A 56,252-nucleotide genomic window follows, 5' to 3' on the forward strand; every position below is an offset into this window, starting at 1 on the left:
ATACTTTTATTCTTGCCAAATTTACACGTTATATCAAACTGAAGTTAAATAATTATCCTAATAGATGTTTTGTTATCTCTTATAACATTTTGTTCTCATTTAACATGAGTATTAAGTATTTGGTATTTATATTTATAATACTTTTGATTTTGAAAGAAATACAAGTATTAGTAATAGCTAAAATTTACCAAACTACAGGTTCTTTATTATTTTTTCTTTTTTTCCTTTATTAATTTTTAAAGCAGTTTTAGGTTTCCAGAGAAACTGATTAGAAAGTTGGGAGAGTCCTTTTCCCTCTGACCCGCCCTACCGCCTCATTCCAAAGGGGCGTAGAGTTGCTCTAACTGATGGCTCTCCATTAGCACATCATCACCACCAAAATCCATAGTTTATAATAGGATTTATACTTAATGTTCTACACCCTCTAGATGTTTTGCAAATGTGTATAGTCACAGCATAAATCTATCACTGTATTATACATAGTATAGTTTTATTGCTTTAAAAGTCTCCTGTGTACTGCCCATTCTTCAGGCTGGCCTTGAATATGCCTCACTTTTCCTGCCTCATGCCCCAGGTGCTGAGGTTAGACATGTGTCGCTGTCACTCTTAGATTGACATCATATGATACATTACTATCTCCATAGACTATGCCATTTCCTGGTATCCTGTAGTTGGAACCATATAGTATATGGTATTTTCAGATCAACTTTCTGTGATGGCCCAGTAGTCTTACTTCTTTATAATACTGAATAATATTCTATGTCTATATGCACCATAGTTTAACCATTTGTCTATTGAACCAACATCTTGGTTTCTTCAAATTTTAGCAATTCTGAAAAAAATTCAATGTCATCTGTTCTCACTGCTATTTCCTTAACTGTAATTTATGGGCTTACGTTCTGGCTTTACTTTCTTGTGCTTTCTCTATTTGTCCTTCACTAGTCCCTTTCCATTAATTTATTTTCATTTTCTGTTTTACTCATCAATACTTTGCTGAAAACTACCATAATATCATTTAGCTAAAGCAAATTCATATATTTGATGTAGCTGGTAAAACACTCCTATCTTGTTATTAAAGTAATTCAGAATATAAAGTTTCACTCAAGGTTGCTATGCTATAATTCCTTTTTATTATTATTATTAATTACAAGAAATGAGTACACAATGGATGACCTGGGATGGCTAGCTCCCAGACTTACTTAGTTTCCTATAATCAAAACAGCTCATCTTTTCTCCTGCTTTTATCTTCCTTGTAAATGAAATATTCTTAAGACTTTTTTAATGGGGTGGCATGTTTTGAGACAGCCTCAGTATGTACCATGGTTTGGCTTCAAACTCATGATCCTCCTGCCTCAGCTTCCAGTTCAAGGATTAGACATGCACCACCACACCCAATTTAAACATAATTTTATTATACTTTTTTATTCGTTGTATACATTACATCTTGACCCCAGTTTTCCCTCCCTCCACTCCTCCCATTTCCCTACCTCTCCTCTCCTCTAGATCAATTCCTCCTATTTTTCCCTACAGAAAAAAGAAGAAGAAAAAGGAGCAGGCCTCCCAGGGATATTCATCAAACACAGCCTAACAAGATACAATAAGACTAGGCACCTCATGTCACAGCTGGACATGGCAACCCAATAGGAGGAAAAGGATCCCAAACACCGGCAAAAGAATCAGTGACATTTCCCCCTCCCATTGTTGGAAATCCTACAAGAACACCAAGCTACACAACCATAATATATATGCAGAGGACTTCAAACTCATACAGGGTCTGTTATTCACATGTCAAACTCTGTGAGCCCCTGTAAGCTCTGCTTAATTGGTTTTGTGGGTCATATTCTTGTAGTATCCTTGACCCCTCTGGCTCCTATAATCCTTCCTTTCCTTACTTTGCAGGCCTCCTCTGGCTTCACTCAGTGTAAAACCTCATTTCAATGAATTAATTTTTATTCTCTATACCTTTCAAGGGGAGGAGAATAAGATTGTTGGTTTGTTCTGACGAACTCAACTCAAAACAAAACAAAACAACCGTGTGTGATCACAAAATGTGTGGTGGGTTTCTGTCCAGCAACCAAGCAAGCAATTCTGCAGCAGATGCAAGTTGTATGCCTTTTAATACAATTCACTTTATGATGCTACCTGCCTGGGTACAGCATCAGATCACACAGCATGTGGGCTCACTTCAGATGTCAGTTCATGCACTACATTATTTTATTTATGTTTAAGGCCAATTGGCCATAAACAAAGGCTGCTATAATCCCTCCTCTTGTTCAATTTACTTGCTGCAGGGGTTTACAGACTCAGAAGTGTATTTTTATGAAAGGTAATGTGAAGAGGTGTAGGCCAAGGTATGGGGAAGGGGTGTGGGGGTGGGGAGGCTACACCCTCCCTGGTCACACAAGGTTCAGCAATCTAGATGTTCTCCAAATCATGTCCTTTCTAATTCTACAGAGAGTTTATTGCATAGGCATGACTGCAGATAGACTGGATGAGGAAGGCTAACAAGGCCTGTCTGTTCAGATACTTCAGTATTTCTTCCTCAAGGGCCTGGGGCAAATTCTTCTGGAATTAAGAGGGTCTAACAACCTACTGCTATGCAAAGAAAACAAGACTCTTTTTATGACCTGCCCCAAGCACAGTAGGATAAGATTAAGGTACAGTTTTAGTCTCTGTGCTCTTCCTGGTCAGAGTGGAATTCTAGTTTCTCTGGTCTGCCTTGGTGAGAATGCAGGTATGAGAGGAGGAGGAGACAGAAGGAGGCAGGGAGAAAAGAAGGAAAGGGGAAAATGGGGGAGGAGGAAGGAACAGAGACTGCTTTCTAAGATTTTCTAGAGGTTAGAAGACTTAGAAAATAAGAATTACAGGAGCGATGAGCCAAGAGTCATTGATGAAAATTAAAGTATATATCAGAGTATCACAGACACTCTAAAGGAAAGAAACCCAAAGACTTAGAAGCAGCGTGCCCTACAAATACATTGTCCTACACTTAGAGATCCATCAGGAGAGCTGAGGCTGACCAACAGCAAACCACGGCCTCTGCCCAATCTGACACTCAGTAGCATGAGCTGCTTCTTTTCTATTTCTTGACTTTCATGTAAAGTCTAGAGCCTTACACAGAAGGTGAATCTGGGAAGCAGTTTCCAGTTTAAACTAAGTTGACAATTGCCAACATGAAAGCTGGAACCACTCAAGAGTCCATCAAAAGAATGACTAACTAAAGTGACATATTTGTATAGTAAATTTGATGAAATATAAGAAAAAAGTACATCCCAGTGCAAAAAAATATCATAATGTATCTATCAAAAGTGATGTGCCCATACTATATAAGCAACTCCAAAATTCAATTACAGATGAGTAATAAAAAATGGTCAAAGTAACAAATAGATATTTCCCAAATACTCAATACATCTGTGATTAGGTTAACTGTATATACAGGTGCAAATACAGTTCAACTATGAGCATATGAATTAAATTTATCTGTAAGGCAGTACATAGATAGATATGATTCTCCATAGCCTCATGTTACTAAGCCTCCTGTTACTTCTTTTTTTTAAATTTTTTTTTATTGAGTATCTTCTTCATTTATATTGCCAATGGTAAAACCTTTCCCAATTTCCCCCCAAAAGTCCCCCTCCCCAATGATTCCCTACCCCTCCTCCCACCCCCTGCCTCCATGTATATGCCCCTCTACCCAACACAGTCCCACCCCCCCTAACTTCCTCCCCCCATCTGTTTCCCTTTGTTGTGGCCTCTATTGAGCCTTTACCTGACCAAAGACCACTCCTTCCACTGATGCCCAAAAAGGCATTCCTCTGCCACATTTTTGGCTGGAACCATGTATACCCCTTGGTTGATGGTTCAGTCCCTTGGATTCTTGGGGTGGCTGGGTGTCCAAAGTCATTGTTCTTCCCATGGGGCTATAAACCCCTTCAGCTCCTCTGGACCACCCTCCAGATCCTCCGTTGGGGACCCCATGCCCAGTCCAATAGTTGGTTGCTGGTTTCTGCCTCTGAATTTGTAAGGCTCTGGCAGGGCCCCTCTGGAGACAGCCATGGCATGCTCCTTTTGGTACACACTTCTTGTCATAGTGGCGGGGTTTGCTGACTATTTATAGGATGAATCACCAGGTAGGGCACTCGCTGGGTGCCCTTTACCTCAGACTCTGCTCCACACATTGCCTCCCTTGTTGCTCCTCCTGTGACTTATGTTACTAAGATTGGTATTCTGAGTTCCCTTATCTATTTGTTTGTTGCTGATAATTAAATACAATTTTGTGTGGGGTTGCTTCTTATATTTTGGACATTATTAAACACACATTTACTTTTAATTTTATATTTGCTTCTCTTCTCTGACAACTTATTTTAGAGATCATTTCTACAAGTAACTGAAAACTCTATTCCCTTCTGTCATATCACAGAAGCCATAAATACCCTTTTTCTGTCATTTATGTTTCATTCTGATATTCAGATTCTTCTATTTCTATTGTCCTTTGTGTCGCTGAAGGGTTTATATATTCATTCTATGTCAAAGATGTTTTTTCTTATGTATCTCTTAGACTTTTATCTTTCTGCTTCAGGCTGACCCACCAGAAACAAGAGTATAAGCAAGCTTCTTAGTATGGTATTCCTGATTCTTACCATCAGAGTACCTAAATTTACCTAAGGAATGGCTCAGATTCCTTTTTTCTCTAGTATGATTTGATTCTGTGAATAAATGCTGTTATTTTATTGCCATTACCAAGAGACAACTTTCAGGCTTTGGGCTATGAAGTAGTTGGTAGAGTGCTTGCTTCACATATACAGAACCCTGAACTGAGCTCAGTTTCCAGCACTCCTGAGTGGCACCTCAGCCTTTGACTTCCAGCACTCAGCGTGCTGAAGATAGAAGTTGCAGGATCAGAGACATTCAAGGTCATCCTTGGCTAAGTAGGGAGGTCAGTGAGACCCTGTCCCACATAAAGACAATTTTAATAGTAATTTGTTTGAAAACCAAAGTTCATGTTCTGGAGTTTGGTGATCAGGGACTTCTAGCTGTGCATGAATTGGTACATATGGATGCTGCTTCATCTGTTCTTCTGAAGTAAACACCATCTAGAAGTACAAGGCCAAGGCAAGGGAAAACAATAACTTAACAAAGTCTACACTGCCTTTGTGCCTCTACTAGGTAACTTGACCAGAAAGTCCTACCTATTTTAGATTCAGTTTTTAACTAAGGTAGGTAAGGAAAGGCAATATTTCCTAAAAGAATAACTACAGATTAATCATTAATGCTACAGGCAGGAGTAAAACTGGATTACTCTTTGGGTAAAGGTTGGTGGGAGAGAAAATAGACGAAGACTATCACAGAAACTGACAGAGCCTGGTCAAAGTCCGAGTTAAAGTTTAGGGGGATAGATAGGGTTCATTTGTTGAAAAGTCATTCAAACTGGTAATGTAAGAATTTTGTAAGAAATAAGGCCATAGAGTTTTTCTATCTTCCTCCTTCTCCTCTTACTATTTTCTTAGTTAACATAAAAATAATGCATTTTTAAATTTTTCATATATGTATTTTAATTTGTTCATATTTTTTTCTCCCTACATTGTCCTCTTTTCCTTATTTGTCCATTCTCAGTTTCCTCTCTTGCTTTCGCAAATGAAATCACTCCTCTTGGCATTGCCTGACTTGGTGGGTTAGTGCTCATGGTGTAACCCTAAGATATAGAAAATGCCTTTATAGCCTTTGGTGCTCATGGTGTGACCCTAAGATATAGAAAATGTCCTTTATAGCCTTTGGTGCTCATGGTGTAACCCTAAGATATAGAAAATGCCTTTATAGCCTTTGGCAGTATTTCCCCCTTTCTTGTGATTCATACCTGGGTGGACACTAGATTCTTTTATGCTTCTCTTACCTCTGTGAATTAGCAAAAGTAAGACAAGGGGAGTTAGAAGGCAATGCAAGGAGACTATGTTCAGACCAGATGACATGCATATGTGGAAATGTCACAGTGAAAGCCAATACTTTCACATAATTGATATATGGGACTAAAATTTCAAGTTTATATATATTCAATTCATTGTAGAGTATAATGTATCTATTGTCACAATGTATATTCCAGTTGCTTGTCTAATAAGGGACTACGTATAGTATGCTAGAATCAGAATAAAATCCATCTACTGAAAATTAAGAACATTTAATGCTTTCAATAATACCTAGAAAGCAACTGGTTCATAATTTTTGCTCACATTAAATTTTATTTCTTAATGAATGAATGGCTTGATTTCAAAGAGAGAAACTGAAAATACAGAGAGTGACTTTAGCAAAAGCCATACCAACTTTTTTTTCTGTCATTTTCTTTAGCCCTGTATTTTTTACTTACAGGATTTTCTAGCTCAATTGTTATGATATTGAAAACCCAAACCCAGATCATTTTTATTGTCAGATTTAGTTTTGTGATGACTTTCCATTTTTTTCAAAGCATTTTGACTTCCTAGCATTCATGTTTCCATTTCTGTGGCTTCCATACTTGCACGACCTGTAGACTGACTGCTGATAGCTATCTCTGCTTTTCCTATCTGTTTCTGCATAGTGAAAATTCCAGATCTACCACTTTACTGGCCCTGTGATTTTTTTTAGATAAGTTTCCTGATTTCTTGGAACAATAATTGCAGTATAATAAAGATAGCAGTAAAATGTATGAAAAGCAAGGTATATATATGCATATATATAGTGTATATACATTAACATGACACTTAAGTGCCCAATAATGGCAGATATTATTAACCTGAAATCAGCCTTCTGTGTTTAAACTGTTGTATTCTTTTCTCCCCCATATCATTAGAAATCAGATTCAGGACCTGCAGGGCATAATGATCTACCACTGAACTGTATGCCTAGCCAAGATGCTGCATTCTTGAGTACTATCTAGTACTCATTTGCAGAGTTAATTTTCTTAAACAGATAACCCTAATCAATTCTCTAGCACTGTTTCTTCTCATCTCGTGACTTGTGACGTGTTGTTCTTACTTCCCCATGCCTTACCTTTGGCAGAACCAGCGTGCTGACCCTCTTTTTCCTATAGCTTCCAGTTCTGCTCTGAGGCAGGCAACCACTGAAACTGACACCCACAGGGTTAAATCTATTTGCTGTAGCCATTCCTCCTCCCCCTAGTCCCCCTTTTCACTGTAGGCTGGCAGCAGTCCTAACTGCCTACTGAAACCAAATGCTTGAGGAGAGAGAGAGTGAGGAGCCAGCCATGAATCCTTTCCAGAAAAACGAGTCCAAGGAAACACTTTTTTCACCTGTCTCTACTGAAGAGATGTTGCCCAGACCTCCAAGCCCTCCGAAGAAGTCACCTCCGGTGAGTCGCAAAGTTCGGTTTGTCTCTGACAGTAACAGCGTACGTAAGCCTTTCAAAGTTCCTCCTTGGCTGTTGGAACTTTGTGCTGACCTGTATTAGAGCAGAAAAACTACTCTCGTGGAATTAGAATTCACCTGAAAATTAATTCTAGTCTCTTCTGTTTTGGGAAGGAAGCAACAGGGTGGGTTAGCCAGATTTTTTTTTCAGTTGGGCCCCAGAGTTTTGCTCTATTTCATTGCATATTCCCTGGGGGAGTAAAAGCACTTTGAATGTCCAGGGAGACTTGGCAAGCATTCCTGTCTGGAGAACTGTGTGTGATTGTTCTTTCCTTACCAATACCAAAACTCAGCCTTTAGTTCCCCTTGTGTGAACAGCCTTCTTTTTTTGGACACCAATAGAAGCTTTAGAATAGCCCCACTCTCTGTCACTAAGTGTCCCTACTTTAAAGTGGGAGGTCAGATAGAGCAACAAAGAATAATATTTTGTATTAGGTACTCATTAAAGCACTTCCAAATTTATCACCTCATTCGATTCTCATATCATAGTAAAACCCTCTCAGTAGAAAGACTACAGTAATAATAACCAATAATTAGCTGAGTTATTTAGTATCAGCCAGGAGGTCAGTATGATTCTTATTTCTTTGAAATTACAGAATTAAGACACAGAGTCGATTATTGGTGTGACTTAAGAAATGATTTCATGTTAATCCAATTAGTGAGAGTGTACACCACTAAGGTTAAATAAACTCTATGTTACTACTTCTCAAGATGTGAGCTTCAAAGGTAGTAATTTCAATTCATTGCATCTTTCAATCACGTTATTATCATGCAGTAACATGTATGTAGAAAGATGATTTATATCAACATAGGTAAAGGCAGACTAAGTTTAATATATATATATTAGCAACATATATATATATATATGTATATATATATATATATAATCATATCTTGTTAAGGGTGGTTAAAGAGAAGCATACCTATGGAATAAGAAGTAATATAAATCTCGTGTTAATATTTGAATGTCTCAAGAGATAGATTATCTTTATCCCCTTTCCATATCAATGGAGTTACTGTTGTGGAAAAAGATTTAAAATAAAACATGATATTTATTATTTCACATAATGCATGACATAGCACAGTTACTCTAATGCACAGATTGAAAATGAAAATCTTGTTTCTGGAGAGATGGCTCAGCATTTGAGAGAATTTGCTGTTTTTCCAAACGACCAGAGTTTGGCTCCTGGTTCCCAAGTCATACAGTTCGCAAGAACCTATAACTGCAGCTCCAGGAGATCCAACATCTTTTTCTGGTCTCTTCAGGCATACACATACTGAGAGTCTCATACATACAAACACACATTACCTAAATACAAATAAAATGAAAAAGGAATATTTCAGAAGCATACTAGTAGAAAAGGTGGACACTTAATTTAATAGGATTTCAGAATTCTCTTCCCAGAGTTAAGGTGATCAATCAGCTTTTATTTAGGAGTGCCTGGCCACCATTTTGAGCTCTATGCCGGAATCTAGCAGGCCATGAAAGAGAAGTCATCAAATTGTCAAGATTGCCCCTAAAATGGTGACCATGCAAATGGGACCAGTCAGTGCCTGTAGTAGACCTAAGTGGAATAGTGGCATCTAGCTCTGACTGCCTGGATATCATGTGCTCCAGAGACTACCTTTTCAATTTATTCTTAGCAATAATTATGATCATCTTCTTGCCTAGACCCATAGGCTTTTACTGAGATACTGTGGAGAGGTGAGCGGTCCTGATCAAGGAATGTCTGGCTAGTCCCATGTTAATAAAGGATGAAGTAATATTTGGACTTTTTACTCCCATACCAGTAATATAAGCATGATTAGTATAGGTGAAGAGACGACTACATATATTATGACAACAGTATGCAGAGACCACTGCTTTGTGCTAACTGATTACAGCTATTTAGGGATGAATTTATCTGGATATAATGGGGTTCACCTGCAACCTGAGCTCTTTGGGAGCCTAAGCTAGGAAGATCTTAAAATAGAGGTCAGCCTGGGCAAAATGATGAATACTTTGTATATGTATATTTCAAGATATGTTTTATTTGTAGAGTAACTATGTAGTTTAAATGGGGAAAATGCTCATTCATCAAGCTTTGTCTTTTCATGAATAGAAAATCTGCGGCTCCAACTACCCACTCAGCATCGCCTTCATTGTGGTGAATGAATTCTGCGAGCGATTTTCCTATTATGGCATGAAAGGTAGTTCTGTGCCCCAGAGTCTTCTCTGTTTATGATTCTAGCAGCCTGGCCTCCTTTTCATGCATTTTTCCCATTCTCTCTGCCTTGGTATAAATTGATCCTTTCCTCTGGCCATCATAGTAAATGTCTCATAACATTTTATTTAATAACTCATGCTGGCTAAGATTTAAAAAGGCTCTCAGGACGAATGCACAACCAATAAGAACACAAGTGGAGAAATCTCTCATCCTGTACATCCCATTGAACCATATTATTGCTGGGAAAGAGTGGAGGAAGGGCTGTAGGAAGCACTGTGAACTTCTCACAGTGTAAACGATGCTATAGGTACACAGAGAGTGAAGGGATGAGTGTTGTATTTGTGTAGGCGGCACGCCTCATTTACTTTCACTGTTCCCATGGGTCCTGCTTCTACCGCCCGGCAGCCATCACCCAGTTATTTCCCTAATAGAGGTGCTGAAGGCCAGGATCACCTGTAGAGCCCACAAATCAAATATAGTTCTCTGTGAATCCTTTTGTTGCACCTATCTCATTTTGTCTCCCATTCGTTTTCTTCTGTTTGTACCCAGCTGTGCTGACCTTGTACTTCCTGTACTTCCTGCACTGGAATGAAGACACCTCCACATCTGTCTACCATGCCTTCAGCAGCCTCTGTTATTTCACTCCCATCTTGGGAGCAGCCATTGCTGACTCCTGGCTGGGGAAATTCAAGTAAGGACAATGGCAGGCCACAGCCTCGGGAACCTCACAAGTTCATTGTGCAGAAAGTTACCCAGAACTCCTAATACCTTGTCTGCTAGGAAACAAAACAAAACAAAACAAAACCAGAAAACAAAACAAAAAAAAAATACTCATTGCTAAGTCAGATACATGCCTCTCCAGGACAGACAGCACAGAAAACCTTCTTCTTTCCTTACACATCCCCAATGTTTTCACGTCCATTTAGTCCAAAGTTCCCTCTTAAGACCTGCCTTTAGTCTTCCACTCTGTAGCTTAAGACAAAATCTTATTTTATCCCAGTGGGTCCAGATTGTTATCCAGGGGTAAATGTCAATTTGTAGAGCCATACTTTGGTTTTGCTGCTTTCCCCTCAATGTCTCCAGACTCGGTCACCCCAACTCCTTCAGTCTCTTATCACACTTTCTTGTCAGAGACTTTCAAACTATCTCTGTTGACAGTCTTTGCCTTTCTGTTGCTTCCTTCTTTAGAATCTAATAAAGAGTTTACAACTTAAAATATTAATCTATTTAGTTCAGTTCTCTTGTTCCTAAAAATAGAAGCAGCAGACAAGGTATAAAGTCGTAACCATTATTTGTATGGGCTAAAGATAAGCTTTTGGTATCCATTATCTAGAAATATTCTGTGGATTTGCCATCTGTGGATTTTTCTGAGTTACTGATCTCAGAGTATACTCTTTTAAAAATGTGACTGCATAAGATATAATGAATTATGTGGGAAAATAAAAGCTTGTATGGTAAAATTAGTATAGAAAAATGCTATATTGTTTTAGAACATTAAAAATAATGTTTCTTTAGTGTGTAACTACCTTTAGTCTCCAATAAGTTAATATGTCCTGTAAAATCTCCAAGTGAAACATAAGCATGTATTGTTTCCTGAAGTAATTTGACTGTGTGGTATTGTGTTTGTAGAACTATACTTTGATAGAACTTGTCTTTGTTTCACTTAAGTTGCTATGACAAATATCCTGATTTTAAAAAAAGCAATATAGGAAGAGATTTAGATGCCTTACAATACTAAGTTATTGTCAAAGTTAAGGTAGGAACTCAAGAAGCTAATTGCATCATTTCCTGAGCCAGGAACACTGAGAGAGTAAACTCAACCTTGACTGTTTTAACTCAGTTAGCTTTTCCTTCTAATATATTCAGGACAGCTGGCCTAAGGAATGGCTCTACCTATAGTGGGCTGCATTTTATTACATTAACTAACATTCAGCACACACACACACACACACACACACACACACACCACACATCCATAGACATGGCTAAAGGGCAACCAGATCTAAATTATTCCTCATTAAGACTTTCTTCCAGGGGATTCTAGTTTTGTCATGTTGACAGTTGAAATTAACCAACACAGAGTTCTAACTGCAAATACCGACTTATATCTTAATTTGGTGTATGTATGCACATGCACGTGTATATTCACATATGTGGATATATACATGCAGTCTCTTCAGAGAGGCATGGTGGGCACATTTGTTACTTGTGTAGTAATCATTGAATTTGTTCAGATATGTTCTGGAACTACACTGAGAATAGAAAACACAAGCCATGGTCTATTCATTTAATTATAGAATATACCATTTCCTTTCTTTACTCTTCAGTGCTGATGCTGCAGTTATATTTTTAGAATAACTTCCTTTGAGATTGAAGAAGTAAAATTTCAGGATTTGGTGAACAATAACTTCCTTATTATTTTGGAGGAAACTTAATACTATTCACTTGTACTCTTAACTCAATCTTGCTTGAGTTTTTTTTTTAACTTACTTTTATTGAAGTCTAATTTACATAAGCTACACAAACCCAAAAGTATTGAAATTTTACAGAATTATCACCATTACCTAAACTATTTTCTCTAGTTTTCAAATTCTCCCTCAGAATTAGAATCTTTTCCTGTACTGGAATCACACACAAGTTTCTAGTATTTTCAAGTAATCAAACAAAAATCTTGAATTCTTTTCCTATTTTCTTCCTCCTTCAACCACTGCCATGGTTTTCAAAAACCATCTATTTATTAGACATTTTCTCTCTCTTTATCATCATTTCTTATGACAGAGAAGAATGCTTCAATAAAAAAGAACACAATTTAATTCAGTCTGATCCAAATCTAAGTCTTTATTGACCATCCCTTATTTGTCCAAATAATCACAAACATAAGGAGATTAATTATATGTAATACATTTTTACATTGTTAAAGTTCAAATAGTTTTAATGGGAGTAAATCATTGAAGTTTCAACAGAAAATGCTATAAATCACCTTTTTCCTCTACTGAAATTTGTCAGGATAGTGATGATGACCTCTGTTAACAACTGACAGTGTCTGTGTCTGAGTGTTTAAACTTAATTTAGCCTGTTCATTATTTCTTGCCTTCTCTAGTTGTGTATTTTCCTCATTCTCTTACTGTTGTATTTCTGGTTGGTTTTGATTGGCCTCCATTTTCCCTTTTTGATTACTTAACTCTTTCCTAATTGTCAGATTTCTACCAAGCAGTAACTCTCACCTTTCCCTTTTCACAGACTGAACTGACTGTCCTGTAGCAGGTCTGGAGGTGTCTAGTTCAGCTAGATACAGACAGCCACTCAGAGTGTTGGAACCTGGAGTTCAAATGGCAGTGTGCATTTATAATTGCATATTTCTGTTCACGTTGGCAGACCCTTATCCTAGCTTCCTTATGTCCCCACAATGAATCAACTGTGTGAGTCTCCAAGTTCTGAGGACGCAGCAGCGTGCACGCTGGTCCTCCTCCATCCTAACCCCAGCTGCCTGCCATCAATTGCTGCCACTTTGGTTTTATATGCATTGTCTCTAAATTGAAAGGGACACCTAAAATGTTTTCACCGCTGTCTTTTTTTTCTATAATTGAGCCTAGACACTATTGTCTAAAACATCACTGAGCCTGAGAACATGTGTGCACAGCACTGAAGAGGACTTTTACTTGCTTTGGGACTTGATTTGTTTTAAATAACACACTTTGGGGAGTGACTTGATATCTTGTTCAGATAGAGGATGATTTAAAACTTGGCTAATTTCCCCCTTGTAGACATATGTGTGTGTGGACATAAATGGGAGAGCCTCACACACAAATAAAGTGATGGCTACATGGGTGGGAGAGATGGCTCAGCCGTTAAAGGCTAGGCTCACAACAAAAACTATAAGAGTGATGGCTACAGTGCACTGGAATACATTGGCTATTCACACCACCATACTTTATTCCTGATTTTAAAAAACTGGAAGTAAGTGGGTCCTCTTCTGCTTTTTAAAACCTGCGAAGGCAGCCTTGCCTCCATGCAGGAAAAGGAATACCTACCTATATGTTCAAACCTGTCCCCTCCTCTTATCTCTGTCGTAGCTCTTGTTTCTGTTTTATGCTGTGCTAACTGCCTCCCTCTTGTGTGTGTGTGTGTGTGTGTGTGCGCGCGTGTGTGTTTTCAATGTTAACTTGGAGGTAGAATATTTACATTAGGAAGATTGTTTAAATAGTCAAGAAATGATTTTCTGAACAACTGCTAAAAGCCTTTCTCTGCTTACTGTCCCAGAATCCAAGCTATGTAAGAGGCACCCAGAATCCCCAACTCTTGTATAATGAGATCTTAAGAATTTAGTTTTATTATGTTTATGTATGTGTATGTGTGTCTGTATGAGAGAACATCACATGTGGGTGAGTGCCTGCAGAGGCAAGGAGGGGGCATCAGGTCCCTTGGAGCTGGAGTTACAGGTGTCTGTGAATCACCAGATATGATAGGATTCAAACTCAAGACTCTTGCAAGAGGACTTAACCATTGAGCCATTTCTCCATCCTATTTAGTTTGTTTCTCTTTGACAATTTAGCATCGTCTCCTCGAGGTTTGTAATAACTAGTTTTCTTTCCATTTCTTCTCATTGCCTTTCTTTCTACTTCTTCTTTTTATTTCAATAAGGATTCCACCCCCTGAAAACTAATTTAAGAAGATTAGACATTTAGAATGAGGGACCCCAAGTTGAGATTCCTGGTACCCCCTAGGGGCTTCCTGGCACTTTTATTGCACTCTTTATATTTGACACTAGCATAAAATACTTTAAATGATATATAATTCTGATATATATATAATTCTGAGGGGTTGTGATATCATTAGCATTCCTGTGTATGATAAGATACACAGTATACATGCCACTTATGGTAATACACATAGGGAAGATAAGCAATATTGTGTCATGTCAGTGTGCAGAGCTCTACATATGTTCTTATTGGAATTCCTTAATGTGCTACTTATTTGCTATTCAAGTCTATTAGAAAAAATAACTTAACAGGTAGCTTTTACCAATTGCATGATTTTTATCACTGAACAGCTTAAATCCTTTGTACTTCCCTATTTTTTGGTAAATTATCTATGTGGAAATCATCTTGGGGTTTATGGTTAGCCCAAGTGTCCACATTACCCAAATTGAACCTAAAATTCCTTTGACTCTCTTTACATCTCAATGCTTGTTGGAAGCCTTTTGTATTAGCACTCCTAGTTACTTGGCATTCATCTTTCCTCTTGATCTCTGGAGCTAAGAGGTATTTCCTGAGAAAAAAAGAGCAAGTAGAGGTATGTTGTTCTACTGATTGAAACATCACTGTGCTTGCTGCAAATCCACCTACGTCCTCTCCTGTCTGTATAGATGTAGGGTCACTCTGAGCACAGAGCAGAGCAGAGAGCAGTTCTGGGAAGAGAAATAGAAAGAAACATCTGCACCATCTGAGCAGATGCTACTGATGAAGAATCACACTCCCTTTCCCTCCTTTGTGTACATCATACACCATTGTTTCTGTTTCCCAATTCATTTTCTTCTCCTCCACTCCAGTCTCTTCCTCTATTTACTGAGAACAGAGTGAACACTGATGTTTCTGAACAATACAATGACTGACTTAACTTTCTTCACAGGACAATCATCTATCTCTCCCTGGTTTATGTTCTTGGCCACGTATTCAAGTCTTTGGGTGCCATACCAATACTGGGAGGAAAAATGCTACATACGTGAGTAAAATCATGGAACCCACTGTGTTGCTGCCTTCCTTACCTTAGGCAGGTATATGTCTCAGAGATTCACTACAGGTGGCTTTCCATTTTATTATCAGAGATTCTCCTTTATTTTCCAATGTATAATTTTACTGCCAACCTTGTTAAAAGCAAAAGAATTACAAGCAACGGAATCCTTTCTTATATTACCAGGTCTCGGTTTTTATTAAGTAAACATTTGAAGACAAGTAGAATGACCAATTAGTATACTTTTCATAAAAACTCTTCATGAGCTTGAAAGTAAGGAAACCTTTTATACTTCCCTCCACTTACCAATCTATTTACTTATATTAGAGAAGTCATAGCCAAAGCTTAGGGTATGTCTATGTATGAGTAATTCTATAGATTACCATTTTACTGTCTCTCTTTACTTTAGGCATCAGTGTTTATAGTTAGATTATATATATACCAATTTAACATACATATATACATACTCTGAGTTGAAATTTTTTACTATATTTGAAAAGTAATAAACACCAAATACCTTCTTATTGCTGTTCCATAAAACTTATTGATGACATTCCTACTTATGAAAAATCTCAATATTTTACTTTGTAGTTAGTAAGCATATACAAGAGTAGAGTCAATAAGATCTTTCAACTGAATTGCAAAAATAAGATACTAAAAACTGGTATGCTAGATTCCGAGTCCCTGCAGTGCCTTCTCCCACTTGATGCATGCAAAGGACAAATAAACCTACCGTGCCCTGAATCTTTTAAGCAATTCCGTTCTTAGCAGAGTCTCCAATGTGAAGACAATAAGTTCTCATGAGTAGATCTTGGAATAATGGCAAGTAGAAAGGACCCACAAGGTTGATGGGATAAGAAGATGTTATCTTTGAATATCTTTTTTCTCCTGTGTATTTTTGTAGCCCACCTCTACAGTTGGTTTGGTATCAACATGGTTCTAGCATCCTTGCCTCTCCATTTCAGAATCTTATCATTGGTTGGCCTGAGTCTAATAGCTCTGGGGACAGGAGGTATCAAACCCTGTGTGGCAGCTTTTGGCGGAGACCAGTTTGAAGAGCAACATGTAAGGATCTTCTCATTTCTGTATTTTAAGAGTGTGTAACCAGCATCAAAATGGGGAACGTGTCAAGCAGCTATTTGCTAAGACTGAGGTAATCCCACTGATCAAGTCCAGTCTGGGGAGCTGAGTTCTGGGCTGGATGCAGGTCATCAGCATAGAGAAAACTAAAGGTCAGTTACAGTAACCAGGGTGGGAAATGGACATGTCATATGAAGGAAGGGAGAAAAGCAAGGGCTCAGAGACTGAATAAGATAAGCAGAAAGGGAGCTTGGATGTGGCTCAGTTGGTAGAGTGCTTGTGTAGCATCCATGAAACCCTGCATTCAGTCCCCAGCAAGGTATAAACTGAGTGTGGTGGCCCATGCCTATAATCCCAGCATTTGGAAGATGGAGGCAGAGGGATCAGAATTTCAAGGTCATTCTCAGCTACGTATCTATTTCAAGATATTCAGCCCAGGATACACAAGATGCTGACTCAAAACAAAATGCAAATGAGCAAACAAAGCCCAAGGAGATAATCATATACAGCTATTCATAAGTAGTAGGGGATGGCCATGTTTAAATCTGAGTCCAAGAAGTGGAAGCTATAGGAAGTGAGGTGCTTGCTTCCTGGAGGGTAAATCCACATAGGATTGGAAGTCACCTTACTCTGACTTGCGGTACCTAAGAATGACTGTGGTGAGTACAACAGGAATTGGAAGTATGATACAGAGATGATTTTGTAAAGGGGAGAATGACAACTCATAATAAAACAGAATTCCATTTTGTAGATTGGTTTTCCTGGCTGATCTCTTCGTAACATTTTCATTGTCAGTGGTGGGTGGGGGATATATGACCAAAATGAAAATGAGCACATATGAGGCACATGACAATTGGGCAGGGAACAATCTATTCTTGAACTACCAAATACATCTAAATCCTTCATTTTTTTAACACACACACACACACACACACACACACACACTATTCTTCATGAACCTCTTCCTTTTTCCGTAGCTGTTTCTCCCCTCCCTGATCTGTATGTGAGTTCTTTCCTCCTTACGTTTCTCTATACCACAAGGTCTGTTATCTCTCTTCCTGTCCCTATTTTTTGTCTGTGTGTCTTATCTTCCTATGCTTCTCCTGCTGTGTAGACCACTTGGGTTATTCAGCACACTTTATTCTGGGATTTATGGATTCTAATTGCTGGTTGACATTGGAGAAATGACAGTCCTCTAGCAGACCAGCTTCTGTGCACAGTGAACTACAGGAGTTAGAAGAGTGAACGTGCATGCATGTGGGAAAGAGAAGGAGGAGCAAAACACACACCACAAACCGAGCCTGGGAAGGACTGATTGTTCTAGTGTGTCAGGAAGAGCTGAAGTGCCAGAGTGAAGTACACCCTATGTAATAGATCACCTATTAAAAAGTTCACTTGAAAGTTGTTGTATTAGCAGCTGGCTCACAGACATATTTCAGTGAATAGAGCAAACTCACCCTCAAGCTTCTACAAGCCCACTTCTAGGCCAGCAGATTCCCTTTTGCACTCTCTGGAAGATCTATCTCCCTGAAACCCGAGTTATTACTTTCCTCCTAGATCAATAGTAGCTGCACTACACTGTTCTACCATACACTTCACAGCATACATTCATTAACTCAAGGAGTCATGTACTTAATTAATACAGTCAATAAACATTTGTTGAATGTCTAATATATGCTAGCATTTTTTTCTAGATACTGGACATTACAGAATAAAATTTCTACCTTAAAGAATACTCACAATACACCGAATAAAATGAATGCTTAATACAAATAAATTAATAGTATAATAAATATGTATAAGACACAAGAATGGTATTGAGGGCAGGTTGGTCAATTTCCCCCAGGTCTTAAAGAGCTTTTAATTGAGCTTACAAGGTGAGTAAAAACTCATCTAGGGTCAACCAGCTACTGTATTAGAGAGCTAATGAGATGGTCACATACCATGGTAGCATGATCTGAACCTGATGCTTTGTATGTCTTTTAGCATGCAATGGGGTGCAGCTAAGAGACATGTTTCCCTGATGATCTGTCTCATTGCAGGCAGAGGCACGGACTAGATACTTCTCAGTCTTCTACCTCTCCATCAATGCAGGGAGCTTGATTTCTACATTCATCACACCCATGCTGAGAGGTTAGGATTCTTTCTGTGGGGCTGCATGTATAGGACTTCCCTCTGGCCAACCAAAAACCATTCACAGCTTCTCCTTCCCTACGGGCTTATAAATATGTGAGATGGTTTTTATTTGTTTTGATTGGTCTGATTTAAAAGAAGGGTTGTGGGGAAGATGATGGGAAGAGGAGAGGATAGCTATACCCACACCAAGAGTCCAACCTTATAGAGTAAAATATTGCAGACTTGTGATTCACAATCGCTCTTCCCTTCCTGTCTTCTTAAGGGGATGTGAAGTGTTTTGGAGAAGACTGCTATGCACTGGCTTTTGGGATTCCAGGATTGCTCATGGTGCTAGCACTTGGTGAGTGTAGTGGAAAAGGTTATGAGCAACCATTGATCCCTGCCACATATAAGTCATCATGTAGGAACCTTCCCACTAACCCTATCAAGCAAGCATCATTGTAGTTGTTTCCCTTTGGTTTTGAAGATAAATTATAAAGAACATCAGAAATTTTTAATTTTTATTATCTGTGTATAAACATAGATTTGTGTATCACATGTGTGCTTAGTGTCCACGGAGCCAGAAGGGGGCATCAGATCCTCTGGAACTGGAGTTACAGACAATTGTAAGCAACCATGTGGGTACTAGGAATCTACCCCAGGTCCTCTAAAAAGAGCAACAAATACTCTTAACTTCTGAGTCATCTCTCTAGTTCCATAAACCACTTTTTTCTTTTCTATATTCTTTGTTTACATTCCAAATGATTTCCCCTTTCCCGATTACCCCCTCCCCATATGTCCCATAAGCCCCCTTCCCTTCGCCCATTCCCCAATCAACCCCCTCCCACTTCTCTGTTCTGGTAATTCCCTACATTGCTGCATCAAGCCTTTCCAGGACCAGGGCCCTCTCCTTCCTTCTTGGGAATCATTTGATATGTTAATTGTCTTGGGTATTCAGAGCTTCTGGGCTAATATCCATTTATCAGTGACTGCATTCCATATGTATTCTTTTATGACTGGGTTACCTCAGTTAGGATGATATTTTCCAGTTTTAAGTGCTCTAGTCATGTAGTTGATAAATTTCAAGGAAGTCTTTTAAAAAAACAAATCTTGGGGTACATGTAGGATTGCCACTCAGGAGTTTAAGTGCCTAAAAGTTTTAAATATCTCAGATGATACTCCCCTACCCATACCCCACCCCTGCAATTGCCTCTACCTCCTGTGTGCTGGGATTAAATGTGTGTGCCACAAAGGCCTGGCACTCTCAAGTGATTCTTACGTGTTGTCAGGATTTAAGCCCATTGCTTATTGCTGAAATATGCAAGGAACTAAGATAATTCAACCTCTGTCCAAGCTAGTTTGTTATCTAATACTTTTTTTTTTTTTTTTTTTTTTTGGTAAGTAGATGCTACTTTTGATTGCCTGGGCATTTCAAAGCAGCTTCCAGGTTTAGCCTTTTTCTTCCTTCCTTCCTTCCTTCCTTCCTTCCTTCCTTCCTTCCTTCCTTCCTTCCTTCCTTCCTCTTTCTTTCTTTCTTTCTTTCTTTCTTTCTTTCTTTCTTTCTTTCTTTCTTTCTTTCTCTCTCTCTCTCTCTCTCTCTCGCTCTCTCTCTCTCTTTCTTTCTTTCTTTCTTTCTTTCTTTCTTTCTTTCTTTCTTTCTTTTCTCTCTGTTATGCAAAGCTTCCAAAGAATTTCCCATTGAATAAAGAGAATTAAAGAGGAGTTGGATTAGTTAGGAAGTAATGCAACTTAGATCAAGTGGCATTCTTTTAGCACTGAGAACCTTGTCCTGGAAAAGACAGGGGATATGTGGGCCTGTTAGTTTAGGCAAGTCCCCTAAGGGGAGGCTTGGGTGTGATTGTTTCTAGTCATTGACCTGGAAACGTGTCTCACTCTGAGCCTCTGGGTGACACCCCTCTGGAATATATCCAGTCCAAACACATAAAGAGCTCAAGAGGAGAGGGAGCCCGGAGACTCAATGTTTGGTCTGATTCTTTTCTACCAGAAAGGCTGAAAGTAATACGGTTCCCAATTCCAAACAAGTGTATTCTGGGAGAGCCATGACCAAATACTCTCTGCTTCCTTCTCCCTTCAGTGCTAAATATTTTCTACAAGCTCTTTCTTGTTGTTTACACTTATTATCATGACAGCTTCTCTAATTCACTCACTGACCAGTAATTATATTTAGACATTAAAGCAATTATGAAGGTTAAAAAAGATTTTGTAATTATAATGCAAATAGGTAGTGTCTGTCCTTGTTAGTCACCAGCTGAATTTTATGGTGCTCATAACAATTCCTACGTAATAGATTTTGTGCTAGGTATTAGAACAATATTGGTGATTTAGATAGTTATAAAGTTTATATTCTCAAAGAATTTATATAGTGCAGGAGAAGTAATCCAGACCAGTAAACCAGGATTTGTCACATAGAACAGTCAATATCATAACCCGGGAATTTTAGAGAAGGCTGTGGAGCTCATAGAAGGGCTTCTGATGGCTCCAGATGGCTCTGGAGGTTATAAGGGTTTGCCTATAGAGAAAATTCTAGCATAAGTCCCCAAGGATGGACAGTCTTCATCAAAGAAGGTACCATGTAGAAAGAATATATGGTTTGTGTCTTTAAGTGAGAGATATCACAGTTGTTCAAAGGCTTTGGAGCAAAAGAGAGAACAAGAAAGAATAAAAACCACAAGAAACAAAATAATAAAATATAATTTAGGCCATGAAAGAATTAAAACTGGGCTGGAGAGATGGCTCAGAGTTTAAGAGCACTGACTGCTCTTCCCAAGGTCCTGAATTCAAATCCTAGCAACCACATGGTGGCTCATAACCATCCGTAATAAGATCCAATGCCCTCTTCTGGGGTGTATGAAGACAGTTACAGTGTACTTACATATAATAAATAAATAAATCTTTAAAAAGAAAGAAAGAAAACTTCATTGTGAAGACAATAAAAAAAATAGCAAAAACAAGTTTTGAGCAAAGAAAGAGTTGATAGGTTTTTCTTTTTGTTGTGTTTTATTTTTTCAATGGTTTGCACTATGAAGAAGAGATTGGGTTAAGGGTGAGGCAAACCTAATATTGATCTCGTTTGCTCCTTTAAATTTTGTCTATAAGGTACATGCCTTACTTGGCTTACCTAACTTGGTCCCTTCTGAATTAGCAAGCCTTGGTACACTGGGATCTGTGAAGTCAGGGAAAAAATAAGACACTGTTGAATAGAGGGTTCTGACTTGAACCACAGGCTAGGTAATAAATCATTAATTCAGATTGTGAGGATGAACAGATTAAGGCAATGCTGATGGATTTGTTTGGGATAAATTGTATTATAGGTAGTCTTGGCACATCTAAGTGCATTGCCACTTAGTTAAATGGAAATACTGTTTTAGGGCCCAGAGAAAACCAATTAGGTTTTAGACACAGATCTGGATCTATAAGGTATAGCCAGCAATTAAGCTTTGAAAATAGAAAACTCTAACAAAATAAGAGTAAGGCAAAAAAGAAAACCTAGGCTCAAACTCTAAAGACACAACAGCATTTAAAGGACAGGCACAAAGAAATGCCCTCAAACAAAACACATTGTAATCTTAGCACTCTGGAGGAAGAGGCAGGAGAATCATGTGTTAAAGTCCAGCCTAAGCTACAATATGAGCTCAAGGCCAGAGTGGGCTATAAAGAGGTACCCTGTCACACAGATGGAAGGAAGGAGAAAGAAAGAGTAGAAAGGGGAATGGGAGAAAGGAGGGCTACCTCATTGTCAACTACTTTGCAAATAAAAGGAAAACTAAGAAATAAAGATGTGGTTATGATACACAGAATGAGCTGAAGAATAGTAACAGGATAGACTAGGATTTGGGGGATGGAGACAGGAAATGATGGACAGTGGTTAGAGCATTAAAGAAGAGTAATAAAACGTTAGGTGAGAAGTCAGGTTAAGTGAGCTTCTTTGAGAGGGGGCCTTATATTTTCTCCCTACATTCCCATAGTGCCAAGTACAGTGTGTAGTACAAGAATGTGTGAATGAAATTCTTTATGGTGGTTGGTATAGCTTTGCTTCCTGGTGCTGTGATATAATACCCTGACCAAAGCAACTTAAGAGATAATAGGTTAATTTGGTTCACAGTTTCAGGTAACAATCTACCGTTGCAGGGATGTCAAGGCAGCAAGAACTTTAAGCTGCTGATCACATTACACCCACCTCACAACATTGCAGAGAGCAATGAACTAGCAGATGCACAAGTCTGCTCAGGTGCATTTGGTCATGGCCCAGGAAATGATGCTGTTCACGTAGGGTGGGCCCTTCCACTTCAGTTGCCCTGAGTAAGCTAATCACTCATAGACACTCTCAGAGGGTCCTGCCCATGTGATTCTAGGTTTTCTAGTTCAAAATATGTCCATCACTAATGCTGAAATCATAGATTTGTTTTTTTAAGAGAGAGACCTCATGCTAAAATGTTATTTACAGCAATTTCTACCATTGAAATCTCATACATGGTGCTTAATTTATTTAATCTTCAATTTACTTGTGTTTAAAATGGAAACAGTAGTACATATTTTGTTAGACTAAATCAGCTGAAGTACATAAAATGATTAGTAATTTACTTATAATTAATTCTTCAATAGATAGGATAATGATGAATTTAAGAAGGCTTTTCCTGCTATGAATTTGGAATTTTTAGGCAGATCTGGAAAAGAAAATTTTAATTTGCATCAGTCTAAAGAAGCAACTGACTAGAAAATAAGAAGTAAGCTAATAGACATTTTAACATGTAAGGATAGAAATTGTTCTAGGTAGAATAGGGAAGGTGGCAATGGTAATGTAACAGGTGACAGCTGAGCTGTGTGCGCTTAGGAAAGAAAAATCAACCATATCACATGTGGACAAAAAGGAGGTGGCAAAGATGACTTCTATCTCTGTTATTCCTTGAAGGTCTCCATGAATATCTCCCAACAATTAACCACCATTTTCCCTCGGCTATTCTGAATTTAGGGAGTGAAAGTCAGTTCTCTGTGAGATTTGATGCAGACAATTAAGTATTCTGAGAAACTAAGAATGTTGTCTGTGATTCAACTGCAGTTGTGTTTGCAATGGGAAGCAGGATGTATAGAAAACCACCTCCTGAAGGGAACATAGTGGCTCAAGTTATCAAATGCATCTGGGTAAGTTCATGAATTGCCTGCCGGCTTGCCTTTTTCAATAGAAAGTAAAGTTGTCATGCTAGACGCATGGTTCTCCACACATGGGCATATGTTTTTCTCCACCATCTTCCTTCTATGAGCCTACCTTTTGACAAACTGAGTTGAATTGGTCCTCCTTGCCTCTTCTTGACCATTAAAGTTTTAGATGTAATTAATTCTAGTAGGCAAAAAAATCTTGAGTACAATTATATGCCATTAGGAAACAAAAAAAGATTAAAATTACACCTCAGATATTGGAATTCAGTGTCTGATAAAGTTCGAAGTCCATTCTTGACAGTATGAATAAAAACTGAGAAGTCAGGGGTACTTTCTTTTTGTCTATCTCTGATTCTGGTCTCTGCCCTAGTTTGCTATCTGCAACCGCTTCAGGAACCGTTCTGGGGATGTTCCAAAGCGACAACACTGGCTAGACTGGGCAGCAGAAAAATACCCAGTAAGTGGAAACTGCAGAACTATGTCAAAATCCTATGAAATCTTTCAAATTCTTTTCTTCTATGAGCCTACCTTTTGACAAACCTAGTTTAATTGGTCCTCCTTGCCTCTACTTGGCCATTAAGGTTTTAGAAGTAGATAATTTCTAGTAGAAGAAAAATCTTCTGAGTTCAGTTGTGTGTGTGTGTGTGTGTGTGTGTGTGTGTGTGTGTGTACACATTTGACCTCTTCTTTCACTGGTTTTGACCATTTTTACTCTAAGCTAGAAAAGCACATTTGGAACTTTTGGCAATTCTGCCTGCTCTTCCTTCCTCCCGCAGAATCATCTCATTATGGATGTGAAGGCACTGACCAGGATACTGTTACTTTATATTCCACTGCCCATGTTCTGGGCTCTTTTGGATCAACAGGTAATAGTGATTCTTGAAAACCATGTCTTCCTTTATCCTCTTTCTTATCATTTGAAAAGGATATCTCATAACAAAATCTGTCGGCCCTAGGGCTCACGGTGGACTCTGCAAGCTAACAAAATGAATGGCGATTTGGTGAGTTGAAAAAGTTTCCAAAAAAAATCTGTTAAATTCTTCATTGTACATAATTTATTTGTAATTAATTTAGTTTATACATTTTTTATTTCTACATACATCTATAATCTTTGTGATTAAAAAATAAAATTGACTTAAGATCATTAGAGATGTACATTAGGCCCATAGATAAAGATTAAGATAAAGATATCTATGAAAAATCTTTAGAAATCAGGAAGTGAAGGGTAGGAAATACCCAGATTCTCCCACTTACCCACCCCTTTGTAATGTACTAAAAGGATAGCAGATAAAGTAACGCAAGCCTGGATGCATGATTTTCTTCCATTTGAGTCTGTCTTAGGACATGCAAGAAAAGGTTTGATTGATGCTTCTATACAACTTCTCCCATCCCTTTGACTAGATCAAGTAAGGAACCCATGAGATCTGGAGAAAAATTTAGAAACTGTCTATATCTATGGAAAGAGTGAGACAATTATAAAGATTATTTTCCCTTTTCCTCATGTTCATTCTTTGGCCCAGTCCATCTTTTGGTCCATTCTCTATTGTTAATTATTCCATCTAACTCTAGATTATTATATTGATAGTTTTGAATGGATGCATGACACCAGGAGCCTCCAAAGCATGATTTTACCTCACCCCTCCTCTAGCTGCCCAGGAGTTACCATGGCAGTTCTCTTATTGATTCTCTGGAGAGCATGAAAGTTGAACATAATGTATTGGGGGCAACGTCAAGCTGAACACAGCACCTGTCCTTCTGTCATTTCTATCCCTGACTATGGTGATGAGATTAATTAAAATATACAACTTTACCACTCTCAAGCAAAGTATAGTTCAGGTAGAACACCTCTCATCCAAAAATCTGTTATCCCAATTATTCTAAAAAACAAAACAAGACAAAACTACTCTTGATCTAATGATATCATAAAGCAAACCTTTTCACACCATAAAGCTTTGATGCACAGAATTCTTGCCAACTGCTGAATAAATTACCTTCAAGCTAATGGATGAGACATGTATACAACATATGTGTATTTCACATTTAATCTTCAGCCTTACTGCCCCTTCCGCAGCCTCTATTATGCATGAGCACAACAATTTGATTGTAAATCCCAAACATTTTGCAGAATGAATACTTAATCCATACACAAAAAGCAGCCCCTGGGGTCCATCCATCTTTAGCAAATAGTCAGAAGCCATCCAAAGTGTCTTCAAAGCCCAGATCCTTTGCCAGTAAGTCACAGATTCTGAACCAAAGATTTGATGAATGTTCTTTTATGTGCTTCTTATCTACTATCAAGCTGGGTAACCTAGGCTTTCCGTGTCTTCTGCTACTATCTAACTATACTTTTTTTTATGATGTTTCAGGGATTTTTTGTACTTCAGCCGGATCAGATGCAGGTAGGAGACTTCTCTGTAGGCATTGACATGAAGCTTTCCTTTTTTACCTCTTTTGTTCCTCTCTGGCAGCATTTGGGTTAATAGCCATCCTCCAATGTGCTGAGGAGGCCCATGCTGAAAGCAGTTTATTTGATCTTCCTCCTCTCTTTCACATTCTTTGTAAAGGAAAGTTAGTTCTGTTCAACTCCAGAGAGACTGAGTGTGAGCCCACTGGTAAAGTGTGAGCATTGACTATTCTCTCTATGTCAAGATAGTATAATTGGAAATATTGCCTAGGAAAGTGCAAACCCACAACTAGGGATGTAGCTTAACACTTGTCTGACACATAGGATGTCCTAAGCCTGACCCCCAGTACTACCAAAACAAACAAAAATGAAGTATAACCTTTTGTCGTCACTTGAGCAACAAAGTTAGAATCTCTGCTTACAGATGGTGATTTTCGGGATATATATTTAGTCCCTTATTTTCCCATTTAGGCTGTGAAACCAAAGACAAGGGATGATGGGAGAAAATTATTCCTAACTTGACTGACAGAAAAGCAGGCTCAAGAAAACTATTCCCTTGGTGTACTTGTAAGTCAAGATGTTTTGCAAGGGAAGTTGAGCCTTGGGTCTCAGGAGATTGAGAAATACAGACTCTTTTACCTACTAAGGTGAAAGTGTGGAGACGTGAGAGAGAGCATGCTGTCGGAGGAGAGCCTGAGCCCATTCAGGACAGAAGGGCACTTGTACTGATCCTTGTTACCATGGTGTTGCAGGTGCTAAACCCCTTTCTGGTTCTTATCTTCATCCCATTGTTTGACCTCGGCATTTATCGGCTGATCTCCAAGTGCGGAATTAACTTCTCGTAAGTGCTCACTCAGACCAGGAATCATTACATACCAACTCAGTTTGCTCAGCTTAGCGATGATTCAGAGCTACGATGTTCCTATACAATGGTTATTTGTTTTGATGTAGCATTCATCTGTTTCTAATTTTCCATGTTTGACAAAATTATAGCAATGTGGAAAAGTAGAAATTAGGTCTAACTGGTGAGTGCCAGTGTAAGAGACTTGAGTGTATGATATATAACGTGGGGGTTGGTCTTTTTTTTTTTTTATTCGATATAATTTATTTACATTTAGGGGTTGGTCTTAATAAGTATGGGGAATTAGCTTTCTAAAGCACCATGCTGCTTTGACCCTAAAAATTGTTTCTCCAAAGAAGTCTGCCTTATTTTTTGTGTGGTGGGGAAGGGGTAATTTTGTGTGTGTGCCACAACAAATGTGTGGAGGTCAGAGGAAATCCTGTGGGAATGGTTTTCACATGATTTGGTCCAGGAAGATAGCTCAGAGTGTGATGTTATGAAGGCATTAGGACCAAATCCTAAGGTTCTGATGACAACCAATTTTAAAACCTCCTGCTATTTCTATGAAACTAAGAAAGGACCCTGTAGGATTGGGTACAACATTATTGGTAGTTAGTGTGTGCTTAGTAGAGAGCACCCCATGCTTAGTAGAAAGCATCGTTTGTAAATTTTTGTGAGAAACAGTTTAAGTCTTCCTCCTATCTCTGGCATAACAGCAGTGTACTTGTGACAGTCAAGTGATGAACACTTCACCACATACAAATGCCCTCGTCAGCTATGATGGAGTGAGGAGTAGGGCGTCTCTAGGGCCAAGCTCCACATGGATGGATATCAAGCACAGATCTCTTATTCAGGGTGTTCACTGGTTAGTAAGGGAGCTAGAACACAGGCAGAGGCAACTTTTACGTGGTGATCTTTGGTAAATACCCCAGGAAGGGAAGAGGGAAATGCCAAAGAAGAACAGATAAGCAAGCCCTTCTTGATGCTCAGACCAACAAAGACTTCTAAAGAAGAAAATGAGTTCAAGTACAGCAGTTGATGTTTATAACAAATCTGGTTATATTGCCATTATTTTAATATTATATTCAATATTTAATTCTTATCTAATTATGTTAATATGTATAATTGTATTTAATATTTGATGTTATATTATGACATAATGGCTAAAGTAATCATAATCATAAGCAAAGGTGAGAAAAGTGGTATATTACAGAGGAGAGCCAGCAAGTATGGCTTGAGTAAAAGGGTGTTTTAGGGAGAGTTCCAGAAAATACTTTAAAAAGTAATTGGAATTAAATAAAGACAGTCTTTAAGACAGGCTAAGGAGTCTAGGCTCTGTACCTTCAAGAAAAGGGTAGATGTAATGGTTTCTCCTCTCCCACCACAGATCACTCCGGAAAATGGCTGTTGGTATGATCCTAGCATGCTTGGCATTTGCAGTTGCAGCGCTTGTAGAGATAAAAATAAATGTGAGTTCAGTGACTGCTAAGCTTCTACTCGGCTCCACTTGCTTTCCTTACATGTTCAATCTTGATTCCTCGGGACCCCCACAGTGTCATTTCATGGGACAATCATGGTAAATATAAATGAAGAGAGCAACAACACAGTGAGGTCCGCTTTCCACCTGCGAGACTCTGAGTTTATTTTCAGGAAATTCCGTGACACAAATACCCAGATACTTAGGGCACAAAGGTTTATACGATGCCTTTGTAACTATACACATAATTCTTCTGCCACTTTTAGTTAAAGAACGAAAAAACCACAACTGAAGTATGTTTGTTACCTACCGTTCATTAGTGCTTGCTTTGTGGAACTGGGGCCTTTCCTGCTTTAAAAAAAGTCTGAAAAGTTAACTTTTCAGATTTCTAAGCCAAATCCTCTTCAGAGGGATGAACTTGCATAGTCTTGGCCAGCAGGGCTAAGCTGTCAAAGATAGCACTAAGGTATGTGTTCTTGTTCTATCTGTCTCTCAGGGAATGATCCATCCTCAGCCAGCTTCCCAAGAGATTTTCTTACAAGTCTTGAACTTGGCAGATGGTGAAATAGAGGTGACAGTGCTGGGAAGTAGAAATAATTCCCTCTTGGTAGAGTCCATCAGCTCTTTCCAGGTGAGGTATGGGTACAAATGAAGGAGAAATTCTATAAGCTATAGTAGCCTTGGTTGCTTTAATGACATTCTTCATTAATTAATGACATTAATTAACTAAGAAAATAATTATTTTCTTATGTACTTAAGTAATCTCTGGTCACCGTATTCTAGTGATTGCATAATATTCTATCCTTGAAATATAGTTCATTTAAACTTTTTCTCACAGACATTAAACTTGGGTTTTGTTGTTGTTTGCAGTACAAGCACTCCCACCACATAAATACAGGTATAGTCCTGTGAGGATTTATTGTAAATGTTTATTTATTTTTAAATTATTTTAAAATTTTATGTGTGGATGCTTTGCCTGCATGTATATCTGCATCAGGTGTGTGCCTGATCCTGGAAAAGGCCAGAAGAGGACGTCAGATGCCCTGGAATTGCAGTTACAGATTGTTGTAAACCACCGTGTGGGTGCTGATAATCAAACCACAGTCCTCTGGATAGGCAGCCAGTGCTCTTAACCACTGAGCCATCTAAGTCCTTCTGCATTTATTTTTATGCATGATGTTATAATAAACATCCCTCCTTGTCCGTATATATGCCTCTGTGTCTTATGCCAGTATCTTATAAATGTAAGAACTAGTATTGGATGAGGTTACACATCCCAAAGCTATAAAATTGCAATGTCTACAATGGCACAGAAAGTGAATATAACAGGTTCTTCATCCTACAGAACACAACACACTATTCAAAACTACACCTGGAAGCAAAAAGCCAAGATTTACATCTTCGTCTGAAGTATAACAATTTGTCTGTACACAATGAGCACTCTGTAGAGGAGAAGAACTATTACCAGTTGGTCATTCATGAGGATGGGAAAAGTATCTCCAGTATGCTGGTGAGTTAGGAAATTGTTCAAGTTCTAATCTGAAGTAAGATGACTGGCTCATCAGAAGTCACCATGGATCTGCCTGAAAATGCAACGGTCTGCTTGTAGGTTTCCGTTTGCCAGCTCCTACTGGCTGTCTGCTTTCTTCTCTTGCAGGTAAAGGACACAGGAATCAAACCAGCCAATGGGATGGCAGCCATCAGGTTAGGGTGCTTCACATAAAGAGGTCTCACATTTTATTTGTTCTGAGCAAGGGTGAAAGTCAGGGACACTGCTGTCTGTCGCAGTTTTCTAAGGCAGTGAAAGACAAATGTGCCAGCCTGCCTCCTCTTGGCAGATAATCCTGAATCAGCAGAGACCCTCTGTTCTCTACCGGGTTTTCCTATCTAATGTATCTAAGAGTAAGGTTATCTTACTCTTAGCAAAATAACTGTAAATTTCTATTTTCATCAGACAAACATTTAGAAGCGAGCAAAATGCACCTACCTTCATTTTGATAGTTGGATGTCTGCCCTGTAAAATATAGGTATCTATTATAAATCGACAGAAGTATCAAAAGAGTTGGTTCTTAATCCCGATAAGGATAAAGGTCTTGTCAGATGGCACTGAACAGATAGAGACGTGGTCACCTCCCCTCTGTGGCAGGAATTGGACATCAAGACCAGCTAGTTATTATTTAAAATGTAGAGGAGAAACAATGAAGCAAAGTATGAATTCACTGAAAAGTAAAATGCATGTAAGTGCTGTGCTGGAAAGGCTTCAGAGAAGACAAACTGCGCAGAGGACAGGGCAGCAGGGACAGACTTTACTGCATCAATAAGGAAGAGTGGGAATCAACTTTCAGAGTACTAGCAGGACAGGACCAAACAGACAAGCCAATGTAACTGAATGTAAGAAATAATCACTAGCCTTAACTTACTCCTGGAAAAAAGGACCTTTTTTCCTAGAATGTTAATTTATGACTGACACATACTCACCAGATGGCCAGGTAAATTAAAAGGGTTTTACATCTAGAGTGAGACCAAAACTAACATTGTTAAAACAGAAATGAACCAAAACCCCATTCTGAGGGGAGCTTAAGGTCAGACTACTAGAAAGAGGATTCTGGAAGGGCCCATGATTTCCAATGACTAAAATATAGTGACAATGCCTTCTGCGGGCTGGGTCTTTAAACTTCACATGAATCAAACTGTACTTCTTATATAAAAGATAACCAGTGGATATAAAATGTTATATCCTTATATATACTTATATTTATATTGTTTTCCTTGAATCTTAGTTGAGAGATTCCACCATTAGGAATTAAAAAAATGTCTGGTGAGAGCAAAATGCACCTACCTTTATTTTTGATAGTTGGATGTCTGCCCTGATTTGGATGTGATTTTCTGATGTATAAATAATTTGTCTGCCCCAGGTTTATTAACACTTTGCATAAAGACATGAATATCTCCTTGGATGCAGATGCTCCTCTCAGCGTGGGCAAAGACTATGGAGTGTCTGAATACAAAACTGTGCTGAGAGGAAGGTAAGAGCCTTGCCCTTGTAGACATCTTACTTTTATCTTTTTCAAATCTTGTTTTTGTATTTTGGTGATAGACACAGGCATGTCTGTGCTAATTTGGGGTATCAGAAGATTTCTGCTTCTTTTTCAATTCTTGCCTCCTTACCTCAGGCTCATCTGACTTCTGCATTGGTCAGCTGAGACTGTGGTAGTTGTGATGGACACGCTGTGTAGTTAATACAGCCCACCTCTGTGAGGCTCACAAGGTTTATTATTGATTTTGGATCCTGATCTTTGGCACTTCTCGTTGGTATCTCATTATTTAGAATTTCCTTTTGGGTTTCCTGTTTTATATTATTCTATTAAGTCATAAGATTTATATGAGGAAAGTTCACAGGCTTGAAATATACAAAGGTTGATCTGTGTAATCTTTTGTAGGGGTTAGAATTCACTATGTACTTAGAAGGCAATAGCACATGCAGATCCAAAGCAGGAATGTGGCACAAAAGCAGCTCACGCCCAGGAGTGTCTGTCTTCAAAGACAAGTGGCTTCATTACTTTCCTTGTTAGAGTTGAGATTTCTCTTCCCTGAGCATGAGAGTGTTTTCCTAAGCAATAATGTCTATTTTAGCCAGATCTCATCTTGTCACAGGTATCCTGCAGTGCACTGTGAAACTGAAGACAAAGTCTTTTCTCTCAATTTAGGTCAACTAGACCTTGGTACAACATATTTGTTTGTGATCACTAATGTAAGTAGCTTACAACTACTTCCCTTCCCTCTGGCTGCTTGTCTGCCTTCCTATCTTGCTATGTCTCCTTTATTTACATACATAAACACACACACACACACACACACACACACACACACACACACCACAGATTCCTAGCTATTATGTACATTCTCAACTAAAGAAAAACCAAGATTCTTTTACTTCACTATTTTGCACCTAAAGCCCTATTTACTTAGAGCCAAAGGCATTTGGACACCAAAGACTTTTTTAATATCAAGGACTTTTACTGTAGATGATTGAAGTTAAGGAAATGAATGTAGTGTTATTGAGAGAAAATTCAAAATACTGGGCTTGTATAGAAATGTCTAAGCTCTTGAAAGTAACAGAGAAGTGAAACTAAAAGAAAGGAATAGATGTAGATCATAGAGTGCTGTAGTTCTAAATCATAGAAAGCTGTAGTTAGAGCTAGATCATAGAGTACTGTAGTTATATCTAGATCATAGAATGCTGGAGCTAGATCTAGATCATAGAATGTTGGAGTTAGCTGTAGATCTTAGAATGCTGAAGTAGATCTAGATCATAGAATGCTGGCATTAGATCTAGATCATAGAATGCTATGAGTTAGCTGTAGATCTTAGAATACTGGAGCTAAATCTAGATCATAGAATGCTGGAGTTAGATCTAGATCATAGAATGCAGGAGTTAGCTGTAGATCTTAGAATGCTGAAGTAGATCTAGATCATAGAATGCTGGCATTAGATCTAGATCATAGAATGCTGGAGTTAGCTGTAGATCTTAGAATACTGGAGCTAAATCTAGATCATAGAATGCTGGAGTTAGATCTAGATCATAGAATGCTAGAGTTAGCTGTGGATCTTAGAATGCTGGAGCTAGATCTAAATCGTAGAATGCTGGAGTTAGATCTAGATCATAGAATGCTGGAGTTAGCTATAAATCTTAGAATGCTGGAGCTAGATCTAGATCATAGAATGCTGGAGCTAGATCTAGATCATAGAATGCTGGAGTTAGCTATATCTGCTTATGATTACTGAGAAGTCAACTTCTTCTTTCTCCCACTAAGATCACTGATCAGGGTCTTCAGGCCTGGAAGGCAGAAGACATTCCAGCCAATAAACTATCCATTGCATGGCAGCTTCCACAGTATGTCCTGGTTACAGCAGCAGAGGTCATGTTCTCTGTCACAGGACTTGAATTTTCTTATTCTCAGGTAAGATTTTGCAAGTAGAAATGGTGATACCACTTAGAATATATTGCGTTTTAATTCTCATACATCCTAAGATCTCCATCTCTTTGGTTCATGAGTTCCTTGCATATGACCCTGAATAGTCATCCTGATTTCCAGGATCATGACAAGGCAAAATTTGAGTCTGTGTTGTTTGGGCTCTGGAGAAAAAAAAATAAGATGAAAACCAAGGGTTATAGGGTGAGACTACTCATATTCAAATATTGGCTGCATGACCTGCTGTGTAACATGAGCAAGTAAATTATCCCTCTATGGCTGTTTTATTTCCTTTTCTTTATGTTCCTTTTACTTTTGTTGTATTTTCAGAGTACTAAAGTAATACAGCTTATCTCTTAAGGTTGTGCCAATAATTATATGGTACAATGAATCAAAACATTCAGTAAAGATATCCACTTTCTCCTTACTGTTGTATTATTACCATCCCATAAATCTGCTCCATAGCTGAACGTAGTCGGGGAGGTGGGAGATGAACGTCGTTGTGGGTGATGTTTCTTAGATAGACTTGTGGAACAGGGAATCTGGATATTTACAAATGTGTCCTTCCTAGGCACCATCTAGCATGAAATCTGTGCTCCAGGCAGCCTGGCTGTTGACAGTTGCATTCGGGAATATCATTGTGCTGGTCGTGGCACAGTTCAGTGGCCTGGTACAGGTATGGATCAGAGGAGAGCAGGAGCTCATGTCTACACATATCTACAAAGGGATGTTTCCCCTCCAACTTTCTCTTCTCCCTTCCCCCATCAGTGATTCGAGGCTTAGATAACAGCCTTTGCCAAGAAATAGGCATACATGTGTGGCGATAATGACCACCATGTACCTGTGGGAGGAAAGGCCAGTGAACCTAGTGTTCTGCCAAGAAAAATCCCCAAGTGATGATTCCTTAGCTATTTTCCCATCTCTCCACTCCTAGCTCCTTTTTTAAATTAGGCTTCTCCATAATCTTTTCTTTGGTTCATGTCTCCCTGCAGTGGGCCGAATTCATTTTGTTCTCCTGCCTCCTGCTGGTGGTCTGCCTGATCTTCTCCATCATGGGCTACTACTATGTTCCGCTAAGGTCAGAGGGTATCCACGAGGCAACAGATAAGCAGATTCCTCACGTTCAGGGGAATATGATCAACCTAGAAACCAAGAATACAAGGCTCTGATGTCTCCCTGGATGGATAACTGATCCCTGGCTCTAATTTCAGCCATCGATTGCCTTCAAGCAACATTTTTTTTTTCCCTCTGACTTAGGTTAGGAGAAGGAAACAGCATTTATCTGAGTGGACCGCCTCCATTTTTCTACCACAATAGAGACAATTCTAGGACGAGGTTTTGAGGTATATCTTTAAAGAAGGATCCAAGACTCCATGTCCTACAGGCTATTGATAAACTCAGTAGACATTAGGAAATGTCTCTCAAGCCAATCCAGTATCTCCAAATGCCCATGAAAGTACAAATGTGTAGTAAAGATAAGTCTCGTGGGTATGCTAAGTTTGGGAGATTCCTTTTTCCGGTATTTGTAACCTATAGCTCTACTTGTTGATGTGTTGGTTTAGGGCCAAAATTACAGAATACTGGTATTTAAGTTTTCTTTATCAGTAATATAACTTTGCCATTATAACTTTGCTGTCAAAACTGACATATGGTATGACCTAATCCAGAGGCTAACTTGTCACCTAAAAAGTTTAATATGATTTTAGATGGCAGACTATAGAATGACATTTTATCTATACATGGAAAATACCTCTTTCTGATGACCACATTGGTTTATCTACTTATCCAAACACTCTTTCTCAGTACTGACAGATCCTGGAAACCACAACTAAAGACAGTAAGCGGAATCCTAGGGACACAGGAATGCATATAAGCTATTCATTCTCTGGTACTGCACACCCCTCTAAAGGACTCTCCTGTTCCTGGCCTGGGCTGTGCTCTTCTGCGAACATCTGTCTAGGAAACTAACTATAGCTTTGCCACCCAGCCTTTTCAGTGTTGCTGGAACAGCTTTATTTTATTATTACATCTTATTTTGCTTATTACAGCAAATCTGCAATAACAAAATGTTTTTCTAACCCAACTTCCTTTAATTTTTTTCTATTTAGCTTCTTGTTATGTATTTTTACTTTTCCCATAATTTTTGTTTACATTTCTCCCTTCGGTCTTAGAAATGCCCTGCTTATCAAAAAGGGATAATACTAATATCCTAGGCTTGAAGCTCTAAATTGTGCTATTCAACAAATGAACAAGGACCTGCATGAGAAACATTAAAATCTGCGCGGGTGGTGGAGCAGGTGGAGTTTTTGTTTTTGTGTGTGAACGCAGTTGAGAGACATTATCTCACAAGTACTGTGTGGATCAGGGGACGAGCTTGGAAGTATTAGGACTGTGTCATGTGTTCCTAGGAGAAAACATTCACAGCCCCTGTAAGAAAGACCTTATTTCTGTTCCTTTTACTACATTGCTCCTATTTATAGCCATGTTGGTTCACACATTGTTAATAATGTAATATATTCTTAAGAGAATTTGCTCCAGTTCCTCAAGCTTTAAATACTTCGGCATTTAAATACTAGGATTTCAGAAAGCGTAAACAAGGTCACAACACCATGTACTTTCCCCAGATAATTGATAAGAGCCTGTCCCAACTACTGTAGAAGATGTTCATTTTCAAGAAGCTTTAACTGGAAACTATTTGATGAATTTTGTTTTAAAAGATGTTAATCTGTGAATAAAAGTTTTTATGTACAAGTAAATTTGGGAAATGAGATATATTATTATTCTCTTTTAAATATTATATCTCTGTGTTAAAGTCTCTGAGATGTCTCTGAATTATCTTTTTTTCCTGAAGATTCTTTTTTTTTTAATATTTTTATTTTGTGAATTATCTTAACATGTGGTAGTTTCTTCAGATCCCCGGTTTCAGAAGAACCCTTGTGCTGGCTAATGGCTTCACCTATAAAGCTTCCTGCTATAGTTGTAGACATAGTTCAATGGTAGAACAATTGTTAAGTATGTACAAAGTCCTGCATGCAGTTTCTACAACAGCAATCAAACAGACAAACCAAAGCCCTTCTTACTGTGCTGGTTCTATCTTTTATTGCAAAGTGGGTAAGCAGAACGTTCTTTTCTGGGTATCTGAGTGTTAAAAAGAATACCATTCTAGTATGCATTCCACTCAGGAAAGTCAAGTGAAACATTCTCAGTTCTTGTACCAGTTCTCTACAACATACAGCTCTGTCTTTTCACCATGATAGCTTCTTTTTAATAAAAACGAAATCCTTTATTTGAAATATGGCAATTGAGAATAAGCTATACAGAGCCGGAGAGATGGCTCAGCAGTTAAGAACACTGATCTTCCAGAGGTCCTGAGTTCAAATCCCAACAACCACATGGTGGCTCACAACCATATGTAATGAGATCTGATGCCCTCTTCTAGTATCTGAAGACAGCTACAGTGTACTTACATATAATAAATAGATAAATATTAAAAAAGATTAAGCTATACGATGCCTAGAGTCAAATACAATATCCTTGAAGTCATCTGACTTCAATGTTAACACCATCCTCTAAACAAAACATGGTTATTAAACTAGATAAGATAATAATAGTTGATGTTTTACTATTATCCCTGTGTGAGATTACTACAAAGTTTTAAAAAAGAATGCTATCATTCCTATTTTGAGTCCTACTGTGTGCCATTCATTGAATTAGCTCAGGGAGAAAAAATTAACAATCCGCTATATCTATGCTCAAAGTTGCCTTTCACATCTTGACTGACAACTGGTGAGATCTTGGTGACTAGGTCCCTAGGCAAGCAATGATGTGATGAGACAGATAAACAGCACCGTAACAGCAGAGTACAAGAGATAGAAGACTCATTTAGAGAAATCTAGGGACCAAAGCCTGTGGGGCCTTGAGACCATGGGGGCTGGGGAGGTGGCTCAGTGGGTGTGGTGTTTGTTGCACAAGTACCTGGGCCTGAGTTTGGATTCCCCATATCTACATAAAAGCTGGGCTGTCTGTGCCTATCTGTAATGTGGCACACCCATGGTAGAGGTGAGATGAGCAGCCTGCAGGGGCTCCCAGGCCAGCCAGCCTAGGCAAAACAGAGAACTCTAGGGTCAGTGAGAGACAGTTTCAAAATTAAGAGTGGTAGAGAAAGACACTTCACGCCTTCTATGTGTGTGTAAGCCCATGTGTACACACATATACATTCTTTATTGCTTTATTATCATTTATATATGTGTTGTATATGCATGCAGCTGTGCTTGCTGATGTGTTTGTATGTGCATCTGTGTGTGTGTGTGTGTGTGTTTGTGTGTGCCTGCACACAAGCATGCATGTGCAGAGGTCAGAAGAAAGTGTTGGTGGTCCTTTTCCACCACTTTCTACCTTATTCTCCCGTGTCAGGGTCTCTCATTAAACCTGGAGCTAGGCAGCGGGCCAGTAAGCTACAGCAAGCCTCCTATGTCTATCCCCAACCCCACAGCATCAGAGCCAGAGGCACATAGCGATGGTTGGCTTCTTTAACATGTGTTCTGTGGATCTGAACTCAGATCCTCAAGCTTTCTCACTAAACATGCTTAACCAATGAGACATGTCCCAAGCCCCCGATTTCCTGTGGAATAAAGTATTCTAATACATTAAATACTCCAAAGCAGAACACTCAAAATCAACTTAGTGCATCACTAAGCATTGCAAAACTCTATCTTTAAAAATATTCATGAACAAACAATAACAGCAAAAAGTGTGTAAGCACAGAACATTAGGTCAGACTGAGAATAGCGAACGGCTACATCTCAAATGTGGGTCCCAACTGCTTCATAGAGAACTCTGTTGAGAGTGACTCTGAGGCTTTGTACAAACTCAGCAGAAAAATAAATAAATAACAAAAGTCCCCACAGAGGACAGGGAAGTGCAGCATCCTGGTTATGCCCAACTTTCTATTTTTAACTTCTCCTACATCCTCCAGCGTGTCATCCACTAACTACAATAACTATTTATCACTAGGGATCTAGTCACCAAGATCTCACCCAAAATACTACTCAATACTTGCTACAAATCTCACTGTTTTTATAATTCCTGTCTTTCATTATATACTCTGCTCTTGCCTAAACTTACTTAGTTCTTCATCTTCTTTCTGAAGTAGTCTAGCCACCTCTTATACCACTTTGGAGTGTGTATCAACATCCCTTGTTTATAGATGGCATGTGTGTAAACTATATGTGGTGTGCATTTCTGCTTCTCAAATTGGGCAATAAACTTGTTAAAGACAGTGGAAACTATAAAGGCATATGCAGTTTTGTAAATTGACCAACAAATACTCATACACAGGAGTATTTCTTTTCATTAGAAAAACAAAATGTGTCCAGCAGAAGTTACAGAAGTTTCCAATCTTAGTACATATGCCTATCTTTGTGTGCTTGTGAAAACTGACCAGAGTCAAAGGCTCACCAAGAGCCCAAGGTTGTCTCTGGGGAATGGAGGCCATTGCTCCCACTTTAGGTAGCAGGACAGTAACCTGGAACTGGGGCATCCATCAGAATAGAATCCAAATTTCTAGAATATTCCAGCTATTGTTTAAAAACACCCTTCTTTCAAACTCTGGAGACTGTTCAACCATTCAGCTTCTTCATATGCCATTGATTTGTGCCATATGACATTCTTATAGCATCCTGAACACTCTCTGAATTCCTCCTAGTTCAGCTGTGGCAGAGAACACCACTGATGCTGCCTTAGGTAAGGGCTATTGTTGTACAGAAGTATTCTTATTTCTCTTGAAAATCTACACTGAACCCATTATATAAACTCATAGAGCTTGTGAATCACTGGAAGTCAATTCAAGGGATCATTTGTTTTGTGAAACCCAAAGTAAATACAGTGAGATGAAATTTGGTCCCCTGACCTATGACATTTTAGTCTATATCTGATTCCAGCTGTTAGTAATTACTGTTTAACTCATTCAGTATTTCTCCAAAATGTGTACCAAGAAACTAAGAAAGCACTGTGACAAAGTCATAGTACTAGGCACATTTTCAGTTTTCAAAAGTAATAAAATCACTTGGGCATTTATATAAACCACTATCTCAAGAAAGGTCACAATTTCAACACTGAGTAAGGCTATATTCCTATCAGTGATTTATAATTACAGAACTGTTGTTTTGTTGCTTGCTATGATTTTAAAAGAAGGAAAGACAAGACAAAAAATTATGCAGAATAGAAAACAAAGGTTGGCATTGTCCAACCTGATTCTAGAGTTAGAGAATTTGTTCCACACCTAACAAATATATGCATCCCCTAGTAACTAACTGTTGTTATTTAAGTACTAAATGAAAATACTATTTTGCCTTTCAGTTTATGTATAATTTTCCCACATGGCTATCAAGCATATGTTCGAATATACTTATTCAGTTGTTTGGATCTAAGAAAAATAGAATAGTTTAGTAATCCTTTTTAGCCTAAAGCATAAAAAATAGGCACTGACATGTCAGAAGACACAAACACATTTTGGGAAACCATAGTGTAGTCTTATCAATGATTGAAAGTTTAGATAGATGAAAAAAGCTTTGTATTCAATATGGTAGACATTTGCTTTGGGGTGATCTAATATACTAAAAGGAAAGAAGTGGAAGAGTGAGGAGCAATGTGGAAGGAAGGAGGACGAAGAGGTAGGAGAAAGATAGAGCAGACAAAGTCTAAAAGACTAACGGTGCTTGCTGAGATCTAGGATCCATGCTGAACAATTTACCTCTGGTGACAGTTCTTAGTCTTAGGGCTGGGACCACCCTGTTTACTATGGCACCTTCTGGATTTCTTCTGCTCTCATTAGTAAACAGTCATTTCCCAAAGCCCCAAATGTTTCCTCACTACAGCTAAGCATTACCTGGGTGTGCCCATAAAAGAGCAGTTTAATGAGCCAAGAGGGGGCGATATACTTGATTGGTGCCTAGCCTTCCTAGTGCAAAATGCTCACTACCCCACCTATCTTCAATCCTCACAGCATCTCCTATGGGAAAATGAATCACAATGACCTAAAATGCCTTGACCTTGAAGCCAGGTCATAATTGTCTTGATCCATGGGACAATCCAGGTCTTTCCTCTGGAGTTTCATGAGCTGTTAGCAGTTTCTAATGGTACAGAAACATTCCATTTGCACTTCTAAAGTCGAATTTATTTATATATTTTACTCACCAATTAGAATGCATTAGCAATTAATTCCAAGTTACCAATAGGGCATCAAGTGTCCACTAAGGAAATAAATAAAAACCCTTTCCTTTGGAGTACAACCCAGGGCAAGTTCAGGTTTGAATTCTCCTTCATGATGTGCCTCCCATCCTCTGTCTGTTGCATGCATCTGAATCTGTGTCTACTTGAGGGCTGTCTTAAGAATGTTTGTCCCTTTGTCTGTGTGTGTCTATCCCTATGTGTATCTGTCTGTTGCATGAGCTGTTTGTTTAAGTGGTGTCTGTCTGTTTTGTGTGTGTGTGTGTGTGTGTGTGTGTGAGTGAGTGAGTGATATCTGTATCTCCCTTACAAAACCATCTCTCTATTAACTGAACAGCATAGAAAGCATCACATGGGATACTTGGTAGAAAACTTTAGCAGTTTTTACAATGGATTAAGTCACTGTCTCCAACCGATTCCAACTGACCCAGACAGCAAACCTCACTGTCTATCAACCAATATCCATAAATGTTTGCTTTCAATCTTTATAGTAGATTTTAGGAAGTTGCTTTCAACTTCTATAGTCTCTGCTTTCAGCTAATGATGCACATGTTGTCCCGGGCAGGGGCATGTTAGATTACATAGTTAAGATTGTAGCTTAGGATGTTGAAATTGGTTGTATGGGCAAATAAGTAAATCTAAGCCAAGTAAGATGGGTTATTACATTATTGTTTTATAGGCAGGTCAGACAAATAGTTTGAGTACAGAGTAGGCTGGTAGTCTTAAGTGACATCAGAATGTTTTATTAATTCTGGCTAGGAGGTTCAGAAAAAGTTCTAGTTTCTTAGAATATAAGAGAGATGTTTTTATAGTATTCCATCACCAGATTCTATGTGACAGCAATCAAGTGATGCTACAGCAACCAAACCAAAACAAAACAAAACAAAACTAGAGTGAGGGGCTGATGAGATGGTTCAGAGGTAAGAGCACTTATGCTCTTGCAGAGGATCTGGGTTCAGGTTTCAGTACTCGCATGGCAGCTAATAGTATGATTATAGTTCCAGGGGATCTAATGCTCGGTTCTGGCTTCCTTGGGCACCAGGCTTGTAAATGGGATCCATATAATATGAAGGTAAAATACGTGAAATTAAATAAATCTTTAAAAACCTATTCTGAGAGATGGACTGGAAACATCAGAATGGAATTCTTAAAAAAGTTGTACCTATAACCTACAGGAAGGTAGAAAGGAAAGAACAGAGTTTCATCGGCATTTGGTGTCCCCAGCATTTGGAATTCATAGATGTATGCTGGCATCTCAATTTTTTATTTGCAGTTACTTAATGACACATGATGTTGATTGTGAGATGTACATCTCATTTTATGACTGGATGTCTCCTTTGGCAAATTTACTGTCTATATACCTCTTTTATCTATTTTTAAACTGGGTCATTGTTATCTTCTGAGTTTATCCATATGACAAATTTCTGACTCTTTGCCAAACTTCACAAATCACATTCAGGCCATTGATCAGACCATATGCAAACAGAAAAATGCCAGTTCTCTGTACCTCACTGTTTTCCCCTATCCTAGTCATAAATGCCACCTGCCCACACCTTGAACTTGCCTCTCTGGACTTCTCATTCTGAGAGCTGCCCAGTTTGTGAATTGTTCCTTGCTCAGTTAAACTCTATGAAGTTCGACTTGTCTAAATGGTTTCTTTCAGCAATCATTTGCTTCTATACAATAACCCAGAGATGGGAGTCAAACATGACTCAGGTATGCATGCTGATGCCAAAGAAATGGGTGGGTCTCAGAGGTGACGGAGATTCGTGTTTACCCAGCATGGGAAGATAAGTATATGGCCAATGAAAGCTCGTTAGGAAAGCTTGTTAAACAGCCCTCTGGTGCTCGCAACCAGGCTAAGGGTGCCCTAAAGTTGGCCTTAGCAATAACCCTCTTAGTCCTGTCAGGTGAGGTGGTGGAAATCAAAATTATCTTCTCTTTTGAGAGGAATAAGGAAAACAAAAAAAAAGATTTACTTACTTTTTTTAAACATTTGTTTACTAGTTTGGGGGATGGGGCAGGTATTCCATGGCATACAAAGATCAGAGGACAACTTACAGAAGTCTGATCACCTCTTCTACCTTGTGGGCTCTGAGGATCCAGACCAGGTAGTCAGGCTTGGTTCCAAGTGCCTTTACCTACTGGGTTACCATAACAGCCTAAAAAGCCCTTCCTATTTCTCCTTTTTTTGGTCCCCCATGGACATTTAACTGGAATTAATTATTGTTCTGCAAATTCTGGTCCATTGGCCATCCTTAAAAATGTTTATTTTTAGAAAATTTCACATATTTACAGCCACACTGGTATTGTCCTGTATTTTATTGAACCAGTCCTGAGACTACGTTTCATCCTAGTAGTGAGTAGCACATCATTTCAAACATATGTCTCTAGATGATTCTAGGACATGGCTACTTATTAAGAGACACTTTTATAGAATCAAACACTAGCACAAGGCTGAGTGTTGGGGTTTGATCCCAGCACTTGGGAGGCAGAGGCGGGTGGATTTCTGTGAGTTCTAGGTCAGCCTGGTCTCCATAATAGAGAAACCTTATCTCAAAAACATAAACCCCCAAAATAAAATACTAATACAAACAACAAAAGACAGGCAAATAGTTATAAGTCTTTGGTTTTCAGGGATTTGGTTGTAGGGTAAAAGGTACAAGTCCACTTCTGGGTTTGAAACTCACCAAACCCTACCAGTCCCTGAGCTTGAAATCCCACCAATTCCTAGGGTTGACTTAAAATCCCACCAATGCCCATTCTGGACTCCCTAACCCCAGAAACTGTAGATGAGCATGCCTCCTGCTCACTTTCCTACTGCTTCTTATGTGAGCAGAGGCAGCTACCCTGTGTCTTTCTCAACAAAGCTTTTGTGTGAGTTTTGCTATACCTTTCCCCTCAGAGCTGCAACCCACGCCCCCCTCATGGAAATCTTTCTCCTCAGAGCTGCAACTCTTCCATTAGGAAAAACTTCCCATTCAGAGATGCAACACTTACATTCAGTGGGCAGATTTTAGTTTTTCATGGTTTCAAATCAGAAAAGGAAGTGAAAATTGCAGTACTCATTTGGAGAATTATAGCATGATATTGATAGAAGAAAGAATGATTCAAAGTTAACTTCTGGTGCCTTTGCTAATAAGTCTCAGCTAGATTTTTACCTTGAATTGAATGCATATAGGAGTTTTGCTTGCACATGAGTCTGCATACCACAGGTGTTCCTGGTACTGTTAGAAGCCAGAGGATCCCCCTGGAAATGGGATTATAAGCTGTTTGAGCCACCATGTGAGTGCTGGGAGTTAAACTTGGGTCAGAATAACAGAACAGCAGCCAGTGTTCGTAACCACAGAGCCATTTCTGCAGCCCCTTGCATAGATAGACCTTTAAAGCCTCTTTAAACTAAGAGACTTTTACTCTTAGAGCCAATGACTCTCCATTAGATTCCACCTATAGATTGTTCACCAATATTCTTCATTTTTTTGTTACCTCATCGAAGTTTGGTAGACAAACAAAAACAGCTCAGTAGACATCAAACAATATCCAACCCTTCTCAAAAATGACCAAAGAATCAAACTCAACAACAAAGATGTCTTTAAATTTAGACTTGGTACTGAAATTAACTCAGAATTCATAGCTTTATACACAATTAATAAATGATACAATTTAATGAAAAAATCATTAGAGGGAAATATTCAGGATATAGGAACAGTCCAAGAGTTTTTAGAGTTGACATGCATGGTTCATAAAAGGAAAGTGGAAAAATTAAGCTTCATCATAAGTTTTTTGAGAAAACTCATGAGAAGTTTATTAAAAGACAAATTACAGACAAGCCAAACAACAAAACAAAAATTGAAAACTACATTTCCAGTAAAGGGCAAATATCTATAATATATTAAGAACCTTCTAAACTTGATACTGATAAAGTAAATGAACTAGAAATGAGGAATAAAATGAAGAAACATTTCTAAAGTAGAGCATACAGATGGCAAATAAGCGCATAACAAACACAGGTAGTATATTAGCCACTAGGACAAATGGAAACCTAAAGCCACAATAAAGTATTTGCAAGCAAAACAATGTATTATTTAATTTTATATTTTAAATACGTTCATAGTTAACATATCCCTCTGTGGCTTTCCTGCTACTCTCTTCAATGTAAACAATGCATACAATTGAAAAATGGGAAAATTAGCTAAATGGCCCCTTGATCTCAGAGTTAGAGACCACTACAGACCTATCAAAGCATTTAATAGATAAAACTAAAAATTCAATTCAGTTACTGAGAGGAGGAAGAGGAGGAAAAAGGAGGAGGAGGAAAAGGAGGAGGAGAAGGAGAAGGGAGAGAAGAAGAAACAAGGAACTGAACTGGTTTTCAGAGAGACCTGCTTCCATACCTAATAGACGAACGGTAGCTGTACTCTGCTAAGTGAAAGAAGCCATATCCAGAGGCCACACGCTGCTTGCTCCTCTGACTGTAGAAAAGGCAGAGAACTATAAGGCTGAGAAACACATCATTGGTTGCTAGCGTTCTGAGACAGGGATGGAATGTGGTGCTTCAGCTGATGGAGCTGCTGTGTGTGGTGGCAGAGACATGCTGACTGCAGAAACCATTGTCGACAGAATAATTCTGCAAGTCCAAGATATTTATTGAAATTAACTTATTTATCACAATTGCTGTGAGTGTCTACTGCATAGAGGCTTGGGATACTTTTTATCATTCTAGACAGGACAGCCCCTTTTCCTACAACAAAAAGCTATCTGACCCTTAAAGTTTTAGAGTTCTGAAGCTAAGATCTTCTCACAGTCTAACCTCATATCCTGGTCCATAAAGGCAGCAGAAATTGACTCAATGGGTTAACAGTAAACAAACAAACAAACAGGACAGGAAGTTGGGAGGCATATGTGCTGGGAGTTCCAAGGGAAATTGGAAGGATTAAGGGGTATAGATGATATATTGTATACATATAGTACATTTTGAGAAACTAAATAGAAAGAAGTTGGAAGAATTACAAAGGTAGGGACACAATCGAGATAAATTGTATACATAGAGTACACTTTCAGAGACTAAATAGACATAGTTTTTAAAACTCAGAAGGTCACACAGACTTAATATTAACATGTGAAGAAAAATTTAAATCAACCAAAATGTCAAAAATGCATCAGCTAGATATGGACATACATTAAAGTGTAGACCATTTCATAAGAAAACCAACACCATTATGGTGAATATCTTTACTCAGAACACATGGCTAAATTCCTTCCTGTATTTAGCAGGTTTGGTATCTTACAATATGAAGCTTCAAATTTTTCACAGGCCCCTTTCACACATTTCCTTATGTCTCTCCCTAGGCTTTTGTTTTTCTTTTCACACTGGGGTTTATTTTGAAACAGCTTTAATAGCCAACACTCCTATTGCAGAGTCTTCAGAATACATTTCCAAATGTAAGCAGTCTTTGGCTTCAGGCCAAGATAAAAGAGCAGGAGTGGGATTTACCATCTCACCTCAAACAAACCAACTAGATAGAATCTAAGTTTAAAGACACCGGATTCCTGACAACCTGGGCAGTAGTCCCTGAGATGGGGAGTGAAAGAGACAAGCATACAACTTCTTGGATTTACTCCCTTTACAGACATAAGGAGGGAGAACTTTGGCCCACTGGATGCAATGAAATAAGTTCACAGAGACCAGAGTGGCTGGAATTCATTGGCTAGAGCACCGGCATGAAGAGAACATTGCAATGGCAGCCAGCATCCTAGAGAGCTACATGAGGTCCCAGCTGGGAGTTCCAAAAGATACTAGGTGTGTGCATGTGAGGAAACCACCCAACACATGGAAAGAATCATTTAAAAGCATGCAAGGGAACTGAGTCCAGGTCTCACACTAGGCAAAGAACACTGTATTTTCTTGCAAGCTAGATTTGAAAACTAATTATTCATAGGTGTTGGGTCGCATGCTAGAGGAATGGGTAGTAGGGGTTTTCTAGTCACAGATGAACTGCTCTAGAGTCACCTGGGAAACCATCGAAGTAAACTCTGAAAAGGATGAAACTATTTTTTCTCTGTAATGTCAGTGTGCCTGAGAACCTATGCAAAGAAAAACAAGAATACACATGGAGAACTTCGGTGGCTGCTTGTGTTGGTGGTTGCCAGTTGTACAAACGGAACACTGTAACTTACACCCTGTGTGGTATATGGAGGAGACAAAAGGGAAACTCTAGGGAATTTACCATGATGCACTAATTCTAAGATCCCCCAAGCAGCCCTCAACTCCCATCTTCTTCCTGTCCAGAGATCGTTCTGGGTTTATAGTATTATGGACAGGCTTGCTTTGCTTTGCTTCGGCTACAAGGAGCACTGGAATGCCTGGACAACATGTGATGGTGTCTAGGCTGGTTTCGTGTGTCAGCTTGATACAGGCTGGAGTTATCACAGAGAAAGGAGCTTCAGTTGGGGAAGTGCCTCCATGAGATCCAGCTGTGGGGCATTTTCTCAATTAGTGATCAAGTGTGGAGGGCCCCTTGTGGGTGGTACCATCCCTGGGCTGGTAGTCCTGGGTTCTATAAGAAAGCAAGCTGAGAAAGCCAGGGGAAGCAAGCCAGTAGGAAACATCCCTCCATGGCCTCTGCATCAGCTCCTGCTTCCTGACCTGCTTGAGTTCCAGTCCTGACTTCCTTTAGTGATGAACTGCAACGTGGAAGTGTAAGCTCAATAAACCCTTTCCTCCCCAACTTGCTTCTTGGTTATGATGTTTGTGCAGAAATAGAAACCCTGACTAAGACAGATGGCTATTATTGGTTGTCAATTTGACTACATCTGGAATTATCTAAAACCCAAGCAGCTGGGTATACCTGTAAGGGATTTTTTTTTCCTCGTAATTAAATCATTTGAAATGGGAAAATCCACTTTTAAGGGGGATTTTTTGAGGTGGGAAGATCCACCTTCAATCTGGGCCACACCTTCAGGTGGCAGTTTATATAAGGACATGGGAGAAGGAGTTTGTTCTCTTTCCTTGCTTGCTCTTGTTCTCGATAGCAAGTCCATTCCTTCACTGGCGTTAGAGCCCACTTCTTCAGGATTCTGACACATACTGAAGACCAGCTGAGACATCCAGCCTCATGGACTGAATAACATACTAGGGATTCTTGGACTTTCCACTGATAAACAGCCATTGTTGAACTAACTGGATCACAGCCTGAAAACTATTTTAATAAATCCCCTTTCTAAATATATATTGCCACAGAGTTTCTTTGTTTCTTGCTGGTAGAGAAAGAGATGTCTTCATACCTATTCAGGTCACAGACGTCTTTCATGTGATTGCAATCTGCTACTAGAAGAACCACCTCCCTTTTTTGCACCCAATACGCTTGCTAAGAAGTCAAACATGATTTTTGCTCTGTCTTGTTGACCTTTTTAGTTTTTCCACAGATTATGGTAGAGGGCTCTTTGGAGGGTGACAGAAAGATTTGGTATGGCAACAGGGGAGGACTTGTTAAGTCTTCTGTGGTCCCTAAGAAACTATGAGGCCTGTACAAAGGTAAATAGACTTAGGTTGCATGATGTAGCCTGAGTAAAGCCATGTAGCAAGTTTCCTAAGCTGAACTCAAACAAACAAACAAACAAACAAACAAGGCCAGTTAGCTCAACCTACCTTTAACATAGCTGATGACCTTTAGTACAGATGCCATCCTGTGGTAAAGCAGGCCCTTGATCTGAACTAAAGGTAAGCTCATTCTTGCTCTGTTCAGATAGAAAGCTTTGTTTCCTTACTGGAAACAACATAGTTTTTAGAGTATCAGACTCTTGAATTCTTTCTTTTTTTAATCTAATTTTATTTTATTTTATTTTTTACTTGTTCACTTTACATCCTGCTCACTGCCCCTCCCCCAGTCACCCCTTCCCACAATCTTCCCTGCTCCCCTTCTCCTCTGGGTGTGTAGGGGCCTCCTGGGTATCCCTCCCACCCTACACTTTAGGTCTAGGTGCTTCCTCTCCCACTGAGGCCAGACAAAACAGCCCAACTAGAAGAATATATCTCACATACAGGCAACAGCTTTTGGGATAGCCTGCTCCAGTTGTCCAGGACTTACATGAAGACCGAGCTGCACATCTGTTACATATGAGCAGGGAGGCCTAGGTCCAGCCCATGCATGTTCTTTGGTTGATGATTCAGATTCTGAAAGCCCCAAGAGTCCAGGTTAGTTGACTCTGTTGATCTTCCTGTGGAGTTCCTAGGTCTCAATCTTTCCTCCTATTCTTCTGTAAGAATCCCTAAGCTCCATCCACTGTTTGGTTTGTGGGTGTCGGTATCTGTCTGAGTCAGCTGCTGACAGAACTTCTCAGGTGACAACTTGTTCCTGTTCTTTCCTCTTGAGCATGAGGTCAGAGGCAGGGACTAGGTTGGCTGGTGCAGTCTTTTGGGCACTGGGGGTGATATAAGCTCCATGTTGGGGTTCAGGGGATATTTTCTCTTCTGTCCTTGGGTTGCTGCACAGCTGTCGGGGAACTCAAACAGCATCTCCTTGGTAACAGGGTTTGAGATACTATTGCACATAGCCTCATGTCTATTCTCTGTCTCATGAAGACCCGGCTGTTGCTCTCAAATGTAATTTTGTCATTGTACTGGTTTAGTTCTTTTGTCACCTTGATTTGCGCAAAGTGTCTTTCATAACCTCCAACACAGAGAAGGCTAACATCCTCCTCCACAACCCTTCTCCTCCAAGTCTCATTATTTTAAGTCAAAAATCCACAGTTTCCACCGGGAGGTTTCCATTTCAAAATGTCATCACATTGACTGGGTGTATATTTTCCAACAGGCTGAAAAATAAATCCATCCATTTTGCAGCTGACTTCTTTGGCAAAATTTCCTTCCAGAAGCTTTCTTGAAATGTTGATGTAAAAAAAAAGATGGTTTGGGTCTGACACTAAATAGTTCCTGTGTTTTGTCAATAAGCCCAGTTATCACACAGAAAGGAGCTTCAGTCTGGGAAGTGCTTCCATGAGATTCAGCTGTAGGGGTCAGTTGGTGATCAAGGGGGGAGTGCCCTTGTGGGTGGTACCATCCCTGGCCTGGTGTTCTTGGATTCTATAAGAGAGCAAGCTGAGCAAGCCAGGGGAAGCAAGCCAGTAAGTAACATCCCTCCACGGCCTCTGCATCAGCTCCTGTATCCTGGGAATTTGAGCAAGAAGATCCACTTGGTGTTAAGAGCTCTGTGGGATGTTGTGTAGGAGCTTGGAAGACAATGTTGAGAACAGTGCAGAAGATGGAGGCCTGCTTGTGAAATTTCAGAGGGAAGATTAAAGACTCTTATCAGGGCCATTGCTGTTTTGATTGTGAAACTTCTGTGGCTTTGGTTAGCTGGGGCTGAAGAATCAGCTGTGATTAACAAGATACCAAGAACACTAAAGCGAACCTTTGTGTTACTGGGATGATTGATGCTGGTTAGCTGAAGCTAAGAAATTAGCAGTGATTTAGACGAGACCAGCATCACTGAGGTGAAATCTTCTGGGAAGTGTTTTCTGAGAGCACAGAGGCTGTGTTCCAGAGATAGCTTTGTACTATGACTGGACTTGGTAATGTGTAAGAGTCACCTAGGTGATACTGGTTTTGAAGGTATGAAGGGGTCATGAAGAGCAACTGAGGCCCGGCACTGTGAGAGGCTGCAGAAGGTCATTGGTGAAGGTGCAGCCTCAGTTGCAATTGATGGCCCGGGACTGAAGGAGCCATGCAAAGGAGTTGAGACTTGGCACCATGCATGAAGAGAGCCTGTGAGGGGCTATTGGTGAAGCCTCATTACAGCAGAAAACAGCAGTGTTTTGTAAATGCCAGTACCATGAGATGACTACCAAGAACAGCAGCAGTGTTGGAATACAGGCAGTTGGGCCCTAGAAGACAAAGTGTATGCTACAAAGAGCAGAGCTGAAGAAGTGACCCAAGCTCTTGGAGGCGCCTAGAAGACTGTGAGTGGATCCCAGACATAGGACAGTTGGAGTTTGATTTTGCTTTTGACTTGGATTGTGCCCTGATATTTTTCCCTCTTGAAATAAGAAGGTATTTTAGTGGAGCCCACAGTTAGGAGAATTTGAATTTTTAAAAGACTTTGAATTTTAAAAGATATTGGATATTTTAAGGGGATTGAACTTTTAATATGTAAAGACTGTGGGACTTTTAAAGTTATTTAGATCTTGGGGATGAATAAGAAAGTAAGTGTTGAGGCTTAAGAGTGATGTGTTTGTGTGTCAAGTTGACAAGGGGTTAATTGTACTGGCTGGTTTTGTGTGTTAACTTGACACAGGCTCCAGTTATCACAGAGAAAGGAACTTCCGTTGGGGAAGTGCCTCTATGAAATCCAGCTGTGGGACATTTTCTCAGTTGGTGATCAAAGGGGAAGGGCCCATTGTGGGTGGTGCCATCCCTAGCCTGATAATCTTGGGTTTTCTAAAAGAGCAAGCTGAGCAAGCCAGGGGAAGGGAGCCAGTAAGAATCATCCCTCCATGGCCTCTGCATCAGCTCCTGCTTCCTGACCTGCTTGAGTTCCAGTCCTGACCTCCTTTGGTGATGAACAGCAATTTGGAAGTATAATCTGAATAAACCCTTTCCTCCCCGACTTGCATCTTGATCACGATGTTTTGTGCAGGAATAGAAACCCTGAATAAGATAGCAGTCTTCATTTTTTCATGATGTGGACTTATAATTTCATATTCAATACACTGAAGAAAAATATTAATATTACAATCTCCAACTGGTTGTGCATTGAAATTAACTATGTCACATATCCAATATCTTGAAATGGCCTTTCCTTTTACTTTGTCAATGACCATTTCCCCCATCCAAAAGGGTATTTGATAAATGCATTCACAGATCTTTGTAAAAATGGAAACTTCAGGTTTGAAACATGAAAAACTGAAGTATCTCTGTCAATCATAAAAGCTTCCTTGGTGCCATCAACCAACATCATGTAATGAGAACCATCTGCTTTACAGCTTACTTTATATGGCTTCTGCTCTAAAAGCCTAATATTTTGCTTGTCCAGGGAGACAGGCTATGCTCCAGAAACTTCCCGGCACAGAACTGATAACATTTCTGCTGTACCTCTCCTAACTTTGGTTGAATTGTTACTTGAGTTACGTGTTTAACAGTTATTCCTTCCAAGAAAATAGCTCCCAGTTTTAACCATCCTTTTTTTCTTTTATCAAAGAAAACATTTGACCCTGGTTTTGAGTCCTTTTTTTTTTTAATCTTCTTCATCATTATCCTCAAAACATCAGTCTGGCAATACAGGTAGTGCTGGTGCTTCTCTTGTGTGTCCATAGCAATGAAAAAGTTCCTTCAAATAATCACTCATATAGATTCCTGGTGGTCTGGCTTGGGCAAACGTAGCAACTACTGCTTCAATGCTCCAATTCATTTTCTCCACCAAGAAGGCACATATAAGGAAACCAGCACGGCTGAAGCCATGGGTGCAGTGAATGCCTGTAAGTTCAGATGGGCTTCTTTCATTAAACCTCTCACACAGGTTATGAATGTCTCAATATTCTCAGTAGTGGGGCCTTCACCATGTCCTTTACACTGAAGTTTCATGTATTTGATTCCTTCTTTTTCTATGTCATTTCTGTCAGAGAACCTTGAAGTATTTTTCAGATCTACCAACAAGCTCATGTTAATCCTCGGACTCCAGATAATTTGTGAGTTCTACTCTGGTAGAACAAGTTTTCTTCAGCAACTTGACTATCATCTTGGCCCCAGCATCTTCTTTAGAGGTAAGAATCTTCCTGCCACCTTCTGGCTGCACCTCGGACAATTCATCCACACCATGGAATCTTGTTGTAAGCCATGTCTATACCACACAGGCCACCTTGCCAACAGACCCCACACCAGCATCTCTACCCAGTTCCTCAGCAGTGCAACACTTTCATTTAGTCATTTGGATTTCTTTTCTGCTATCTACTATTATGGTTTCCATACAAATATCCTTAATTTCTCTGAGCCTAGCATCAAAGGGTGATAATAACTAATAGAGTCATCAAGATAATAAAATAGGGCCAATCATTAGAGATATTGCAAGAGCTCCATAAATACAGTCTAACATATTATATACAATAAGTAGATATGAAAATTCAGCTCTTTGCAAATTAGGGCTTTGTTGTTGTAAGCCTGCTCTGGGACAATACTACCTGTAATCACCAGGCTACTTGTTTGCAGGCACTCAAAAGGAGCCAGAAGTAGACCACTGAGGCACAGAAGGCTCTGAGCATGTGGTGTAACAATCCCTGATGACAAAGATCATGTCTTGCATTTCTTTTTTTTTTTTTTGACAATTTTTTTAAATTTATTGATATATTTATTTACATTTCAAATGATTTCCCCTTTTCTTTTGCATTCTCCTCTGGATACTCCTTATTCAAGAATTTCTCTTACAAAAATTCTCCATCCATGTCTTAGTTACGGTTTTACTGCTGTGAGAAGACACCATGACCAAGGCAATTCTTATAAAGACAACATTAAATTGGGGCTGGCTTACAGGTTCAGAAGTTCAGTCCATTATCATCAAGGCAGAAGCATGACAGCATCCAGGCAGGCATCATGCAGGAGGTGCTGAGAGTTCTATATCTTCATCTAAAGGCCATTAGCAGAATACTGACTTCCAGGTAGCTAGGATGGTCTTATAGCCCACACCCACAGTGACACACCTACTCCAGCAAGACTACACCTTCTAATATTGTTATTCCCTGGGCCAAGCATATACAAACCATCACAATCTATAACCCAGAAGAGAGGAATCTCCAACTAACAAGTGACTCCTGCCTTTCTTGAAGATCCAACTACAGGTTGACATTGACCCAAATAGACTTATCAGTCTCTCAGTAATTTAGAATTAAGACACAGTTAAACAGAATCAATCATATATTGTGAGATATTAAACTGTTTGGGAGTGGGGAATGTGTTGGCACCATGGTTACCCATGTAGAAGCAGAAGTTACAGGGAACTGAAATTAGAACCATGTACTGAACTGAGAGAGAAAAAAAAAAGAAGCAAGGCGGTCAACAGAGAACACAGGTGAACAAATGGGTAAGGAAGAGGAAAAAGAAGAAAATGAAGAGGGAGCTTAGCTGGAAGGATGAGAGAGGGGGAGACAGAGACAGAGAGAGAGAGGCAAACAGTTTTATTTAAACCTTAAAATGATTGTGTTTATCCAAGGCTCTTCTTCAAATTCTGTAGAAAGGAAACAAAGAATTCTGATCATCACCTTAAAAATCAAAAGCTTTCATAATTCTATAGGAAAACAAAACAGAACCCTGCACTTAGCTTGTGGAATTTCGTGGAGGACAAAGCTCATAGACCTTCCTTTAAGCTCTGGCACCTCAAGACATGAGCTAATTACGTTAAGCATATTTCACAACCCTTGGCAAACATATGGGTTCACATTCACAAGAAGCCATTTGGCAGCTTGACAGCATAAGAGCCTCAATTTTTTTCATGTTAAATGGAAGGAAAGTAAGCATAGAAATACCAGGTAAGTTATGATCAGGTTTCATATTCTAGAAACATTGTCTTTACCTGAATTAGCTAGTAAATACAGCTTTCTTCATACAGATGGCTCATAAAGCTATAGTGCTCCTAGATCCTATTATCAGACAAAAAAACAATTACAACATAGTGCCTGAATGAAAAAAAAATTTTTTTAGTAAGAATTGGAAAGATGTCTCAATAATTGAGAATACTTGCTGGTGGACTTGGGTTTAAAAGATTTGTTTATTTCTATTTTGCCTGCATTTATATGTACACAGTATGCATGTCAAGTATTCACATAGTCCAGAAGAGGGAGGCAGAATCCCAGAAAGTGGAGTTAAAGATGGTTGTGGGCTACCATGTGGGTGTTGGAAACTAAGTCTGAGTCCCACGAAGAGCAATGTGGGCTCTTAACAACTGAGAAGGTCAGTGCTGGAGAACCATCTCTCCAGCCTCAGGAGTGCCAGCTATTTTTAAAGAGGACCAGGATTCAATTTCTATGCAAGCTTGGGGACTTGAGATCAAATCCCTGGTACTAATGTGAAAGCTCAGTGGTTGCCATGTGTGCTTGTGAACCCAGTGTGTAGTAGAGCACATGAATCTAGAGATCTCATTAGCTACCCAGCCTAGGCAAAATGGTGAGCTTCTGAGATACGCTGTCTCAAAGTAATATGGAAATGCATGATAGAAGACAGGAGATATCCTCATCTGACCTTAAAATGCATGTGTGTACACACACCCATGTTACCATGCTTATAACATACAACATACTCATAACATACAACAAACACACACACACCAAAACAAAAATACTAAAAATAGTATCCTCACAAATACATCTTAAAAAGAGATGTCTATCACTCTCATTATGCATGTGCAGAGATAATACTTCTAATAATATTCATCTAACTACACTTAACATCTGTATTTAAATCAAGAGAAAAATACAATTTTTTTAAAAGAGGATTAGTGTATTAGTCAGGGTTCTCTAGAGTCAAAGAACTCTATGAAATGTCTCTGTATATTAAGGGAATTTATTGTAATGACTTACAGTCTGTAATCCAACTAATCCAACAATGGGTAGCTGTGAACGAGACGTTCTAGAATATAGTCATTTCTCAGTCCCACAAGGCTAGGTGTTTCAGCTGGTCTTCTGTATAAGCTGGAACCTGAAGAAGTAGGTTCCAACAGATGTGCTGGCAAGTAAGAGCTGTATAAGCAAGAAGAGTGAATCTTCCTTCTAATGTCCTTATGTAGGCCTCCAGCAAAAGGTGTGGCCCAGATTAAAGGTGTGTACCACCATGACTGGACTTGGAACTTCATTTGTTCCAAGATGACCTTGAACTCAGAGATCTTCTTGCCCTCAATCTCCTAGGATTAAAGGTGTATACAATCTTGCCCAGGCCTAGGTTTTTTATGGTCACTGTGCTTCAAGATCTCCATGTCAAGATCCAGGTTAGAAGCCTGTGTCTTCCAGCCTTAAGATCTGGATCACAGGTGTGCCCTTTATTTCTTGATTGCAGTCCATTTCAGATGGAGTCAAGTTGGCAAGAAGGAATAGCCATCACAATTGAGAAAATGGCTCAGGGTGAGTGTTGCTCAACAAGCATGAAGACCTGGGTTTGAATCCCCAGCACCCACATAAAAAAGCCAGACATGGTCACGTATGCCTGTAACCCCAGCACTGTGGGACAGACACAAGAAAATCTCAGTAGCTCACGGACCAACTAACATAGCTAAAATTGTCAGCTTCCAGTTCAGTGAGAGACCCTGTATTAAAGGAATATGGTAAAAAGAGGATAGATGTAGGTGATTCTCCTATGGTCTCTACATGCATTGCACCCCAACACACACACACACACACACACTAACCAAGAAGGTGAAAGACCTCAACGATGAAGATCATTAAACAGAAAAAAAAATGAAGACATTAAAACCTGGAAACATGTCCCATGTTCATGGGTCAGGAAAGTCAATATAGTTTAAAAATGTCACATTACTGAAAGCAGTCAGCAGATTGGAGGTAATCACCAAAATACCAATGCCATTTTCACAGAAACAGAAAGGTATTCTGAAATTCACATGGATGCACAAGAAAGCAATACTGGGGATACCACAAA

General features: G+C 39.2%; 1 protein-coding gene and 1 pseudogene across 1 annotated transcript; one reads left to right on the top strand and one right to left on the bottom strand.

Annotated features, from left to right (window-relative positions):
* Positions 1-6,991: 6,991 nt before the first annotated feature.
* Slc15a2 (solute carrier family 15 member 2) lies at positions 6,992-34,641 on the top strand. The gene is made up of 22 exons (XM_052158856.1): positions 6,992-7,339; positions 9,498-9,585; positions 10,152-10,293; positions 15,231-15,323; positions 16,298-16,397; positions 18,455-18,545; positions 18,811-18,888; positions 23,605-23,687; positions 24,073-24,159; positions 24,479-24,568; positions 24,659-24,703; positions 26,069-26,101; positions 26,859-26,947; positions 28,335-28,416; positions 28,921-29,055; positions 29,770-29,934; positions 30,082-30,128; positions 31,340-31,450; positions 32,079-32,175; positions 33,239-33,385; positions 33,969-34,073; positions 34,390-34,641. Exons 1-22 carry the CDS (start codon positions 7,202-7,204, stop codon positions 34,564-34,566), a joined length of 2,223 nt encoding a protein of 740 aa, XP_052014816.1. The 5' UTR covers positions 6,992-7,201; the 3' UTR covers positions 34,567-34,641.
* Positions 34,642-48,941: 14,300 nt separating this feature from the next.
* Positions 48,942-52,456, bottom strand: LOC127666091 (mRNA-capping enzyme-like; annotated as a pseudogene).
* Between the last annotated feature and the right edge of the window lie 3,796 nt (positions 52,457-56,252).

Source organism: Apodemus sylvaticus, chromosome 15 (assembly GCF_947179515.1).
Source record: "Apodemus sylvaticus chromosome 15, mApoSyl1.1, whole genome shotgun sequence".
Lineage (NCBI taxonomy): Eukaryota > Metazoa > Chordata > Mammalia > Rodentia > Muridae > Apodemus > Apodemus sylvaticus.

Bases quoted from the DNA above. Each gene is read 5' to 3' on its own strand.
- Slc15a2 (XM_052158856.1), top strand. From the start codon at position 7,202: ATGCTTGAGGAGAGAGAGAGTGAGGAGCCAGCCATGAATCCTTTCCAG. The intron at 7,340-9,497 runs GTGAGTCGCAAA...TTTCATGAATAG, and splicing joins CTCCGAAGAAGTCACCTCCG to AAAATCTGCGGCTCCAACTA. The intron at 10,294-15,230 runs GTAAGGACAATG...CTTTCTTCACAG, and splicing joins TCCTGGCTGGGGAAATTCAA to GACAATCATCTATCTCTCCC.